Source organism: Tachyglossus aculeatus, chromosome X1 (genome assembly GCF_015852505.1).
Source record: "Tachyglossus aculeatus isolate mTacAcu1 chromosome X1, mTacAcu1.pri, whole genome shotgun sequence".
In the NCBI taxonomy this organism is placed as follows: domain Eukaryota; kingdom Metazoa; phylum Chordata; class Mammalia; order Monotremata; family Tachyglossidae; genus Tachyglossus; species Tachyglossus aculeatus.
Window position 1 is genome coordinate 120,328,044 of NC_052101.1, and position 67,836 is coordinate 120,395,879.

Below are 67,836 nucleotides of genomic sequence, written 5' to 3' on the forward strand. Positions count from 1 at the left end.
TCCCCATTTTACAGATGAGGTAACTGAGGCACAGAGAAGTTAAGTGACTTGACCGAAGCCACACAACTGACAATTGACGGAGCTGGGATTTGAACCCATGACCTCTGACTCCAAAGCCCACGCTCTTTTCACTGAGCCACGCTGCTTCTCTTTAAAAGTCCATCCCCCTGCCTCTGGGCCAGGCAGTGCTCGGACTTGATGAGATTCATGTCTGCCAGATGTGTTTCCCTGGACAAGGTGAGACCACATATATATCCTTTCCCTCTCCTTGCAGGTGGCTGACCCAGAAAGGAGCCCGGCAGAAGAAGATTAATGAGTGGTTGGGCATCAAAAATGAGACTGAGGAGTGAGTATCCCTCATTGAGAGGGGATAGGAGGAAGGGTCCAGATGTGAATTCACTCCACTGTACCTCAACCATCGGTCCCTCCTCCCCCAGCCCTGGTTCCTCCCGCTCACTGCAGTCCTGCTGTGGGGAGATGTGCCAACCCTCCTCTACCCTCCCACCCTCGGGCCCTGACCTACCTCTCACCCATCCTCTCTGCTGGTCCGGTTGTAGCCAATACTCCATGATGGAGGACGAGGAAGACCTCCCCCACCACGAGGAGTGGACGTGGTACGTGGGCAAGATCAACCGCGGGCGGGCAGAGGAGATGCTGTGCGGCAAGCGAGACGGGACTTTTCTCATCCGCGAGAGCAGCCAGAAGGGCTGCTATGCCTGCTCTGTGGTGTGAGTGTGGGGCCGCGTTTGGGAAGAGGGTGGTGGGAGTGAGGCTCTGCCACAGGACTACTGTCCCCTGGGACTAGGAGAGTCAGTGCTTTCTCCCTGCCCTTTGTTTTAGCCTTTAACTGAGACAGTTGGGAGGGCTGGGGACAGTTAACATCTTCAAGAATTAGAGACAGGTTCATTAGGAAAGAGGCTCTGACCAGTTGTTCTCTGTGACCTCAGAGAATGAAGCACAAAGAGCTGCAGCAAGAGGGAGTCGGGTTAGACAAAGGGGGAAAAATAGTTCCTAGCTCTCAGGAGGATTCAACATCTGGCCTGGGTGACTTAATCATTCTTCTGGCCCAAAGCTGGGTTGAATGCTCTTCTATAGTCCCTTCCAATACTGTGATTAACAGGCCATGATGTCGCTGAGTTACTCCCAAATGGGCAGCCCAATATCTCCCCCTCCCTATCCAGGGTGCAGGGGTCATTGGAGCTGCTCTGGGGAATAAAGGCATTGGTCTGCCTCCCCAGAGTGATCCTGCCCCGGGAGGAAGGCCAGACCACCGGGGTCTCATATGACCCTCTCCCTCCCCTCTTCTCTCTCTTTCCCCCATTTCCCCCCACAGAGTGGATGGCGACACCAAACACTGCGTCATCTACAAGACAGTGACCGGCTATGGCTTTGCAGAGCCCTACAACCTGTACGCTTCACTCAAAGATCTGGTGCTGCACTACAAGCACACATCTCTGATTCAGCACAACGACTCGCTGAACGTCACACTGGCTCACCCCGTGCTCTCCCCACCACCCGCCCGGTGAACTCCGGGCCTCCCCTACTGTCCCAGAGCAGAAGGATAGGGGAGAAAGTGGCTTCTCTGGGGATTTCCCTCACCCTTATTCATACCCCTCCCCCATCCCCCCCCACTCAACTCCCTCCTTTTCTCTCCCCCCTCCTTTCATCCCCTTTTTCCTATCACCCTCTGTCTCTGCTTCCTCCCCTTTTTCCGCTTTGCCCCCTTTCCTGCTCTTTCCCCCTTTTCTCTCTTCCCCTTAGGCAGGGCCCTGTTCATCTAGCCAGGGTGCTGTCCACCTAGCCAGACTGTCCTCAGCCTTGCAGACTATGTGACCTACCTTGCTCACACCATCAGAGGCAGGGGCCACCCTGTTGTCTCTTGAGAAAGAAGAACTGAGGAGCTGAGGGCAAGGTCTCTGGGTGGAGCTGCCACCGCTGCTGCTGCTGCTGCTGCTGCTGCTGCTGCCGCCGCCACCGCCGCTGCTGCTGCTGCTGCTGCCGCCAAGCAGGTTTTTGCTCCTTTGGCTGCTACTCCACGTGGTCCATCCCTCCCCCCTGCTTCCCACGTGCACACGGATCTCCCAGTCTCTCAGAAAGCCATATCTCTGGATCTGTGAATCCATTCCACTCTCCTAATCACCCTGGTCTGCTTGCTTGGTCCTCTTCATTGGCTCTCTGCACATGGTCCTGGGTCACCAGGACCTTCCCTGTGAGCTGGGGCTGGGCTCTGGCCGGGGTTGGGCCCGGTTCCAGCTCCAGGAAAAATCCTCTATGTCTTTCACCCTCCACCCCCCACCCCCCGCCCCCGCTTCCTGCCCCCTTTGGCGGCTAAGCTCAAATGCCCATGGAAGACATTCTTCCACATGCTGAGTAAAAAAAAACAAAAACCCAGACACCCCCCCAACCCCAACCCTTGGGCCTGCCTCTCCCTGAGGAGCCTGGGGTTACTCGACTGAGGCGCATGGGGGCGTCTGCCTCCCTGTACCCAGGCTCCTGGAAGAGACCCGGTGACCACGATGCCCATTTGGCAAGGAGTAAACAGTTGGGTTTGTTTTGGAGTCCTTAGCTTAGTCACCTGGACTCTTCCCAGAGCCTTCTCTCCAGTATGTGAGCGAACGTGGGAGGGCTGGTGGCGGGAGGAGCAGCCGCCCCAACCGGCCTTACCTAAGGCCCCTGGTGCCACCAGGAGTTGGAGGGATGTTGGGAGGAGGGAAGCAGGGCAAGGGAGCCTGCCTAGTCCCGAGTACCTACCCACACCCTACCTACCTAGGGGCTGGAGCCATTTAGGAAGCACTTAGAATCATTGTTGCCATCGAGGGTATTTATTGGGCACCCATTGAAGCCCTGTACTATGCGCTTAGAGTATGACAGAAGCAAGACACTACCCTAAAGGCGCTCACAATCTAATGGTCAATACTCTAAGGACCGCCCACCTGTGGGTTGGCTAGACCCCCTATATGAGCAGGGGGAATATCTTCTTTCTTTTTTTTCCTTTTTTCCTTTCTTTTTTTTCTTTCTTTTCCTTTTTTCTTTTTTCTTTCTCTTTTTTTCTCTCTCACTCTTTTTTCCTTTTTTCTTTTTTCTTTCTCTCTTTCGCTCTTTTTTTCTTTCTTTTCGTTTTTTCTCTCTCGCTCTTTTTTCTTTCTTTTCCTTTTTTTCCTTTTTCTTTCTCTTTTCTTTTTTTCTTTCTGTCTGTCTCTTTCTCTCTTTCACTCTCTCTTTCTCTCTTTTTTTTTTCTTTTCTCATAGTTTTAGCTTGTTCCAGGAGATGGAATTCTGAGTTCTCTCCTGCGGCCCAAGAGAGTCCTGTGGGATGCAGCCCTGCAGGATGGGAGCATATGCTCCATTGAGCACTGAAGGCCCAGTGCTCTTCCCTTGTGCCTCTCAGCAAGTTTCTGTGGAGAACCTGCTCCGGGAAACTGTGGGTTCTCCCAGGCCAGGGGAGTGGTCCCCAGCCCTGGGTCTGCAAGGCATCCAGGGCAGGGGCAAGGAAATTGTCAAAGTCAGAAACAGTCTCAGACCCGAACCGTCATCTCTTTCGGCTTGCGTGGGGTGGACGTTGGGGGTATCTCCCACCCCAGGCCCCAGAGAGCTGAGCTGGTCCAGGCAGGGGCGTTCTCCCTAGGCCAACGCTCCCAAGGGGCAGTTGGAGATCCCCTGGTGCCGGGAGGGATGGGGTCGGGCCGTGGATTTCGGCATGGGATGGAGAGTGTGCCCAGAGAATCCAGGCCTGGCTCGGGGGGGGGGGCAAATGGGCAGGCGCGTGGCGCGACCCGGGCTGCTGCCTCCTTTGGCAGCCCCCACTGAGGTGCACCAGCTGGCCCACTGGTTTTGTTACTGCTGCCTTGCTTTGTTGTCTTCCGCCTGCCTGCCTACCTAGCGACCTGTGGGAGGTAGCAGGATCCAGTTGTGGGAAGGTCTGGAGTTGGGGATATGGTGGCACCTCCAAATGCCCCAAATTTACCCTCCTCCTCCCCTTCCTTCCCCCTCCACACCCCCTTTCTGTGGGTGTCCCCATTGGGGCCGCCGCTATTGGCCCTCTGTGCTGCAGCAGTACCAAGCACAAATGATCTGTGGGCTTCGGCCGTGGCTGGTCTGTGCTTGGCGGGGTTAAAGCAGAGGGGAGAGCCGGACTTCGGCTCTGCCCAAACAATTAACACTAATTCTACCCAAACACTCAAGCCGGGAGCAAAGCTAACGGGGCATTTCCAGGGGACATTTAAAACCACAAACCCTGAAGAGATGGTGCAGAGAGGAGACGAAGGCAGGGACTTCCGTCCCCTCTGCTTCCTCCTTGTCTGTTAGTTTTGTCCCCACCGGGGAGTCCCTGGGTCCTGGGGCCCTCTGGAGTTTGGGTCTTGCTTTTTTTGGTTTCTCTTGCTTTGGCCGTTGGCCAAGAGGTCGTGGTCAAGAACTGGGGTGGGTGGGTGGGGCAGAGCATTTGCTGGCTCAAAGAGCCTGGGGGAGGGGGTGTGGGTTGTGTTGGAGGGGTGGAGGATGGTGGGAAGATCCAGTTTCCTGGGAAAGCTGTTACCACCCCACTGCACCCCACCCCCTGGGCCCCATGAGCCTGGGGGCTGCTGAGGGGAGGGAATAGAAGGGGTGGGGGGAGGGTGCCTGGCAGCAGCTGAATAAGCTAGAGAACCAGAATGGGGTAAAAGCACCCTTGCGGGTGGTGATGCCACCTGAGCCAGAACAGTGTCTGGTTTAGTCCCACGAACTCTTGGTGTAGGAGCAGGAGGGAGAGATGGGGGGGGGGGGGGGCAGGGAGGGACCACCTTTTGGTCCAGTTGGCGACCCAGTCCAAAGCTCAGGGTCCGCAGCCTCTGAGGATCTTTCCCCTTCTGAGCTGCTTCATGTTTTCCAAGCTCCCCTTCCCTCCAGCCCTTGAGTTGGGACTGAGGTTATCTTATCAGTCTCCCAGGGAGAAAAGAGGGCGCTTGTCGAGCGGGACAGGGGTTTCCAAGCTCACCTAGCCCCCACCTGTGGCTGAGGGAAGAGGGGGGAGCTGTAGAGCCAGATTGGGGGCTAGATCCATCGGGGGAACATCTGACCACCTGCTTCTTGAACTTGCCCTCGCCTCCGCCCCCCCAGCCCAACTTAGCCTCTGCGGGAGCCACCGGCCTGTGAAGCGTGGAAGGAAATGTGCAGTCACTTAGGCTTCCCCTCACCAGCAACTTTAGGTTAAAAATGCAGAAGTTTACCATAACGTTGCACCTATAACATACATCTTTATAATCCACACTCCTGCACTAGCTTCGGAACCGCCATATTTACACACACAGACTCTGTTCTTCCGTAACGTGTATTTTCACTGTGCGTTTTGAATGGAACACTGGGGAGCATTCTTCTGACAATGTGTGTCTTATCTGGATAGAATATGTGGATGTCAGAAGAAGGTGTGCATTCTATATCTCCCGTTTTCCTTAAGATGGGACTCGTTGAGAACATAGCCCCCCCCCCCCCCCCCCCAGTCTGCCTCCTCTCCCTGTGTTACAGGAAAACTGAATCTGGTGGAGAGAGAGAAATAATGGTTCTAGGAGTTTTATTCATTCAATCGTATTTATTGAGCACGTACTGTGTGCAGAGCACTGTACTAAGTGCTTGGGAAGTACAAGTTGGCAACATATAGAGACGGTACCTACCCAACAGCGGGCTCACAGGTTTAGAATCTCCTGAAGCACCTGTGATTTGAATCAGAGTGAATACTGTAAAAACATCATACAGCTAAGGTTGTAGGGCCTGCTCCCCAGGGGGACAAGCTGAAGCAGGGGGCAGGAGGCTATGGGGAGTCAGACACAGCTGTGGGTGGTACAGCCTTCAGGATGAGGCAGCTCTTAAGGCCCTTGGCCAGGGTGTTCCATTCTGGGAATTTCTTCTCTCTTCCTCTCTGACCAGGACCCCCCTCAGAGACAGGTGCTCCCGTGGGCCCGGCCAGGAGACTTCGCTGCCCCTGCTAGGAACCATTGGGACTCATGGGGGGCAGTGGAGAGAGTCCCCGGAATCAGCCCCGTCCTCAGCTTCCTCTGCTGGGGCTCTGGGCCGGACCTCCCTTGCCCCCCAATCCTCGCTTAGCAGGGTGCAAGGAGCTTTATGCACGGTGGCCTTTGGACACTGGCCAGCTTCCCCCTTAGCTGCCCCATTTCGGAGAAGTAAAACACTCTGCCGAGGCCTGCGCCCTGGAGTTGGGAAAGGGTGGAGTTGAGCCACAGGGTCCCTCTGGGACTGTGTTTCCTCTTCCAGAGAGCAGAGGAGGGGGAAAGCAAAGGGGAGGCTTGGCCTCGTTTTAGGAGTTGCTGCATACATATATTGACCAACCCAGTGGAGTGAGCTGCACAGGCCTGGCCCCTGTGCGTGCGTGTGTGTGTGTGTGTGTGTGTGTGTGTGCGCACACGCATGCTGACCCTTTGGAAGTGGAAACCCATTTCTCTGACCTATGGGAGGAGCACTGGGGCCAGGAGGAGGTTGGGAGAAACTTTGGCCAGGCATGGCACGGCTGGTAAAGCTTCACTGCCTGGGGCCGGCTTCTAAGACCCTCCTCGTACCCTCATACCAACATCGTGCTGACACACTTGTACAGTGAGTGCAGCTGGTGGTTGGATATAGCAAGTTCGGCAGGGGTGGGCAACAGTGTTACCACCAGGGGAGCATAAGGAATAGCATAAAGAAGCTGGTCACCTAAGCTGGTGGCCTTGGGGCCACTCTCCCTTGCAGAGAAGAGTTTCTAGTTTGGTTTGGGGGTTTTGTTCTGGGTTTTTTTGTTGTTGCTTTTTTTTTCCTTTTATCAAAGAGGGAGCAAGGGCTGCAGGACCTGTACCAAGCCTTTGATTGGGGGGGGGGGGGGGGGTTAGAGATATGCAATAAACACTTAACCTGGCATTTCACCTATCTGTTATCAGAAGTAGTTTTCTATGCTGTTTTCTGTTGAAGTTTACTAATGTAAGCCCAGTATTTGTTTCAGAGCTGGTACTGTAAAAATAATTTTTTGTATGGTACTTTCACGCCAGAAATAAAACAATGAATAATGGTGCTGTACGTGCCCCTTCCTCACACCTTTGAGGATGGCGAAGTGGGAGAAAGCTGTGAGAATCTGGTTTAGGAACAGACCACAGCTTTCCCCCTAGTTTTGTCATTAACAGCAGGGGGCTGTGTACCCTGGGCCAGATACCTGGTGGACAATTGGAGTAAGCAGAGGCTAAGAAAGAAGGAAATATTAATGGTGAAAAGAAGTTGATGCTATGAAATTCTAATTCAGAATGGAGGCAGCATGGTCTAGTGGAAAGAGCCCAGGACTGGGAGTCAAGGAAACCCAGGTTCTAGTCCCAGCTCCGCCACTGGCCTGTTGTGTTGACCTTGGGCAAGTCACTTAACCTCTCTGTGCCTCAGTTCCCTCATCTGTAAAATGGGGATAATACCTGCCTCTCCCTACCTCACAGGGATGTTGTGAGGGAAAAATGATATAATTGATGTGAAAGCGCTTTGGAAAAATAAAAGCACTCTATGAATGCAAGGTTGTATGGAGAGTTTGAATTTGGGGGATTAAAGTTGTACACATATATTGTATTTCAAGGGGTAGATTATTGTTGAATTCGGGTAAGAATCGGCAGTTTCAAAAATTGGGGGGGGGTTATTTTAGCTTTTATTTTTATTATTCCCACTCAACCACATCTGTGGGGCCAGTGTTTCTTCGGTAATATTACTCTTTTCCGCTGTTGGCAAAGGACACAAATAGTTAAACGACTTCAGTATCTCAGGCCCCTGTTGACACACATAGCAACTTAGGGTATCAGACTCCAGCCAAGCTTAACGATGTCCAAATACTTGTGCGGGCTCTATACAAGAGTGAGAAGAATGATGACACTCAGACAAGAGATAAGCAAAAAAACGGCCCCAGAGTGCCAGTTACCCAAGGAGATGTCAGTCTCTCCCCAGAATGGGGAGAAGAAAACTCTGCCAGAAAAAAACTTAGTTTTGACACACTGAAAATGAACTAACCTTCCTCATGTCCCATTCCAAAACGCATGTCGATTCTATTGAAGACAGTGGAGAGATTCACAGTTCATCGGGAGTTAGCTAGACCATCTTGGTGACCTGGAAGAATGGGGTTAAAACTTTTTTTTTTTTGAGAGGAGCCTCTGACAGCTGGAGGCGTGGGGGGGGGGACGACGACGACGATATGGTGGGCGTGGCTGAAAAACAATCTCTCTTAAAGAGCAATTCCCCACAGTAACTGAAGTCAGAAGTGTTTAAATAGATCGAATTGTTGGAAGTTCCCCGGGGGCTCGGAGTGACAGTTAGGGTGGGTGTCTCCGGGTTAGTTGTGCATGGAGCTCTTATATCGCCTTTCTTCCAGATTGGAAATGGGATTCCTTTTTGGGAGAGGAAGGAAAGAGGGTGAAGAGGAGTGGGCCCCAACACTTTGCAACTCTAGGCTGCAAGGGTGTTCCTGCTCTCATCCATTTTTTTTCTCTCTCTCTCATTGACTCAGGGCCAAATTTAAAACCAATGCTGCTTCCTCCATCGTCTGCAGCCCCTCCCCACCTCCCCACCACCCACTCTGTCTTCAGAGAAGCCTAACTTGGAGTCGCTCCCCGCTGGGCCGCCCCTGCTGCAGATTTAGCTGCAGTTTTTTTTCTGAGGAGATTAAGAGGATTAGCCCTTCCCCACCACCCGGTACTGGTCAGAATTGTTCTCCAGGGGCAGCCCCTATGCTCAGTCCGGTAGAGAGCAGCCAGGCCTCGAGACCGCTGCTCCCTGCCCTTTAGCCGATAACATTCCACAGGAGGCAGAAAAAATGGATCTTATTTTTCTATTTTTAATCCGCTGGGAAGAGTCCTCCCAATCATCTCTTCTTCGTTGTCCACAAATATTTATTGGGCCCCGGTTGTCAGGGCTGAACCTGACTGAAACTGTCTGTTCCGTATTTGGGGGGAAACCCCTCACTCCCCAAACCCCTGTTACTTTTCTTTGCTGCTTCAATAGGAGTGGAAATTTGAAGAGGAGCAGGGGAGGAGAGAGGGAAGAGCAGTAGAAACCCCACTACCACACTGGAATGCAGCTTGACCTAGTAGAAAGAACCCAGGCCTGGGAGTCAGTTGCCTGCTGTGATCTTGGGCAAGTTACTTAACTTCTCTGTGCCTCAGTTTCCTCAACTGTAAAATGGGAATTCAATGCCTGTTCTCCCTTCTACTTAAACTGCGAGCTCCATGTAGGACAGGGACTGTGTCTGACCTGTTTAGCTTGTATCTACACCAGTGTGCTTAGAACAGTGTTTGACACAGAAACTGCTTAGTAAATACCATAAATAAAATAAAAGTATAATAAATACCACAATTCCCACCTTTGGCCCTCTTCTATGCACCATGCACCTTCCTGAATTATATCCCACTGAATCTGGGAAGTGGTTAAATGTTTCTCTCTCTCTCTCTCCCACAATCACCCCACCCACCCAACAATCCTGCAGCCAGGGGCCCAGTTTAGAATGGCAGAGAAACTTGGGTAAAGTGTCCACAGGCCAGGCAACTTTTCCATAGTAAAATTTACCATGATATTCACTGGAAAGGAGAAGTGATTGTTTCTCGGTAGTTCTGCTTTCTGGGGTTGGCGTGAGAGCTCTAGAGAGGATAATAGTGTCCACACCCAAAGGCAAAGTGGGTGTTTGGGATCTGGTGGACAGTGCCAACCTAGATCTCAAACTCCTTACTTCTGGGCTTTCTGGAACAAGGTGCTCCTAGTTTAGCTGGAAGCGGCCCAGTGGTGTCCCAGTTTTCCCTTTACCTATCTCCTTCCCTCATCTATCTGCTCTTTATTCCTCCCCAGCAATCTCTGACCTTCCCACCCACCCTAGGTTGTCCTGCATCGAAATCACTGCTCCCACCTTTCTCTCTGCCTGGCCTATCCTCCATCCTTAGCTTCACCAAACCATGGCCCAGCCTGTCTTCAAAACCCATTCCCAAAAACACCTCCTCCAGGAAGCCTTCCCTGCCTAACTCCCTCAGATTTCCAATTATGCCACCCCAAGAGCCCACCACAGTAGACCTCTGTCAAATGCTGGTGAAACTGAGATACAGATGCAACAGAGAAACTGCTGCCTCCACCACCCAACACAGATAAACACTCCTTGAAGTCTAAATGTCTGGCCATTCTGGGTCGAGGTCCCAGGGGTCTTTGTGTAGATTATTTAGGACTGAGAGGGAGCTGAAGGAGGGGGAGGGCTGAGGCTGCAATTGGAACACCACAGTGTTACAGCCCAGGCAGTGACATCATAAAAGCAATAAGCTGAGAATGGTGTGGGGGGAGAGGGGTTGTGTGTGGGGACGGCAGGGAGGGGGACAGGCTGGTGCAGTCCTGTCAGAGAAGCCTGAAGCCCAGCGGTGACGCTTCCCTCGGGACAGGACAAGCAGAACGGCCCAGGATCCTAGTGGGCAAAGGTGACCTCTCTGGCTTCCCACCCACCTTGGGGGCTGACCCGGGGGTTTGGACAGAGTCAAGCCGGCTTCCCAGCTCCCCACAAGAAGGGCAGGGCAGGAGGCCTGTGGAAATGGGCCCCGGGGAGCCACCCTAGGCTTATCTATGGCAACTCGAGGGAGCAGAAGCGTGAGACCATAATAATAATAACAATAATGGCATTTATTAAGTGCTTACTATGTGCAAAGCCCTGTTCTAAGCGCTGGGGAGGTTACAAGGTGATCAGGTTGTCCCAAGGGGGCTCACAGTCTTAATCCCCATTTTACAGATGAGGTAACTGAGGCCCAGAGAAGTTAAGTGACTTACCCAAAGTCACACAGCGGACAAGTGGCGGGGCCGGTATTTGAACCCATGACCTATGACTCCAAAGCCCGTGCTCTTTCCATTGAGCCACGCTACTTCTCTTCTTCTTCATCTGTAAGTCTTGGACAGGGTAGCCTCCAGTCTACTGGGATTTGCTTCAATTTCCCCATCCCAGCCTGCCATTCCCTATCCAGCGCCATATCCTCCATCTGGAAATATGGCCACTTCCAGTGTGGTTAGAGGATTTGTTCACCCCACCCAGTCACCTCCAAAGAAGTCTGCTTCCATCATGTCTCCTAAATATCCACTATGACCACCACAACTGCACTGTACCTGACTAAAGTCCTGGAAGGAGCCCCAACCAATAATGATCCCCAGCTCTTGAATTGAGACAGCAGTTGTCAAAGATGAGGTTCAGAAACATTTATTTTTTGCCTGGTGGGCACATGGGTATCAGGGTGCTGCAGGCATTGGGAAGCTTCTGAATGGAGGCCATGTGGCCTAATGGAAAGAACCTGGGCCTGGGAGTCAAGAGATCTGGGTTCTAATCCAGGCTCCACCACTTGCCTGCTGTATGACCTTGGGCAAGACATTTAACTTCCCTATGCTTCAGTTTCCTCATCTGTAAAATTGAGTGAAATACCTATTCTCCCTCCCCCCTACATTTAGATTGTGAGCCCCCCAAGGGACAGAAACGCTCTCTAATTCCCAAATGTGTATTCTCTCCCAGTGCTTAGTACAGTGCTCTGCACACCCTAAGTACTTAAATACCATTACTACTACAACTACAGGGACAGGGACTGGGTCTAATCTGATTGAATCTACCCCAGTGCTTGAGACATAGTAAGCACTGAACAAATCCCATAATAATAATTATGTGTGGCCTAGTGGAAAGACCACAGGCTTGGGAGTCAGAGGATTTGGGTTCTCAACCCAGTCTCCCACTTGCCTGTATTGTGACCTCGAACAAGGCACTTCTCTGTGCTTCAGTTCCCTCATCCATAAAATGGGGATAAAATACCTGTTCTCCCTCCCTATTATAGCCCCATGTGAGGCAGTGACTGTGTCTGATCTGTCAATATTGTATCTATCCCAGCAGCACTTAGTGTAGTGCTTGCCAAATACCCCAGTTATATCTTTCCAAGTGCTTAGTGTGGTGCAGTGCAATCACTAGGGGCTCAATAATAATACTACCAATTGTGGTATATGTTAAGCACTTACTATGTGTCAGCCACTGGGGTAGATATAAGCAGATCAAACGCAGTGCCTGTCCCACATGGGACTCAGGGTTTTAGGAGAGGGAGAAAAGATATTGAATCCCCAGTTTACAGATAAGGAAACTGAGGGCTAGAGAAGTTGAGACTGACTTGCCCAAGGTCACACAGCAGACAAGTGGCGGGGCCTAGATTAGATTTCAGGTTTCCAGACGGGGGCTCCTGCTTGAACCTGCTTCCCACAGTTCCAGGCACTCTTCCCCCAGGTTCCTGGGCCGGCTGCCTGGGGCTTTATCGGGTGCATTGTTCTGAGTTTCCCGGCCTTAACCGGCTGCGGTGAGGCCTATCGACATTCACATCTTCATTGTCCGCCGTCACAAAGGGCGGCCGGCTTCCTCGGGACTTGCGCTCGTAACCGCGCGCGTGCATTCCCCACCCCCATCCTCAGTCCTGCTCCTCTGCCTGTAATAGCGGTGGGAGCGAGTCCAGGAGATGAGTCACCATCCCATCAGGCTGGAGATTGCACATGATCTCAGATCCCAGACCTTTGTCTTGGCTTCAGGATTATTTACTGTGGTGGGTGTTCGGTTTTCTTCTGGTGGGAAAAGGGAACTGGTATTGCTCTTTCTCCGTCCCCCCCTCCCACCCCCGCAACAAAACCCGGCGAATTGGTAAGGATCTGACTTGCCCCGGGCCCACCAGGATCATCCAAATGGCTCGGCCTCAGGGTCCCCCAGGGGGAAAGGGGTTTTGTCCTAACAGGCTGTCTTGGCCTGTACCTACTTCCAGCCCTCCTGCCTGCAGCACAACTATGAACTTTGTTTCCTTGTCCCGGCAGACAAGAGGCTGGGGTCAAGGGCCACACTGTGGAGGGTGGGCAGGACACTGCGCTACTCGCAGAGCAGGTCACATGCGCCCCAGAGGAAAAGCCGGTTCAGTAGGATGGAGGTGGGAGGGGGTGGAAGGGAGGAGGGCAGGCGGCAGGGAGGAGCTGGGGAAGGAGGAGGCGGGTCGAAGAACTGTTTAAAGTCAACCCGTCCCGACGGGCGCTCATTCTGGCCCTTCTCCACTAGAGGCTCGAGATGGGCCCAGCTTCCCGTCTGCTGCTCCTGCTGCTGCTCCTCCCAGTCCTCTGTTTTGCCGCTGACAATGAGTCGCTTCACACCTGTACCTACCCCCCGTACCGCTGGTGTAGCTCCTGGAAAATCGCCATAGCCTGCAAGGTACCACCCGCCCCTCAGTCCCGAGAAAGGAAGGGGGTGGAGGTGGAAGATCCAGCCAGGGCAGCACCCCTCGGAGTGTTCTCCCAGTGGGAACTCCAGCGGAAAGACCAAGGCCACAAAATTGGCCAGAGAGCAAGTGGGACACCAACCGGGCCCAGAACCAGCTGAGCTCCCTCCGCGGCTGCTGAGCTAAGGCTCGGTGCCCCACTTGATGGCTGTGGTGCCGGAGAAAGGTGCCGGGATCCCTGCTGAACGAGTGGATGGGTTGGGAGGTCGAAGGACTTTCTGTTTCACATAAGCTCGTGTTTCGTAGAAGTCTTCGAAGGCGATGGGAATGGGCAGCTCTGAACCCAAGTTCCTGTCCCCAAGCCGAGGACGGCTCCCAAGTAGTGGCCGGGCCAGGGGGCTCCAGAGGGATTCAGGACCACCAGGGCATGAATAGTAGCTCCCCACCCACTGTACTGTTTGTGTTCAGCACTCTCTGGCCCTTTGTATCTTCACAGAGGACATCCCAGCCCTCTCCTAGGGTTACAGCTCAGGCCTCATGCTCCACTCGTGGTTCCCACAGGGGACAACTTGCCACCCTGCCACCCACTCGAAGCCAAAGAGGATATATTACGCCTCTCTCCTGGGGACTTTGGTGGGCAAACGGGGGTATGGGAAGCAGTATGGCTTAGTGGATGGAACCCAGACCTGGGAGTCAGATAACTTGGGTTCTATTCCCTCCTCTGCCCCTTGCCTGGTGGGTGACCTTGGGCAAGTCATTTAGCTTCTCCAGGCCTCAGTTTTCTCACCTGTAAAATGGAGATTCTCTACCTGTTTTTCCTCCTTAGACTGTGAGCCCCTTGTGGAACAGAGACTGTGTCCGACTTCATTACCCCAGTGCTCGGTATAGTGCTTGGCACAGAGTAAGCACTTATTAACAAATACAAATATTTTTTTTTCTGGCTCTGCCACCTGCCCACTCTGTGACCACAGGCAAGTCCCTTAACTTCTCAGTGCCTCAGTTTCCTCATCTGTAAAATGGGGATTCAATACCTGTTCTCCCTCCTACTTAGACTGTGAACTCCATGTGGGACCGGGACTATGTCCAACCTGGTTATCTTATCTACCCCCACCGCACTTAGTACAGTGCTTGGCACATAGTAAGCACTTAACAAATACCACTATTATCACCATTATTATCCTCTCCCATCTCTACCCGGGTCCTGAAGGGGTTGAGGGGACTTAAGGCTACCAGGTCAGGGGCATAGAGCCAGTGTGGAGGAAACGTGGGCTGGAAGACTTATTACGGAAACTTCGGTCTTCACAGTTCAGTGACCCATAGTGCCTGAGCCTCCGTGCCTGATCTGGGGGGGTCATCTTTTCTCTGCACCGAGGCTTCCTGTCAGGAAGGCAGCCAGCCCCGGCCACGTTAGAAGCAGATTAAGGGGAAGCCCTGTTCCCCACCACCCCTTCTCTGGAAGACCTGGGAAGTCCCTGGCAGTGGCTGTAGCGAGCCTCTAAAAGTGGCTGCTGCTGATAGCAACCTCAGCAAAACAACCCTTGCCAAGTCCTCAGTTTCACTTCTCTTCTGCCAGGGTTGGAGGGAGGGTAGAAAGCAGTTTGAACACAGTAGTTGGGTCTCAGGCCTGAGTCACCTAAAGTGAAGACACCCCATCCCGGGCTTGACTTCTGAAAATCACCCACAGGTGGAGGAGCAATGTCCTGTGCTGTTCCAGCCACCAAAATCCAAGGATGCCCCGCCCGTGTCTGTCAGCCTGTTCTATGAGAGCCTGTGCCCCGCCTGCCGAAACTTCCTCACTCTGCAACTCTTTCCCACCTGGCTGATGCTGTTTGAAATCATGAATGTTACTCTGGTGCCCTATGGAAATGCTCAGGTAAGTGGTCCAGAGTCAATAGGAATGAGGTTGTGTCTTCCTAGGGCCCCAGTTCCTTTGTTTTTCCCCTTCTCATGTGGTATCTGTATTACAGGAGACCAATGTCAGTGGGAAGTGGGAGTTCACTTGTCAGCATGGTGAGGATGAGTGTTTGCTCAACATGGTGGAGGTAGGTTTGGTGAGTTGGTCAAGGCTCTCAGGAGTCTGGGGCTGGCTGGTTCTGGGACCCCGGCTCAGCCTTCTCTTCTCTTCCCCCCTCTCTTCCCCGCCCCCAACCCTGCTGTTTCAGACCTGTGTGATGGACGCTGTGAAAGATGCCTCTGATGCCTTTGCCATCATCTTCTGCATAGAGTCATCCTCAAGTATTAAGGACTCACTAGATTCCGTAAGTTACTGGTTGGAACCAGAGTGGGAAAGTGAGGGACGCTGCCTTTCCTCCACCAATTCCTTTTATGCTCTTGGGGGCTTATCCCTCTTGGGGAATAACCAGAGAAATCCATGGACGAGACCTCTTCCTAGCCCTGGTACAGAGTTGCTGTTCTTGTTGAGGGAAGTGCTGGACACCTCGTACATCCTCTGGCACACCCCTCCATCGCTAACCTTTTGGAGCTGATCTCCCAAGACCCTTGCTGGGCATCACATATCCACACCGATCTCTTCTCTAGATTACTTTTGGCTTTTCTATTTTTGATTGCTGTTTGGTTCTTCTTTTCCACTGAACTCATCTGGGAGTGTGGATTCCCACGGGAAGAAGGCAATTGCTATAGTCACAGGAGTTTAGGAGATGTGAGAATTCTCAACTAATTATTCCACCTGGTCTGTGGGATGATCTGGGAGCCCTCTTCCCGAGGTAGGACTGGGACTCCTCCCCTCACCCTGGCTTACCTGGCTGAATTCCTTTCTTATTTGGACTTGGGAAGCCAGACTTGAGTCCACCGAGCAACTAGACAACCCCCCGACCCCTGCCAGACCTCCAGGTCTACCTCCACTCCGTTGGCCGTTGCAGTGTTTGAGACAAGATAAGAGCAGGTTCCGCTGTTGCAGAGGGAGATGTTGGGTAATCTGCATGGGTTCCAGTTCCCCCTCATTGACTCTCCCCATCTGTGCGCTCCCCCGCCCTGCCCACAGTGCTTGAAGATCTATTCTCCGACCACCTCACCTGATGACATTATGAAGTGTACGAAGAGCGACCAGGGCAACAAGCTGATGCACCAGAATGCCCAGCTAACAGATGGACTTGAGCCTCCACACAAATACGTACCTTGGATTGTCATTAATGGGGTAAGGAGCCCCTTCCTCCTCTCCTGTGCCAGATCCCAAAGCTCTGTGTTCCTCTTGGGCCCTTAGAGGCCCTTGCTGTAGAGCAAGGAGAATCTCCTTGCTAAATCCAAGTCATCATCAGTTTTTGAGCACTTACTGTGTGCATAGCATTGAACAAGTGCTTGGGAGAGTCCAGTATGATGGAGTTGGTAGACGCGATCCCTGCTCTCAAAAAGCGTACAGTCTAGTGGGAGAGGCAGCCATTAAAATAAGTTACAGAAAGGGGAAGCAGCAGAATATCAGGATATGAGAGTATTGTGTTCCCTTCTGCATCTGGCACTGTATCAAACACCATAAATGAAAGACATGTTTTTTTCAGGAGGTTATGTTTTTCTAAAAAGTAAACAAGCATTCAAGGGAAAAAGCAGCTTTCACCATTCATCAGGTTCATTCAGATGGTCAAATCCCAGGAGCTGAGCCCTTCAAGTGCATGGAGGCTTGGGGGAAACCCAGGGCTTTTTTTGTTTTTGTTTTAGCGCTTACTATGTGCCAGGTACTGTATTAAGCTAATCAGGTTGGACACAGTCCGTGTTCCACTTGGGGCTCATAGTCTTAATCCCCATTTTACAAATGAGGCAACTGAGGCCCAGAGAAGTGAAGTGACTTGCCCAAGATCACATGCAGACAAGTAGCAGAGCCAGGATTCATTCATTCATTCAATTGTATTTATTGAGCACTTAATGTGTGCAAAGCACCATACTAAGCACTTGAATTAGAACCCAAGTCCTTCTGACAAGCAATTTAGTGATTAGGGTTGACTAGCAATCCCTCTTCCCTGTCCAAGGAAGGGAAAGGCTCAAGATTTGAGAGTGCCGGGAAGCTCACAACATGGCTGGGTCTTTGTGGTTGATTTCCCTTTGATCCAATCTCTCTGACTACTCTCCCTCACCTGGCAGCAACATACAGATGAGCTGCAGGCCCAGGCCCAAGAAGGACTCTTCAACTTGGTGTGCAAGCTGTATAAGGTGAGTTTTGCTGAGGTACAACTCAGCTGATGTGAGGGGAAGCCAGAGTGTGAGAACAACTTCCCAGATCCCTAGTTCAAATGTTGCGACCCTACGAATGATCCAGATGATCCAGAGTCCCATTCTGGGAATCAGGAAGCCTGAGCTCCTGATTTCCTGGTTCTGCAAATAAGGAAATGGCTAATAGGGCCCCGGGATTCTGAACAAAGAATCCCCTCGAGTATTCCATGAGGTGGACGAGCCCAGCAGGCCTCCTGAAAAATCACTGGCTAACGTGGGCAATGAAGACCACAAGCAGCCTGCGAAGCAAGGCACCCACCTACTAGGTTCTGGTGCCACAGCCCAGCATTGGCACCGTGCCGTGGTCACTTTGGCCATGAACAGTTCCTGCCTGTATAAAAAAAACCTTTGTGTGCTTCTTGCGATGTGTGGCACCCCTGCCCACCTCTTTGCTTGTTGCACTCGGTACCCCAGCAGGAATCCGATTGGCAGGGATGAGAGAGTGTGAGTGGCACTGAGCAAACTGTCCTCAGTCTTGAAGTCTCAGAACGTTGGCCTTGTCTGTCCTTCTTGATGGGAGACATCATCCTCCTGTCCCCGACAGCCACAGGCCTTGAGTTTAGACATGCACCCTTTGCCTTACAAGGTGGGGTGGAAGAGGGGTGGAGAGGGAAGAAAAGAGCAGGCTGTGGCACTTCCCTGTCATCGGCCATCTTCTAATAGAGTTTCCCTCTACAGGGGCAGAAACCCAGCGCCTGCCTGACCAATTCTTCCAGTCTCCATCTGAATAATTTGTGCCTGAAATGAGCCCCCCAGCCCCTCCCCACCACACAGGCCAGGCATAGTGGATCCTGGCCAAGGATCCACAGAGAGGGACCCTGAGCCTTGAACAACCTGGTGCCATCTCCACCCAAAACCCTTGTCAGCCTTCACTCCCTCCCTCCTGTGCACCTGCTGTTCAGCCAATGAGTTCCAGGTCTGACCAGGTGGTCTTTAGGTGGGGAGTGGGCTAGGCCTGGGAACCTCAGGGAAATACCTTGATAAAAAGAGTACTTAATAAATACTATTTTGATACCATTTGGCTCTGCCCTTCTTCCCCCTGGGGGGACCTGGGAGAAAGGGAAGGTGGGGAGCGGTCGGGGGGAATTGGGAGGGGAAAGAGACTGTTGGGATTGCACCCTGACCTGTCGGCATAGACTGCTTTAGCTGGGGAAGCTGGAGACTGAGCTCCAATCCCCAGAGCACAGGGAGAGTGTCGATTGTCCCTTGGATGATGATGATGGATGAGTCTTGGTCCAATTAGGGTGCCCAATTTTCAGATGGTTTATCCCATCTAGTATGGATATGGCACTGGATGTCTTTATATCCAGTATTTTTATTTTCAGCGACCAGCCTCCCTCTACCATGGCTCATGCCACCAAGCTCTGTGGCTCAGAAGCAGCACTTATGTTCATAGTGACCTGTAAGGGGATAGCCAAGGGTTTGTAGCAAGGTCAGAGAAAGTCAAGGGCCCCTCAGGAGGAAAACTAGGCACACTTCTGCAAAATGACGCAGGTTTTCAGGCTCCCCTTGGAGTCTAAACCACAAGGAGCCTGAAATTCTGTTCCTCTAGTCACAGCACTCTACTAATTTTTGTTTCATTTGGTATATTAGTAAATGCCTTTTTGTTGTGTTAGTGTTATGTTGTTTCATCGCTCTTTATGTGTCTGTCACCAACCCCCTCTCCTCTGCTCATGTCCTTAGACTTTGAGCCCCCTGAGGGCCAGGGACTGTCTATTTTTTTATGGTATTTGTTAAGCACTTACTTGCCCAAGGTCACGCAGTAGACAAGTAGCAAAGCCAGGATTAGAACCCAGGTCCTTCTGACTCCCAGGCCCATTCTCTATCCACTAGGCCATGCTGCTTCTCTGTAATTCCCTCCTCTGTATTTTTTTCCCAGCTCTTAGTTCAGTGCACAGCATCATCATCATCATCATCAATCGTATTTATTGAGCGCTTACTGTGTGCAGAGCACTGTACTAAGCGCTTGGGAAGTACAAGTTGGCAACATATAGAGACAGTCCCTACCCAACAGTGGGCTCACAGTCTAAAAGGGGGAGACAGAGAACAAAACCAAACATACTAACAAAATAAAATAAATAGAATAGATATGTACAAGTAAAATAAATAGAGTAATAAATATGTACAAACATATATACATATATACAGGTGCTGTGGGGAAGGGAAGGAGGTAAGATGGGGGGGATGGAGAGGGGGAGGAGGGGGAGAGGAAGGAAGGGGCTCAGTCTGGGAAGGCCTCCTGGAGGAGGTGAGCTCTCAGTAGGGCCTTGAAGGGAGAAAGAGAGCTAGCTTGGCAGATGGGCAGAGGGAGGGCATTCCAGGCCCGGGGGGTGACGTGGGCCGGGGGTCGATGGCGGGATAGGCGAGAACGAGGCACGTTGAGGAGATTAGCAGCAGAGGAGCGGAGGGTGCGGGGTGGGCTGTAGAAGGAGAGAAGGGAGGTGAGGTAGGAGGGGGCGAGGTGATGGAGAGCCTTGAAGCCCAGGGTGAAGAGTTTCTCCCTGATGCGCAGATTGATTGGTAGCCACTGGAGATTTTTGAGGAGGGGAGTAACATGCCCAGAGCGTTTCTGGACAAAGACAATCTGGGCAGCGGCGTGAAGTATGGATTGAAGTGGGGAGAGACAGGAGGATGGGAGATCAGAGAGGAGGCTGATACAGTAATCCAGACGGGATAGGATGAGAGCTTGAACGAGCAGGGTAGTGGTTTGGATGGAGAGGAAAGGGCGGATCTAAGCACTGGGGTAATAATAATAATAATAATTTTGGTATTTGTTAAGCACTCACTATGTGCCAAGCACTGTTCTAAGCACTGGGATAGATACAGCACCCAATAAGAACTTAATAAATACTATCAATACTACTATATGATGTCCCACTGTGTGCCCAACCTAACGAATGTGATGCCAGGTGCATTGCAATATCCAATATTCCCAAGTACCATCAGTGACCACCCTAGATCCAGTCTTGAAGGCTCCAGGAGGAAAACTTGAAGGCTCCAGGAGGAAGGATTAAAACACTTATTCATTCAATCATATTTATTGAGCACTTACTGTGTGCAAAGCACTATACTTAGCACTTTGGAGAGTACAATATAACAATAAACAGACACATTCCCTGCCCACAGTGAGTTTACAGTCTAGAGGAGGAGACAGGCATTGAAATAAATAAATAAATTACAGATATGTACATAAGTGCTGTGGGGCTGGGAGGAGTGGGGATGAATAAAGGGAGCAAGGCACAGAAGGGAGTGGGAGAAGAGGAAAGGAGGGTTTAATCAGGGAAGGCCTCTTGGAAAAGATGTGCCTTCAATAAGGCTTTGAAGGCAGGGAAGTAGTTGTCTGTCGGATATGAAGAGGGAGGGTGTTCCAGGCTAGAGGCAGGACAAGGGTGAAAGGTCAGTGGTGAGATAGACGAGATAGATGTACAATGAGAAGGTTAGCATTAGAGAAGCGAAGTGTGCAGGCTGGGTTATAGTAGGAGAGTAGCAAGGTGAGGTAAAGCCAATGGTGAGGAGCTTCTGTTTGATGCGGAGGTGGATGGACAAACTCTGGAGGTTCTTGAGGAGTGGGGAAACATGGACTGAACGTTTTTCTAGGAAAATGATCCAGGCAGCAGAGTGAAGTGTGGACTGGAGTGGGGAGAGACAGGAGGCAGAGAGGTCAGGAAGGAGACTGATACAGTAATCAAGGTGGGATAGGATAAGTGATTGGATTAATGTGGTAGCAGTTTAGATGGAGAGGAAGGGGCGGATTTAGCGATGTTGTGAAGGTGGAACCGACAGGATTTAGTGATGGATTGAATATGTGAGTTGAATGATAATAAAAGTAATGGCATTTATTAAGAGCTTACTATGTGCAAAGCACTGTTCTAAGCACTGAATGAGAGAGAAGAGCCAAGGATAACACCAAGGTTACAGGCTTGTGCAGGAAGGATGGTGGTGCCTTCTACAGTGATGTGAAAGTAAGAGGGAAGACAGAATTTGGGTGGGAAGATAAATTCTGTTTTAGACATGTTAAGTTTGAGATGACAGAAGGACATCCAAGTAGAGGTGAAGGAGGAAAGGTGAAGGTGACATCCAAGTGAAGGCAGGAGGAAATGAAAGACTGCAGAGAGGGAGAGAGATCAGGGCTGGAGATAAAGATTTGAGTGTCATCTGCATAAAGGTGGTAGTTGAAGCCATGGAAGCATATGAGCTCTCCAAGGGAGTGTGTGTAGGTGGAGATTAATAGGGGACACTCACAGTTACGGGGTGGGAGGCAGAAGAGAAGCCCATGAAAGTGACTGAGAATGAGCGGTCAGAGAAATAGGAGGAAAACCAGGAGAGGATAGTGTCAGTGAAGCCGAGGTTGGATAATGTTTCCAGGAAAGGGGGTGGTCGACAGTGTTGAAGGCAGCTGAGAGGTCAGGGAGGATTAGGATGGAGTAGAGGCCTTTTAATTTGGCAAGAAGGAGATCATCGGTGACCTGTGAGAGGGTAGTTTCTGTGGAGTGAAGGAGATGGAAGCCAGAATGGAGGGGGTCAAGGAGAAAATTGGAAGAGAGGAACTTGAGACAGTACATGTAGACAGCTTGCTCAAGGAGTTTGGAGAGAAATAATAACAATAATAACAACTGTGGTGTTTGTTAAATACTTACTATGTGCCCTGCAGGCACTGTAACAAGTGCTGGGGCGGATGCAAGCAAATCAGGTTGGACACAGTCCCAGTTCTGCCTGGGACTCACAGTCTCAATTCCCATTTTACAGATGAGGTAACAGAGGCACAGAGAAGTGAAGTAACTTGCCCAAGGTCATGCAGCAGAAAAGTAGCAGAGCTGGTATTCGAACCCATGATATTCTAACTCCCAGGCCCATGCTGTATCCACTACACCATGCTGAGATGGGGTGGTAACTGGAGGGAGTCGTGGGGTCAAGGGAGGGTTTTTTAAGGATTGAGGAGATATGGGCTATGAGATATAAGAAGCAGTGTGGCTTAATGGATAGAGCACAGGCCTGGGAGTCAGAAGGACCTGAATTCTAATTCCGGCTCCACCACATTCATTCATTCAATCATTTATTGAACACTTACTGTGTGCACAGCACTGTACTAAGCGCTTGGGAAGTACAAGTCGGCAACATATACAGATGGTCCCTACTCAACAATGGGCTCACATATCTGCTGTGTGACCTTGGGCAAGTCACTTAACTTCTGTATGCCTCAGTTACCTCATCAGTAAAAAATGAAGATTAAGAGTGTGGGCCCCATGTGGGACAGAACTGTATCCAATCTGATTAATTTGTATCTGCTCCAGCACTTAGAACACTGCTTGGCACATGAGTAAGCACTTAACAAGTACCATAATTATTACTATTATCATTTACGAGCATGTTTGAAAGCAGTGAGGAAGAAGCCATTGGAGACCAAACAGTTGAAGATGTCAGGGAGGGAAAAAAGGAGGGGGCAAGTGTTTTGATAAGGTGCAAAGGAATGGAGTCAGATTGTTAAGTGGAGAGGGTGGATTTTGAGAGAAGGCAGGTGATCTCCTCTAGAGATTCTGCTGGGAAAGATGGGAGCGTTGACGAAGGGGCAGGAGTGGGGAGGGGACTGAAGAGGGGCAGGCGAGATTTTAAGGAAATCACACCTGATAATGTTACTTTTCTCAATAAAGTAGGTGGCTAGGTACTGGGGGCAAGGAATGGGGGAAGCAGGGAGACAGAGGGTCCAAGGAGGGAATTAGACATCTGGAACAACTTGCAAGGGCGATGGGCATGGGTGTCAATCCTGATGGAGAAATAATTTTGCTGGGCAGAGTTAAAGCACACAAGGATAAACTTGAAGTGGATGAATTCAACCTGGTATTTAGATTTCTGCCAGCAATGCTCTGCGGCTCGTGCACAAGAGTGAAGGAGGTGGACTGTGGAGGGTGATCCAGGGCTATGGTTAGTGGTTCGAGATTGACGAAGGGATGGCGAGTGAGTTGAGTTCAGTAGAGAGGGTGGGGTTGAAAGCATCAATTTAGTTAGCAAGGGAAGGTAGTTTGAGCATGGAGGGAGTAATATGGATTTACAGGGGAAAGGAGTGTGAGTGAGGAGGCAGGTGAGAAGATTATGATCAGAGAGAGGGATTTCAGAGTTGGTGAGGGTGGACACAGTGCAGCGATAGGAAATGATAAGGCCGAGAGTATGACCAAGTTGGTGAGTGGGTGAGGTGGGGTGGAGCAAGAGGTTGGCAGCGTCGAGGAGAGATAGAAGGCGGGCGGCAGAGGAGTCATCAGGGATATCCATGTGGATGTTGAAGTCTCCGAGGATCAGAGTGGGCATGGAAAATGAGAGAAGGAAGGTGAGGAAGGCCCAGAGAAGTTAAGTGACTTGCCCAAAGTCACACAGCCGACACAAGCGGTCGAGCCGGGACTTGAACCCATGACCTCTGACTTCAAAGCCTCTTTCCACTGAGCCACGCTGCTTCTCTAATATGCTTCTCTAATATGTGAGTTGAATGAGAGAGAGAAGTCAAGGATAATGCCAAGGTTACAGACTTGTGACACAGAAAGTGTCAAAGGTCACCAATGACCTCCTGCTTGCCAAAACCAACGGCTCATACTCTATCCTAATCCTCCTCGACCTCTCAGCTGCCTTCGACACTGTGGACCACCCCCTTCTCCTCAACACGCTGTCCAACCTTGGCTTCACAGACTCCGTCCTCTCCTGGTTCTCCTCTTATCTCTCCGGTCGTTCATTCTCAGTCTCTTTTGCAGGCTCCTCCTCCCCCTCCCATCCCCTTACTATGGGGGTTCCCCAAGGTTCAGTGCTTGGTTCCCTTCTGTTCTCGATCTACACTCACTCCCTTGGTGACCTCATTCGCTCCCACGGCTTCAACTATCATCTCTATGCTGATGACACCCAGATCTACATCTCTGCCCCTGCTCTCTCCCCCTCTCTCCAGGCTCGCATCGCCTCCTGCCTTCAGGACATCTCCATCTGGATGTCTGCCCGCCACCTAAAACTCAACATGTCCAAGACTGAACTCCTTGTCTTCCCTCCCAAACCCTGCCCTCTCCCTGACTTTCCCATCTCTGTTGATGGCACTACCATCCTTCCCGTCTCACAGGCCCGCAACCTTGGTGTCATCCTTGACTCCACTCTCTCATTCACCCCTCACATCCAAGCCGTCACCAAAACCTGCCGGTCTCAGCTCTGCAACATTGCCAAGATCCGCCCTTTCCTCTCCATCCAAACCGCTACCCTATCCCGTCTGGACTACTGTATCAGCCTTCTCTCTGATCTCCCATCCTCGTGTCTCTCCCCACTTCAATCCATACTTCACGCTGCTGCCCGGATTGTCTTTGTCCAGAAACGCTTGGGCATGTTACTCCCCTCCTCAAAAATCTCCAGTGGCTACCAATCAATCTGCGCATCAGGCAGAAACTCCTCACCCTGGGCTTCAAGGCTCTCCATCACCTCGCCCCCTCCTACCTCACCTCCCTTCTCTCCTTCTACTGCCCAGCCCGCACCCTCCGCTCCTCCGCCACTAATCTCCTCACTGTACCTCGTTCTCGCCTGTCCTGCCATCGACCCCCGGCCCACGTCACCCCCTGGGCCTGGAATGCCCTCCCTCTGCCCATCTGCCAAGCTAGCTCTCTTTCTCCCTTCAAGGCCCTACTGAGAGCTCACCTCCTCCAGGAGGCCTTCCCAGACTGAGCCCCTTCCTTCCTCTCCCCCTCGTCCCCCTCTCCATCCCCCTCATCTTACCTCCTTCCCTTCCCCACAGCACCTGTATATATGTATATATGTTTGTACATATTTATTACTCTATTTATTTATTTACTTATTTTACTTGCACGTATCTATTCTATTTATTTTATTTTGTTAGTATGTTTGGTTTTGTTCTCTGTCTCCCCCTTTTAGACTGTGAGCCCACTGTTGGGTAGGGACTGTCTCTATATGTTGCCAACTTGTACTTCCCAAGCGCTTAGTACAGTGCTCTGCACACAGTAAGCGCTCAATAAATATGATTGATTGATTGATTGATTGATTGATTACCTCAACTGCAAAATGGGGATTAAGACTGTGAGCCCCCAGTGGGACAACCTGATCACCCTGTAACTTCCCCAGCGCTTAGAACAGTGCTTTGCACATAATAATAATAATAATAATGATAGCATTTATTAAGCATTTACTATGTGGAAAGCACTGTTCTAAGCACTGGGGAGGTTACAAGGTGATCAGGTTGTCCCACGGGGGGCTCACAGTCTTAACCCCCATTTTACAGATGAGGGAACTGAGGCCCAGAGAAGTTAAGTGACTTGCCCAAAGTCACACAGCTGACAATTGGCGGAGCCGGGATTTGAACCCATGACCTCTGAATTCAACATCCGGGCTCTTTCCACTGAGCCATGCTGCTTCTCTCATAGTAAGCGCTTAATAAATGCCATCATTATTACTATTATTATTATATTCAATCCGTCATTAAATCCTGTCAGTTCCACCTCCACAACATTGCTAAAATCCATCCTTTCGTCTTCGTCCAAACTGCTACCACGTTAATCCAATCACTTATCCTATCCCGCCTTGATTACTGTATCAGCCTCCTTCCTGACCTCCCTGCCTCCTGTCTCTCCCCACTCCAGTACATACTTCATTCCGCTGCCCAGATCATTTTTCTTCAAAAACGTTCAGGCCATGTTTTCCTGCTCCTCAAGAACCTCCAGTGGTTGCCCATCCACCTCTGCATCAAAAACAGAAACTCCTCACCACTGCCTTTAAAGCACTCGATCACCTTGCCCCCTTCTACCTCACCTCACTACTCTCCTACTACAACCCAGCCCGCACACTTTGCCCCTCTAATGCTAATCTTCTCACTGTACCTTGATCTCGTCTATCTCACCAATGACCTCTCGCCCACATCCTGTCTCTAGCCTGGAACACCCTCACCTCTTCATACTCGACAATGCCTTATTGAAGGCACATTTCCTTCAAGAGGGCTTCCCTGACTAAGCTCTCTTTTCCTTTTCTTCCTCTCCCTTCTGCGTCACCCTGACTTGCTCCCTTTATTCATTCCCCTTTCAGCCCCACAGCACTTACGTACATACCTGTAATTTATTAATTCATATTAATGTCTACCTCCCCTTTTAGACTGTAAGCTCATTATGGGCAGGAAATCTGTCTGTTATAATGTTGTACTGTACTCTCTCAAGTGCTTAGTGCAGTGCTCTCCACACAGTAAACACTCAAAAAATATAATTGATTGATTGATTGAGCACAGACCTGGGAGTTAGATGACTTGAGTTCTAATTCTGGCTCTGCCACTTGTCTGCTGTGTGACCTTGGGCAAGTCACTTCACTGTTCCTCCTGCTTCATCTGCAAAATGGGGATTCAATACCTGTGCTCCCTCCTACTTAGAATGTGAGCCCGATGAGGGACCTGATTATTTGTATGTACCCTAGCACCTGCCACTTGTCTGCTGTGTGGCCCTGGGCAAGTCACTTCATTCATTCATTCATTCATATTGAGCACTTACTGTGTGCAGAGCACTGTACTAAACGCTTGGGAAAGTATGATACAGCAATAAAGAGAGACAAGCCCTGCCCATAACGAGCTCACAGTCTGGGGTGGGGGGGAAGAGACATCAATATAAATAAATAAAATTACTGATGTATACGTAAGTGCTGTGGGGCTGGGAGAAGGGCGAAGAGCAAAGGGAACGAGTCAGGGTAACGCAGAAGGGAGTGGGAGGTGAGGAAAAGTGGGGCTTAGTCTGGGAAGGCCTCTTCTAGGAGATGCACCTTCAGCAGGGCTTTGAAGGGGGGAAGTAAGCTAGTTTGGCAGATGTGTGGAGGGAGGGCGTTCCAGGCCAGAGGTAGGATGTGGGCCAGGGTTCGGCAGCGAGACAGGCGATATCGAGGCACAGTGAGATTAGCACTTCACTTCTCCGGTGCCTCTGTTACCTCATCTGTAAAATGGGGATGAAGACTGTGAGTCCCATGTAGGACAGGGACTGTGTCCAACTCGATTTGCTTGTACCCCTCCCCAGCACTTAGTACAGTGCCTGGCACATAGTGAGTGCTTTAGAGAAGCAGCGTCGCTCAGTGGCAAAGAGGACGGGCTTTGGAGTCAGAGGTCATGGGTTCAAATCCCGCCTCTGCCAATTATCCACTGTGTGACTTTGGGCAAGTCACTTGACTTCTCTGTGCCTCAGTGACCTCATCTGTAAAATGGGGATGAAGACTGTGAGCTCCCTGTGGGACAACCTGATCACCTTGTAACCTCCCCAGCGCTTAAAACAGTGCTTTGCACATAGTAAGCGCTTAATAAATGCCATTATTATTATTATTATTACTATTACAGTGCTTGACAAATACCACAACTATTCATTATTAAGAGGCGGTGCTCAGTTCCAGGCGGGCCCATTCCCCTCCTTCCCCCACTTTAGGAACAAAGGCTTCTGCCTAGGGGACTGTCATGGTGGTTGCGGATCACCCGGGGGAAGGAGGGCATTTGTGAGGCTCACGTGACCGCGGGGGGGACGACGACACGACACGATACGATACGACACGACACACACTTTTACCTCACTTCCTGGAGGCGGGAGCAGCGTCGGAAGTGGCGGCCATGTGGCTTTGTCGGATGGTATTGCTGTGGGGAGGGGAGTGCGCGCTTTCTGGTAAGCCGGTCGGGACTGGGGTGAAGGGGCAGGCTGAAGAGCGGCTAGCGGGGAGTCGTGCCATAAGCCGGGACGGGTACCCGGGCCCGAGTCCAGAAGCACGATGCTGCACCAGGGCCGGCGGATCCTGGTCGGCTTCTCGGGCTACTGGAAGCCCCTCTTCAAAGGCCGGCTCCTGCTGGTCACCAACACGATGGGCAGCGGGACGCTCATGGCGACGGGGGACACTTTGCGGCAGACGTGGGAGATCCGGAACAAGCCTAAGCAAGAGCGGGACTTGGGTCGCACAGGTGACGCCCCGGTCCTGATGTAGCTCAGGCCCCGGGGGGTGAAATCGCTCCCCACATGGCGCTCCCCACATGGTGGCAAAGGTGGCGGTGGCTCGGTCCCCACAGGCCCAAAGACAGACCCCAGGGGGGGAGAGAGGGCACGGGCCAGAGTCCCAAGGAATAATCATAATTGTGGTATTTAAGCGCTTACTATGTGCCAGGCACTGTACCTAGTGCAGGGGTAGATGTAAGCAAATCAGGTTGGACACAGGCCCTGTCCCCCTTGGGGCTCACTGTCTTAAAAACTATTTTACAGATGAGAGGACAGAGGCCCAGAGAAGTGAAGTGATTTGCCTGAGGTCACACAGCATTCATTCATTCATTCAATCGTATTTATTGAGCGCTTACTGTGTGCAGAGCACTGTACTAAGCGCTTGGGAAGTACAAGTCGGCAACATACGGAGACGGTCCCTACCCAACAACGGGCCCAGTCTAGAAGGGGGAGAAAGACAACAAAACAAAACATGTAGACAGGTGTCAAAATCGTGGGAACAAATAGAGTTAAAGCTATATGCACATCATTAACAAAATAAATAGAATAGTAAATATGTACAAGTAAAATAGAGTAATAAATCTGTACAAATATATTGTATATAATACAAGTGCTGTGGGGAGGGGATGGAGGTAGGGTGGGGGGGTGGGGAGAAGGAGAGGAAAAGGAGGGCTCAGTCTGGGAAGGCCTCCTGGAGAAGATGAGCTCTCAGTTGGGCTTTGAAGGGAGGAAGAGGGCCAGCTTGGCAAATGTGTGAAGGGAGGGCATTCCAGGCCAGGGGAAGGATGTGGTCCGGGGGTCGACGGCCGGACAGGCAAGAACGAGGTACAGTGAGGAGGCAGAGGAGCGGAGGGTGCTAGCTGGGCTGTCGAAGGAGAGAAGGGAGGTGAGGTAGGAGGGGACGAGGTGATGGAGAGCCTCGAAGCCGAGAGTGAGGAGTTTTTGCTTGATTTGTAGGTTGACAGGCAGCCGCTGGAGATATTTGAGGAGGGGAGTAACATGTCCAGAGCATTTCTGCACAAAGATGATCTGGGCAGCAGTGTGAAGTATAGGCTGAAGTGGGGAGAGACAGGAGGATGGGAGATCAGAGAGGAGGCTGATGCAGTAATCCAGTCGGGACAGGAGGAGAGACTGAACCAGCAAGGCAGCGGTTTGGTTGGTGGGGAAAGGGCGGATCTTGGTGATGTTGCGGAGGGGAGACCGGCAGGTTTTGGTGACGGATTGGATGTGAGGGGTGAACAAGAGAGCAGAGTTGAGGATGACACCAAGGTTGTGGGCTTGTGAGACGGGAAGGATGGTAGTGCCGTCTACAGTGATGGGAAAGTCAGGGAGAGGGCAGGGTTTGGGAGGGAAGATAATGAGTTCAGTCTTGGACATATTGAGCTTTAGATGGCGGGCAGACATCCAGATGGAGATGTCCTGAAGGCAGGAGGAGACACGAGCTTGGAGGGAGGGAGAGAGAGCAGGGGCAGAGATGTAGATTTGGGTGTCATCGCTGTAGAGATGATAGTTGAAGCCGTGGGAGCAAATGAGTTCACTAAGGGAGTGAGTGTAGAGAACAGAAGGGGACCAAGAAGTGACCCTTAAGGAACTCCTAGAGTAAGGGGATGGGAGGGGGAGGAGGAGCCCGCAAAGGAGACTGAGAATGAACAGCCGGAGAGATAAGAGGACAGGTGGCAGAGCCGGGATTAGAGCCCAGGTCCTTCTGACTCCCAGGCCTGTGCTCTGTCCACTAGGCTATGCTGAATACCCGCCCTGAGCTGGGCAGGAAAGGTCATTCCAGCTGAATTGCACTCAAAAACCACCGCAGAAGGATAACTGTTTATCCTACCCTTTTCTGGGGGGGTAAAAAAGGAATTTGTTAAGCACTTACTGTGTGCCAGGCACTGTACTACGCGCTGGAGTAGATACAAGCTAATCAGGTTGGACACAGCCCGTGTCCCACGTGGGACTCACAGTATTAATCTCTGTTTTACAGATGAAGTAACTGAGGCACAGAGAAGCAAAGTGACTTGCCCGAGATCACATAGCAGTCAAGTGGTGGCACTGGAATTAGAGCCCAGGTCCTTTTGACTCCCAGGTCCACGCTCTCTCCACTAGACCACGCTGCTTCTTCTCTTAAAAGCCTCCAGGGCAGGTCACTCCATATCCTCCTTTGGTTGGTTAAACAAGTACCTGTGCCAGTCAAGAAGTTCATCTGTTTAAGATTTCAGTGTTTCATCCTAGGTACCCTTCTCACCCTTTGGCAGTAGACCCCCGCCCCTCCCCCAGCAAACACCAGAAGTACTTTATTGGAGCCCTGGAAGAGTAGCAGCCGGAACAGGTGTCCAGAGAAAACGGTCTCACCTGCTTCTTTCTGGTGTTTCCTTTGTCTCCCTCCATTGTCTGCCGTAATGACTGTACCCGTTTGAAAACCTGGGTCTTAATCCATCTCCCATCTGCTGAAGTTTAAACTCATTATCTATTGTTCTGTCCTCAGAGGCCACCTGCCGAAAATCCCTCTACAGTGACCCCGTTATGTGCCTGGAAACTGGCATTGTTTTGGCCTACACCTCCCCTCCCCCCACTTTGACCTCCCTGACCCTTACCAGAGGACTTTTCGTCCCCAGCTAGGATGTTTGCTGTGGGATGCAGTATGGGTCCCTTCCTCCACTACTGGTACCTCTGGCTGGACAAACTGTTACCAGAAATGGGATTTAAAGGCATCAAAAGCATCCTGAAGAAAGTGCTCATAGACCAGCTGGTGGCATCCCCAGTCTTGGGCCTGTGGTACTTCCTGGGTAAGGTTCCCATCCCAACACTGTGGAGCTGGAGCCGCATTTCCTTGTTCGGCTCTGGCCTTGTCCTGTCTCGTGGGTGGCACATTGCTTGGAGCAACGGGAGGCGGCCATCTTGTAGCTTTCCCAGGGACTGGTGAAGGTTCTCTGGGTTTTCTGCCTGGCTCAGTTCAGCAAAGCCAGGTTGAAATATTAAAACCCAAAAGAATATCTCCAGCTGGGTCTTGACCCATCAGGAGCATCGGTTACTGCTAGCAGTAGTCCTGCTCCATCTGAGGTTCTTGAAGGGTTTTCTGTCTTCTTTGGGCATACTACCTTAGCCTTAATTATTACAGAGTAACGTGTCCATTTCATTTTACTTCCCTTCCCCCAGTTAGCAGGGGAAAGAGAACCTTCAAGAATCATCCCAAGAAGTTCTTTGTAGTTGTGAAGGCAGTCCTTCCCATCCAGGTGCTAAGTCTGGGTTTTGCTAATGGTGCACCCCTGCTGAGCAGGAAGCCAGAGCCCTCTGCCTGATGAAGATGCCAGAAACTGCCCCAAGGAAGGGAAGAGGGTGTGGGTGGCTGCTATCTTGATGACTGGGGTGGAAAAACTATATCCTGTCCTGGGTGCCTGTCCTTGCCCCTCCCCGTAAAACCATGGCCCTGTTTCCATTCCCCTGAGCCCTCCCCTGGGATCATGGCTGTTGGAACCCATTTCTTCCTCATTAAATCCCTTCGTGGGAGCAAGGAGGCCTTTGGGACTCCTGGAAACAAGTTCCCCTAGGGGCAGAGGGGTAACTACAGTTCAGGATCATGCCTGGCTAAGTTCCTATTCTTTGGATGCTGGAGCTTGTACAAGCCTCACCCCTACAGACAGACTTGAAGGCTGCTCCCTAGAGCCCTTCCCCTGCCGCCTTCGGTGTCCTGGGCTCAGGGAGTCCATCCTGAACCTTTGAACCACAGCTTCTCAAGGTGGAGCTGGGTGGGTTCAGTTCTGTTGCTTTCCAACTGTTCGCCATCACTCTCTTCACTTTGGCTGTAGGGTTAGGCTGCTTGGAGGGGCAGAGCATGGATGAGAGCTGTCAGGAACTGCAGGAGAAGTTCTGGGAGTTTTACAAGGTAAAGTGGCACCCGCTGGACCTTCCATTTCCCCCTGACTTTCAGGTGCCTTTCAAGGGGCATTACCTTCTGCTCTCTCCCTAAAGGCTGACTGGTGTGTGTGGCCAGCGGCACAGCTGGTGAACTTTCTGTTCGTGCCTTCCCATTACCGAGTGATGTATGTGAATGGGATGACGTTGGGCTGGGACACCTACCTCTCCTACCTGAAGTACCGGGTGAGTCTCTGCACCTGGAGTGGCACCTTGCAGGCCTTCTCCACCTGTTTTCCCCTCTCTCCTCCCTCCCTCCGTCAGCCTGCAGGGTAACTTCCCTGCAGGCCAAGTTTCCTGCATTTGCTTCCTAGGAAATCTGAGTTCCCGCCTCTTAAGAAGTCATGGTATTCATTGAGCGCCCACCGGGTGCAGTGCTCTGTACTGAGCACTTGAAAGTACAAAACAAGCAAGTATTACATCCCCTGCCCACACGGAGCTTCCACTCTCTGTTAACAGAGTCAGAATGGGCCCCGGCAGCCCAATCTTGAGTGGGTTCTGTCTGGGGGTGGGGGTTGTGGGGGAGAAGAGGGAAGTTTTCTCTGAGGCTCAGGTTGGAGACCACGTCTGCAGCGCCAAGTTCAGGGATTTCCCCCCCCCCCCCCCCCCCCCCCCCCCCCCCCCGCCCCCAGCCAACATTAGAATCAGGGGAAAGCCAGCATCTGGGTGGAAGGGATGTGGTAGGGCTAGAGAAACCCAGGGTCCAACTGGCTCCCTTCCAGACAGGGAGCTGCAGAGACAGAGGAGACGTTGAGCACTTGCCCTTCCAGCTCAGGGAAAGTGTGGGTGTGCTGTTCTTGGGCCCTGCCCTTGTGAGGGAGGGGAGAGGTGAGGTGGGGTGGAGGGAGACGGAGACAGAGGAGTGGTTCCTAGGAAGGGGTTGGCCCTGGGAGCGCCTGTGGAGAAAATGGGTTGTCTGCCCAGCAAGGCAGTGCCCCTTTAAGACTATAAGCTTGTTGTGGGCAGGGAATGTGTTATGTTGTTACATTGGATTCTCCCAAGTGCTTAGTACAGTGCTCTACACCCAGTAAGCACTCAATAAATACAATTGACTGACTGACTAGGCCTGACCCATTGTCCCATTCGTGTTAACAGGACCAGCTCCCCTCAATTCCTGAGGCTGAACCCTCACCCGGCTGTGTAGCCTTGACTGCCCGCACAGACTGAAGAGCCGTCTTCAGGAGGGGCCGGGCCACGGGTGCAGCGGGGAATCTTCCCAGGCAGGACTGAGGTTTAATCGGCTTTTCCTGACTTCTTTGGGGAGGAGAGAAGCACTAACAGAGAAAATTCAAAGATTCACTCTCAACTTGTCCAGCCTCACCATGAAGCTGGGCTGCCTGGGGGGACCTGCAATCCCAACTTATTTCCCTGGGGTTTTTTTAACTAGGGATTCCCAAACACCTTACAGATCTAGGACCAAGTGTGGCAGCTATTGGGATTGAGGGGGGGCCAGACCAGGGTAAAGAGCCCAAGTGCCTGGAAGGAGCCAGAAAGTCAGAGGCAGAGTCCAGCACAAGCTGGAGTCCTCATGCCTCCCCAGCCCCTGCTGCAAGCAAGAGGCAGAAGAGCAATGGCTTTATCCTCCCTGGAGACTTAAGCAAGGAAGGAGGGATGTTACAGGATTACTGCTGGTCAAATCATGTCTCTGACTGCCATTTCCTTGTTTTACGGCTTCTTGTTTCTGGGGGTGGGGAGGGAGAGGGTGAGAGAATCTGGTTCTCCAGTATTTTCTTCAGTGCTAATAAAGAATCTAATCCAGATAGCTGTGTGTGCATGGTAATTTGCCAAAAGGAGGAAAAAAAATGGGCCGCAGGGCTGCAGGGTGGGGACAGAGCCGGAGAGTGCCCGACCCCTTCCCTGTCCCCCACTTACATTCAGCAAAGCCCAGGCCACACGCCTCTATATGATCAGCAATAATTTATTTTCTCACAACATCTCTAATACAGTGATTTAGGAAACGGACTCTTTGTTTGACACTTGTGACATTTGTACAGTACAGCATAATTCTCCCATAAGATCATCAGGAAAACTTCACGAGAGGAGATTAACGGGCTTTTTTTGTTCCAGTATCTGCAAATAAATACACAGGGCAAATCCCTCTCCCGATCCTGTGTCATCATCCCCGCCCCCATGCCCCAAAGAGTAAACAAATGAGAGAAAAGCGATACTTCAAGTGTGGTCACTGATATAGTTATTCACTAACTCACATTCTCCACATTAAACACATTACTATATAAACACACAAGGAACATTGGAGCTCATAGCAAATTTGCCCCTCCTGCCAAGGAGCCCAATCCCTCAAAGCCCAAGGACCAAAAAGGGTGTGGATGTGGGTGTGTACACACCCAAAGAAGTTCTACCATTGCACATGGAATTTACCTCCAGTCATCCAATGCTTCCAGCTATTCAAAATCCAAGTCATCACCCAGGGTGCTGGCCCCAGCATGAAGGTAGGAGGGGCTGTTTGCTATGGAGCTGCTGTTATAACCCTTGTCTGTCTTCTTGGTTGTTGTTGTTGGTTTTAAATTGTCAATTTAAAAAGTGATATTCAGAAGCAGGTCAACACCACGTTGATCAAATAAAACCATTAGCACAAGTCACAGCACAGCATGTTACACCAGGGTCACTCGCTAATCCTATGTACACGGGAAATCTCGGTTATGTACAAGGAGGAAGACGGCGGGGATTTGGGAGGGGGGAGGGAATCAGGATCTATTTATACAATAAACAAAACCTGGGAAAGATTCAGCCTGTGCAGGGAGATCAGAATGAAACTCAAGGGGCTCTCCATGGCGAGACAACTCTGCATGGCAGCTGGGGATGGCGGGGGTGGGGGCGCTCTGGGCTCAGCACAACCTGGCTCCCACCGGGAGCGACACTGGGCTTGGTGTCCTGGGATGAAGGAGAGAAGCCAGAGATCGGGCTTCACAGAGCCAGGGAGGGAAGACAAGGGCAGGGCATGGTGCCTTTAGCATATCCCTAAATAAATAAATAAATAGATAAATAATTGCAGGAATGGAGCCTCTCCCTCAAACCCGAGGGACACGCAGGGCTGCAGGGGAAGGAGGAGGTGGGTCATGACCCAAGGTGTGGGAGAGCCTAGACCACTCCAGCCTGCTCACCTAACCCATTTTCACCTCACTCCAGGCCCCGGTTCCTGATCCCCAAGCGAGGGAGGAGGGAAAGGAGCTGGAAGAGGGAAAGGGTTGGGCAGGGCAGGAGGGCAGGGGGTAGGGGAGGAGGTGCTAGGGATGCCGGGGGGGGGGGGGGAGGGGGGGGGCGGGGAGTGGGGGAGAGTGAGGGCAGAGCCTGAGCCCTTAGCAAGCACAGTCCTGGTGCGGGGGGGCCTGCTGATCCGTGAGCTGTGGCCCCTGCTTGGCTCCAGTCACTGCCGGGTCGGCCGTGTCCAGGGACTCTGACATCTTCTCACAGATGATGTCCACGAGCCGCTCAAAGGTCTGCTTCACGTTGATGTTATCCTTGGCGCTGGCCTCGAAAAACTCAAAGCCTGCCCGGAGGGCGGGAGGGGGAGGCATGGGGCTCGAGGCCAGGGGCTTGAACAGGCAGGAACCCCTGCTCTAGCCTCAGTTCCCTCACTGGAGGGTCCCACCCGTTCCGGAGGAGGCGGCGGATGGAGCTGGGAGACGCTCCCTGGCCCCTGCGTAGGGGTGGGCCATATGCTGTGTCAAGTCCTGCTTTGGCTGCTCCCCCAACCTCCCCTCAGGGCCAGTCTCGTACAGGAGCCCCAGACCCAGGCTGGGATCTGGCCCTGAGGCCTCAACGCAGGCAACGAGGAGGCACAGTCCCAGGTGGCCCAGCCGGCTGCCATGATCAGAGAGGAGCCTCTTCGAGGAGCCTTCAAGGGCCCAGGCCTGATTTCCCCAGGCCAAACCGGGAGAGAATCTCTCGGGGCAAGAACCCCATCTATCCCCAACTGCACCCACTCATTCCCTTTGGGCACCCCCACTCACCAAGGTGCTCAGCCAGCTGCCGGCCCCGTTCTGAGGAGACCACTCGCTCGTCCTCCATGTCACACTTGTTGCCCACCAGCAGCACCTGAGCATTGTCCCATGAGTATGTCTTGATCTGGGTTGACCTGGTGGGCAGAGCAGGTTAGGCGGAGGGGCAGGTGAGACGAGATGGGGAGGGGCAGAGGGGAGGCTGTCAGAGCCCAGATCCGGGCTGATGGCCTTAAGTACTCCAGCCGCCTGCAGCCATCTCTTCCCACCCCGCCCACTCCCCAAGCCCCCCTGAGCCACCAGCAAGGATGGGCAGCCCCGGTTCCCTAGCAGTCCTGGAATCTAAGTTATTTCCCCTCCCCGCTGCTACTGCCCCCCTCCCACCCACCCCCACCACCTCCCATCCGGCCCCTCTCTGCTCTCTCTCCCAGCCTGGGCCCTTGGCCAGAATCATCACCTCTCCAGGTCCCCAAGAGCCCAAACAATGGGCAGCTGCCCTGGGTGAGTGGGGAGAAAGAGGTTGCTCACCAGTCCTGCACAGCGTTAAAGGACTCCTCATTGGTGATGTCATACATAAGGATAAAGCCCATGGCGCCCCGGTAGTAGGCAGTGGTGATGGTGCGGTACCGCTCCTGCCCTGCTGTGTCCTGGACGGGGAACCAGCCAGTCAGTGGGTCCACACCCCAGGGGAGTCCATCCTCCCCAAAGACATATCCCGTGGCAGGGACCCCTATCTGGACAGCTGAGACCAGCCCCGGCCCATCACTTGTTCCCAAAGGCCTCCTCAAACCCTTTCCCTAGAGATCCCTGTGGACCCCAGCCCCTTTCTCAGAGCCTCCTGCTGTCCCCAGCCCCTTACCCAGAGTCCTCTCCTGCACCAGCCATATCGTGTGCCCCCAGCTCCCTGCCTAGCCCATTCTCACCCAGATCTGCAGCTTGATCCTCTTGTCGTTGCGGTAGATGGTCTTCACCTTGAAGTCGATGCCAACGGTGCTGACAAAAGCGGGCGTGAAGGAGTCGTCTGCGTACCGGAACAGGAAGGACGTTTTCCCCACGCTGCTGTTGCCGATGATCAGGATCTTGAACATATAATCAAAGTTCTGGTCGGAGGATTCCTTCTGCCCATAGCGGGAGTCTGTTGCTGAAGCCATCTGCAGGGGGAGAGGCGGGGTTGGGGGGATGCGATCGGCTGGGGCGGGGGGGCGGGGGGGGCCGCCCACGAAGGGTGAGGGAGGCGGTTCCTGCACTCAGAGCCCACGAAGGTCTTTGGACTCCTGAGCACAGCAGCTTCTCCAGCTATCCGCAGGGGCCAGGACTGGCCTAAGCCTGGGGGTTATCTGTCTCTTGGCACCCCCACCCCCAGCTCCGGGTCAGCCAGCCTGGTGTCAGAGCGAGCCCCAGAGCATGGCTCTGAAGGACAGGGGCCTGACTGCAGTTATGCCTGCCTCCCCTCCCCTCCCCAGTAGCCCATCTCTAGCTCTTCAGCTTGGAGGCTGTAGCAGAGGCAGGCACCCAGGCCAAGCCAGGGCAAGTTCTCCCTAGTAGCAGAATAGGGGCTGAGCAGAGCCAACACAACTTTCACCTCCCCAGGCTGTGCCGGGGGGTGGTCGGCCCCCACGGCCTTGCTCCAACTCCCGACCACTAGATTCCCTCTGCAAGCATTTCCCTGTGATTCCCAGCTCCAGGGACAGGCCTGTCATTAGCCTCAAACCTCTTGTCATTTCCACACCAGTGTTGCTGCAGCTGGAGGCTGAGATCACGGGACCAAGGCGAGAAAACTCAGGTCGTCCCACACCCTATCGGGGGAGGACTGCATCCCGTGGCGCCCCTCCCCTCTACCTCCTCATCCCTTCTCTTAGCGATACCCTACCCACAGCTGTCTCTTACTCCCGACCCTCCCCAGTCCCGCCCCCACTCCCCATAGCTACCCCCACCCCAACCTCCCACCCCAGGGGAACGGCCTCCGGCTGAGGTCCTTGATACAGCTCAGACCCCATCTTGAGAGCTTAGACTAGGGCCTGCCCCTGGGGGAGGAGGCGCACCCGCCCAGCCCGGGATCTCTGAGACTTTCAACCTCCAATGAGACTAGAGCTGTAGGCCTCTCCACTCTTACCTCCATTCCTGGACATCTGGGGATCAGCCTTTCCCAAAACCAGTGGGGCCCTTTTCCCCTGTACCGCCCACTGGGCCCGGAGTAACACCCCAGGCCAGCCCAAACCCTCCCTCCGTATCCCCCCTCCACCTCCAGGCCCTGATCTCTGGACCCCCAGGCCTGGAGCTCTCAGGACAGATCAGGCTCCCAAGGAGCTGTCCAGTTGGTCCAGTACCTGGCCATGAGAGGTCTGAACCTGTCCCGCCTTTCCCATCCTCTAGGAAAGGTGACAGGGCAGCCCTTCCTGTCCCATGCTCCTTTTGCAGGGGTGTGTGTGGTGGGGGGTGGGTGTGGAGATGTGCTAGCCAGAGACTAGGAGGGAGGTGGAGGGGCCAGAGAAAAATGGATGGAGCCACTGACTAGAGCCTCCAGTCCACAGAGGCTCCTCCTCTCCATCAATCATTCATGGCCCCTGCCACTGCCTGTTTTATTTAAGAGATGGTGTCAGTGCTGGGCCTCCCCTGTCCATCCCTTCCCTCCGGGAACAGTTTCTATGCCCAGGCTTGTCTTTGCTGAATTTCAGCCAAATTGTCTGACCAGAAAGTTATCAAGGGGAACAGCTGAGAAGGAATCATAAGTGAATGTGTGTGTACACAGCGTCACAGATTCATCACATATTCATATGCATGCACACATGTACATTCATAATTATTGCTAAGTGCACAGACTTATATATGCGTGTGAGAAGAGCTATTCATGGATAAGATGTACGCATGTTTATTCCCCGTCTTCAAGCATCAGTCACCTCCCTTCTCTTCTTTCCACACAGCAGAGGAAAAACGATTATTTGCGGAGTGGAGAAAAAGCTCGGCCATCCAGGTTCCATCATGTGACATTCACTGCACACAAGCACACTCGCGCGCGCGCGCGCGCGCACACACACACACACACACTCACACATTTTTTCTTCCAATCCACTAAGATTCCCTCCCCTTCTCCCCTCTTTTCTGTACCCTCAACCCAACCCTGCGGACTGTAGTGGCTCCCTGGACTCCAACCCAATAACCCTTGGCCCCCACTCTGCTGCACTGTAATGAAATTGGAAAGACGACGGGCAGGGACTGGTTCGCTCTCCAATGTATCCACGGCCGGATGGAGAAGATGCAGTGCAGCAGCGTAGGATGGGGATGAGGAAGAGGCCTGCCTCCTCTGCTCCCCAACCCCAGGTCTGTAGTGAGAGAGAAGGCCCCCTGCACCCCTCGAATGGATGCACCGTAATGGAGGCGGATTGCTGAGCAATGCACCTCCCCCTCTGCCGAAGGCGCAACCCCGATGGGGGTTGGGGTGGGGAACAGAGGGAAAGAGAGAGGGAAGGAGGGATGGGGCCGCGCTAAATCGCCCCGCAGGGGCCTTGCACGGGCCCGACTCCCCGGATCCATATGTTTTTCCTACTGCTGCAGCAGCATCTTCATACTTCTCCCTCTTTCCACACCCACCCTTCTGACTAGCTATGTCAAATGAAGGTTATTGGGCTCCAGCAGCCCGGAGAGGGAAAGGGGCAAGGGCCCCCGAGAAGGATGCACAGGGCATCGGGGGAGGGGGGAGCCGCTCCGGCTGAAGACACCGCAGCGGTTACCTCGCTATTGCACGCAGCAGCAGCAGCACTCAGTTCCTTTTGCACCAATGTGGCGGCGGCGGCGGCGTCAGCGTCGGTTCTGGCCCCTGCAGAACCACAGTGACGTCCTGCAAAGAGAGGGGAGGGGCCTCCGATGCAGATGACCCGCTGACGCAAGGAAAGGGGCGGGGTCCCGGTATGCAGATCAACGAAGAGCGGGCGGAGTTTGGCATGGTGGACACCGGGAGGTGTTCAAAACGACCACGCCTCCCGCCTCCCGCCCCCCGCCCCAGGTGCGCGCAGGGGAGAGGGGAGGAGCTTGTGTTCCGGTTCCGAGGCGGGGCGAGCCTTAAACCGTTCCCATTCCTCCAATGGGAGAGCGCAACGGATTCAGGGCGCCTGCAACCCTCCTTAAAAATGCGTGGACTCCCCGACCTCTTCTATTGGCTGGAAGAATGAGTGGTGGGCAAAGTGCACCAATCGATTTCTTACCTCCAATTCTTCGGGCCAATCCTAGCAGCTCAATGTGTGAAGGGCGGGCAACAGTCGGACAATAAAGCTTAGCAAAAAGGCGGGGAGGATGGGCGGTCTCATGAAGGGCCGGTGCCGTGGCTAGTGGAAAGAGTCCGGGCTTGGGAGTCAGGGGTAGTGGGTTCTAATCCTTCCCCGCCACTTGTCTGCTGTGTGACCTTGGGCAAACCGCTTAACTTCTCTGTGCCTCAGTTACTTCGTCTGTAAAATGGGGATTAAGACTGTGAGCCTCACGTGGGACAACCTGATTACCTTCTTTCTACCCCAGCTCTTAGAACAATGCTTAGCAAGTAGTAAGCGCTTAACAAATACTATAATTATTATTATTATTTTGTCGGGTAGGGGCCCTCTTCGGGCCCCACACACTGGCCTTTCCATGGTGAAGAGGTTCTCATCCCCGGGGCTCCTCTAGCAGAGCCTTAAACCCTAAAGAGAAGCATTCATTCAATCGTATTTATTGAGCACTTACTGTATGCAGAGCACTGTACTAAGCGCTTGGGAAGTGCAAGTTGGCAACATTTAGAGACGGTCCCTACCCAACAGCGGGCTCACAGTCTAGAAGGGGGAGACAGATAACAAAACAAAACACGTAGACAGGTGTCAAAACCGTTAGAATAAATAGAATTATAGCTATATGCATAACATTAATAAAATAGAGTAGTAAATATGTACAAGTAAAATAAATAGAGTAATAAATATGTACAAATAAATACAAGTGCTGTGGGGAGGGGAAGCAGCATGATGTAATGGATAGAGCACGGGCCTGGGAGTCAGCAGGTCATGGGTTCTAATTCCGCCTCTGGCACTTATCTGTTGTGTGACCTTGGGCAAGTCACTTCACTTCTCTGTGCCTCAGTTACCTCATCTCTAAAATGGGGATTGAGACTCTGAGCCCCACGTAGGACAGGGGCTGTGTCCAACCCGATTTGCTTGTACCCACCCCAGCGCTTAGTACAGTGCCTGGCACATCGCAAGCACTTAACAAATACTAATTATTATTATCATTATTATTATTATTATTATTATTATTATTCCCACCCCAGCAGCCCCTACAAACTACCCCATAGCTGTCCACAGCCACATCCACACTATGCCCCCTCCCACCCCTCTCTAAAACACCAAAAGGAAACCCATCCAGAAACTATGGGTACACAGGCAATTGCCTGCTCAAACCAGGCAATTTCTTCCCCCGGGGTGTGAAAAAAAAATGCAGGCTTCGAGGTGAAGAGAAAATTGGCTATGAGTCAGACCGTGGCACAACAGTTTCCCAAATGGCCTGTTTTCCCTAAGCTATCGCTTCTGGGACCTGGCTTATAGGCAGCTGCTGGTGTTCACTTTATTCATTATGAAGAAGAGGCGGTTGCCGGCGTGGGAGAGAACAGGGGTATCGTCTTTCTTTAAACAGCAGGATAATCTCGTGGACGGTTAAAGAGAGAAAAAGAGTGACTTTCTGGCTTCTGGAAAGACCCTGGTGTGATGTGAATTTTCTCTAGTGCTTTTTCCAAAGCCTGTTTACCTGTTCACAACTCCCGTGTAGGACAGAGACTGTGTCTGATCTGATCTGATTGTATTGTATTGTATTGTATGGTGTTGTACTATATCTACCCCAGCACTTATCAGTCAATCAATCAATTCCCATATCTGCCACTTACCTACTGTGTGACTTTGGGCAAATCACTACCCTCTCTGTGCCTCAGTTACCTCATCTGTAAAGTGAGGATTAAGGCTGTGAGCCCCATGTGGGACATGCACAGTGTCCAAATTGATTAGCTCGTATCTACTCCAGCGCTTAGAAATGCACAAATACCATTAAAAAAAAAATCCGTGGTTTTTTTTTTGGAGTGCTTACTGTGTGCAGAGCACTGTATGAGCAATTGAGAGAGTACAATACAACAGAGTTGGTAGACATGTTCCCTGCCCACAAGGAAATGATGATGATTATTGTTGTTATTACTATTAATAATAATAATAATAATAATAACCCCAGGGCTCCGGTTATTAAATTGTTTCAGATCTAAAGAGGCTTACGGGCAGGAAACCATTTTGGGCTGCAGGGCATAAAGAGGCCTCAGTAATCCCGAGACAAATTTTTTAATTGCAGACTGCCGAGTCCTGGAGTCTCAAAAATAATTCATCCATTTCTTTTTTTCTTTAAATGTATCCTCGTCGCCTTCTCTCCACTGCCCTAAAGAGCCAAATAACCAGACCTAACTGTGCTCTATTACTGTTCTGAAAGCTATGGAACTATTCCTGCTTTGGCACAAAATTAATTTAATTGCAAAATGCTGTCATTTCATTTTTCTTTATGTGGGTGGAGACAGGGAGAGTAATTTAGCCTCTTTTCCTGAACCCCATGACTCTTGCAGAATATGAAAGGCTGGAACCCTTTTTTCCAAGGCTCGCCTTCGTCAGCTCTCTTCAAAATCTGTTGTCTGTGCAGATAGATTCATAAAATCGACCAGACTGCCCGAGTTTTCACTAGCCCACTAAAATTTTCTGTTTTTCTCATTCTAGATCCTAACAATAATGGCTACAAACCACTGAGCTCTCCTCTCTTTTCCTCTCTCAACCCTTCCTCCCCTCCCCCTCTTCTTTTCCCTCTCCCTCTTCTTCCCTCCTCCCCCTCCCCCTTCCTCCTCTCTCTCTCCATTCCTCTCTCCCTCACCTTCCGTCCCTCTCCATCTTTTTCTCCCTCTCCCCCACCCCTCTTTATCCTGTGTAGGAAAATTGACAAGTCACAAAGTCACAAGGATGCTTTTAAACACCTCCAGTCACAAGGGGAAGAGGGAGGAGGTAGTGTTACAGAATCCTTAATGGAAAAAGCCAAGACAAGAGGCTTTATTTGCAAGGAAATGTACTTTTAACATTAGCAACGGCCCTGAAGGGAGCGTTGCTCAGGCCCATCCATATAAGGTTGACAAAGGAAACTATATCATTGTTCGCATCAAGTCTTCAGAAGGTATACATTCCTCTTAAGAGTGCACCCCTTAGGTTCATCTTGTGGCCAGGAATGCATCCCAGTTGGATGGAGAAGCCGGCTTTTCCTGGGACAAGCATCATTTTCCCCACTTAGGACTAGTCGTATATATCTGCAGTCTTCCCTCCTACTTCCCCTCAACACCCAGGGGCCCCCTTTATTCTTGTCTTTCCCCACACTATCCCTCTGAGCATGGCATAGTGAATAGAGCACGGTCCTGGAAATCAGAAAGTCATGGGTTCTAAACCCGGATCTGCCACTTGTCTGCTGTGTGACCTTGGGCAAGTCATTTTACTTCTTTGGGCCTCAGTTACCTCATCTATAAAATGGGGTTGAGACTGTGAGCCCCATGTGGGACAGGGACTGTGTCCAACTTGATTAGCTTGTGTCCACCCCAGCACTTAGTATGGGGTCTGGCACATAGTCAGTGCTTAACAAATACCAAACCTGCCAAAACCTGAGCAGGCCTTAGAGTGGAGATGCCTGATGCTTCTTCTTCAGTGGGTTATAGAGGAAGGTCCAGAAATGGATTTGGTTTCCATTCAACCTCAGAGGGAAAGGGGCTGTGCAAAGCCCAGGCAAAGATTGGAGGGGCTGCTCACTGCAGAGCACTTTCCCCCAAGGCTGAGAAACAGTGTGACCTAGTGGAAAGAGCCTGGGCCTGGGAGTCAGAGGATCTGGATTCTAATTCCAGCTCTGCCACTTGTCTGCTGGTGTAACCTTGGACATGTCCTTTAGCCCTCTGTGTCTCAGTTCCCTCATCTGCAAAATGAAGATTCAATCCCTGTTTTCCCTCCTACTTGGACTGTGAGCCCCATCTGGGGCCTGATTATCTTGCATCTACCCCAGGGCTTAGTACTGTGCTTGACACAGTAAGCGCTTAACAAATACCATTATTATTATTATTAGCATTATGATTATTAAGGCCCGGCCTGCGGCTTTCTCGCTAGGCACCTGCCCTGACTTTAATTCCTCAGGAAGGAACTGCCAGGAAATTGACTGGATTACTCAGCCTCTGAAACAGATTGGGATGAATAAATGATGAACAGGAATTAGGAGAGAATACAATTGAGAGGCCAAATGTGAGGGTGTGGGAAGTTGTAAAGAAGGGGTACATGGTGCTGCAGCATGACCTAGTGGAATGAGCTGGGGCCAGGGAGTCATCGGATCCTGGGTGGGTTTTTTGTTTGTTTTTTAATGGTATTCATTAAGCGCTTATTATGTGCCAGGCACTGTACTAAAAGCGCTAGGGTAGAAGCAAGCTAATCAGGTTGGATATAGTCTATGTCCCACATGGGGTTTACAGTCTTAATCCCCATTTTACAGATGAAGTAACTGAGACCCAGAGAAGTTAAATGATTTGCCCAAGGTTACCCAGCAGACAAATGGCAGAGCCGGGATTAAAACCCAGGTCCTCTGACTCCAGGTCCAGGATCTTTCCATTAGGCCATGCTGCTTCCCATTAATTCATTCAATCGTATTTATTGAGCGCTTAATGTGTGCAGAGCTGAACTCTAATCCCGGCTCTGCCACATGTCTGCTGTGTGACCTTGGGGAAGTCACTCAACTTCTCTGTGCTTCAGTTGCCTCATCTGTAAATTGGGGATTAAATCCTACTCCCTCCTAGACTGTGAGCCTCATGTGGAACAGGGACCGTGTTCAACCTGATAACTTTTAGCTACTCCAGCACTTAGAACAGTGCTTGGCACATAGTAAGTGCTTAACAAGTACTATTATTATCATTATTATTATATGTTCCTGACAAAGTGCTCCTAGATCCTGCCTCCAAACCAACATCGCCCAAGCCTCAGAAACCACTAAGAGATGGGTGAGAAGGAAAGGCAGAAGATTCTTGGATTCTTTACTACATCCATTTGGGTGGGGGTGAAGAATTTCTCCCGCTTGAGCAGGGCAAGGGCACTGCATGGAGATGACAGCTAGATTATAAACTGCTTGAATATCAAGTGCTGAAAGGATAAAGATCCAAATACATGGGCAACATAGAAGGGAAGGTGGATAGGAGAAATGAGGTCTTAGTCTGGGAAGGCCCTCGGAGGAGATGTGATTTCAATAAGGCTGTGAAGGTGGGGAGAGTGATCTCCTGACAGATATGAAGAAGGAGGGCAGTCCAGGCCAGAGGCAGGATGTGGGCGAGAGGTCGGCGGTGAGATAGACGAGACTGAGGTTCAGTGAGAGGGCTGGCACTAGAAGAGAGAAGTGTGCAGGCTGTATTGTAGCATGAGATCAGAGAGGCAAGGCATTGGGTGCCTTAAAGCTGATGGTAAGGAGTTTCTTTTCAGTGCAGAGGTGGATGGGCAACCACTGGAGGTTCTTGAGGACTGGGGAGATGTGGACTGAACTTTTTTTTTTTTTTAGAAAAATGTTCCGGGCAAGAGAGTGAAATATGAATGAGAGTGGGGAGAGACAGGAGACAGGGAGGTCAGTGAGAAGGCTGATGCCGTAGTCAAGCACTTTGTACAATGTTATGCATACAGTAAACACTCAATAAATACCACTGATTAAATATTTATAATTGAAGAAGACATCATTGACAATGAAGTTCACCTATGAGTATCTCTGTGGCCAAGAAGGCCAAATACCATTGATTGCTATGGTATCCTTGTGATCAGGGAACGTGTCTTCCAACTCTGTTACATCGTACTCTTCCAAGTGCTTAGTACAGTGCTCTGCACAGAGTGAGTGTCCAATAAACACGATTGACTGAGTAAATACCATTGATTGACTGACAAAGTTATGCAGGTTAAGCGAAATTGTTCATTTGCCCTGGTACGATAGACCTAAAGCAGCAGATTGGATGAATCAATCGCACGTGGGAGAGTACAGCGTTAACAGACTTGGTAGACACGTTCCCTACTCTCAAGGAGCTTACAGTCTAGAGGGGGAGAAGAGTAAGTCTGAGTGAACCCAGGAGAACCTCCAGAAAGAATAGCAAAGGAAGGTCAGGCAGGGCTTCTCCCTCCCTTGCCCTTTCTGACTCAAAGAAGCAGAGTGAGTAGTGTGGGCTGCTGCCTGCCTTTCAGAAAAATATATTTTTAATGTTGGTTTTCTCTGACAAGTAAATTCCTGTCTCATGGGCAAGCAGAGGGGTCAGGGACAGACCAGAACAGGAATTAATGAGATTCAGTGTAGGGTTAAGGGCAATACATAAGGCACATGCCTGGGCCTCCCTGGTCACGGGTCCCCCATCAGGGCCACCGGCTCCAGCTTTGGTAGGAGGGAAGAGAGGGAAGACAGAGTGTTGTCGATTTTCATCTTATGACCTCTGCCGACAGGCCACAATTCCCTGGCTCAACCCCATAACTTTCAGGGTTCTTTTTGCACCCTTCTGTGTGCCAGAGCTCAGTGGGGGAGAGCTGGCTACACATCTCATGTGGCCCACTCAGACAGCCTGGGGGATGTCCAGGGCCAAAGATGGGGGGCTGAAGCTGAAGTGGCTGCTGGGTAAAGCCCACAGGGATGGCTGAGGTCCTTTTCCATCACCGGCCGAGCAGCAGCTGGCCCTCCCCCTTGGCTGGGGGCAACACCTTAGCAGCAGATGAGAACCCTTTTTCCCATTCTTTCCCCCTGCTCCCCGTTTCCTTTCTCCCCTCTGCCCCTTTCCCCACAAGGGAGCTCTCTACTGTAGTTGTCCCAGGCCCCCTCCCCCACCCCAAGCCTTAATCCGGCTTTAGTTGATTCCTGACCAAACAGAATGAGTTTCTTTTGCAAGTAAACCTTGGTTGCTGACCGTCTCAAGTCTGCTACCAGAGAGATAAAGAGAGAGAGAGAGATGAGGGTGGGGGAGAAATGGGAGAGGTTTAAGTACTTACATATTTTCTGTTTATTATTTGCTCTTGATCTCTGCATAATCTTTTAATTATTATATAGTCACTCATTTCTATAGGTTTGTCTTCACCAGAAGAGTGCAAGCTCCTCAAGAGCAGGAAATGGGTCTTCTACTCTGATGTTCTGGTGTTCCCCAAGCACCTAGAACAGAGCTCTGGACCCAGCAGCCCCTGATACTCTTAGCTGGAGCCTAAAATCTACCTTGGAGATCAAGTGGCGAAGAAACACTGGGCTGGGCTACCTGTGGAAGGATGACTCCGTCACGCACGAGCAGCACATTCAAATCTTATCCCTTCAGAGTAAGCTGGCGTGAGTTCTGGGCCTCTGCCACGACATAGAAAGAGCTTGGATTGGGGCTGGGTAGGAACAGGTGCCCTCGCTCCAGTTGTTCAGGATTATCTTCGATGTGCTACTAGGCAGAGCCAAAAATCATTGTGGAGAAACACAGGCTATGTTTCGAGAATGACTGTGGTTTACCATCCAGTGGCCTGAGCCCCTAGGCCTTTTGTGGCCCAAGTCCTGAAAGAGTGATTTCTCTCCAGCTTTTACCGTCCACATGGACAACTCCATTCGGTGTGGAAACTGTGTAGGGTGGCCCAGATGGATGGAGTAGGAAACCAAATGTAATCTGATGGTGAATGTCACCCCCACCCAAGTTTCAAATGTCTGTCTCCCCGTTTTTTATACTGTTTGTTACGTGCTTACTATGTGGCAAGCACTGTTCTAAGCACTGGGGTAGTTACATGTTAATCAGGCTGAAAATAGTCCCTGTCCCACATGGGGCTCACAGTCTAAGTAGGAGAGAGAACAGGTATTGAATCCCCATCTTACAGATGAAGAAACTGAGACACAGAGAAGTTAAATGTCTTGACCAAGGTCACACAGCAGGCAAGTGGTGGACTCGGGGTTAGAACCCAGGGCCTCTGGCTTCCAGGCCCATGCTCTATCCACTAGGCCGTGCTGCTACCCCTCTAGACCGTAAGTTCCTTGTGGGCAGGGATTGTATTGTACCATGTACTCTGCATACTGTAAAAGCTCAATAAATCCCAGTGATTGATTGATTGACTGATTGGTCTGGAAGGCCAGGGAAAAGAGACCCCCCCCCCCCCAACCCCTTCCCAGAGAAACCCGCTCGGCTGGCCAGATGGCCATTAAACAGGATTCTTACAATTTTCTCAATGCTTCTGATACAGGCTTAAGGTTAGGTTTTTTTGTGTGGTTTTCCTCTTTGTTTGCCATAGGACAGTTCCTAGTTCCCTAGGAGACTTTTCTGGTGACCTCACTGGAGCCACACTAGTTGCTTCATTGTAAATCACAAAGAATTTACTTGCTCACAGTACTTAAATGGCCAGAGACAAGGCTGCTGCAAAATGAGCTCAAACCCAATGCATCCTCTTGGGTGTCATCCATAACCCAAAGGCCATGGCTGTCTTCTTCTGGAGACAGAGCAGGCGTGTGCCCTTGGGGCTTTGTGACTATTTGCATAGGCAGTGCAGCAACACTCACCTTGCTTCTGCAGAGGCCTGTGGCTTAGGTGCTTTTGGTACTGCTCTCTGGGATAAGATCCTCAGCTAGAGCATCTTATTTCCCTAAGGGTCTGAAGAGGGAGCAGAGCAAGGCACACCCTGCTTCCTGCTTCCAACTAGCATTTCAGTTATTTTCTGGCCAAAGTGACTTTCTGGGCCTTCATCCAATAACAGAGTCACAGCATAGCTGGAGCAAATGCCATAGTTAGTTTTTTAAAAGTACAGTAAGGTCAGTGTCGTGAGTGATCCAAGGCTATAGGAGACAGCGGGCTTTGCTGGACGCTCCTGCAGAAGCTAAGAATCATGGGAGGTTGGCTGGTGTAGGGCTGCCAGTAGATGTTTGCAGAATGCAGTATAACTTGGGCCTGGCTTTAAACATGACTCTGCTATTACATATTTGCACTTTGTGTCAGCTGGTCTCCATTAGATTATAAGTTCCTCAAGGGCAGAGACCGCGTTTTTTGCCATCCATGGTAAGTTCCCAAGCCTCTAGTTAAGTGTTCTGTGCCCGCCCCCCGGAGTGCTCAGGAAATGCCGAGGAGAGGACTGACAGCTCATGTGGCCCATTTGGACAGCCTGGGGGATGCCCCGAGGCCTTAGAAGGGGGCTGAAGCCACAGTGGCAGCTGAGTAAAGCCCACAGGGCTGGCTGAGGTCCTCTTCCATCATCAGCCAAGCAGCAGAAGCAGCCTCCGCTCAGCTGGCCCTCCTCCTTGGCTGGGGGCAGCACCTCAGCAACAGATGAGAACCCCTTTTCCCCATCCTTTCCCCCAGCTCTCCTTTTCCTTTCTCCCCCAGTAGTGCTCGGAAAATGCCGAGGAGAGGACCGACCGTAGATTTTATGAATTGCTGCTCTCTGGGGCGACCCAGAGACCTACCAAATTGATATGATCGAACGGGTCCCAGTGTACGGTGTTGCAGGTGACCCAGCCCAAACCACCCTAAATGTGTCCTGGCTGGGCCCCTCCTTTACGATCTGTAGGAGATGGACTTTATCCATAAATGCTGCACATATTCATCTCTGAAATTACTGGAAAGTATTCCAGACAAACCAAGGAGTGAGAATTCTCAACGTGCCGCTAAACTCGTGAACTGGAGGCCAGAATGACTATCAAATGGTACAGCCAGGCCGATGAAGAACTAATTCCTATATGGGACGAACCTCCCCCTCTCGAGAGTAACAAGAGCACCTGGCTGTGGCCCCGGGCTGGCATGTGCTTTAATCCGGGAGTCAGGGGCTCAGTTTCCCGGGTTCAAATGAAAGGCCTCCCCCATCCGCCAGCCGGGCCCTTCCACTCCAACGGGAGGGAAGTCCGCGAGCCTCCCTGCTTCTGTGTCCCGCGGGGGACTCGGCCTTCTTGACCCGTCCGTCCCATCAGCCTTCAATTAGCATTGCTTTCTGGTAAGACGACTCTTTAGCCAGCAGGTGGCACCATTGACCTGACATTCGTCCCCGCGGCTCTTTTTGGCAATGGGGCAAACGATTGCAGGACAGAGGCATGAAGAATCAGACTCTTCTGACCGTCCCATAAAGCGGTGGGCCAACGTAATCTAGGAAATGGAAATGGGCCTTGGTCTTGTTTGTCCTGGGAAGCTTCTGCCCAGGTGTCACCAGTGACACAGGAGGGATTTGACAAGGAACAGCGGGTAAAGGGACCCGGCCTCCGCTGAACTCCGTCTGGGAAGCTGGGGCCAGAAGCCCCTTTCTCACAGCCTCACAGACACCCATTCACTAGGCCAGTTTGGACCTCACCGAGCCCCTGGGGCGAATGGCCAGCGAAATTCCAACGAATTGGGGGTCTGGTGGGTAGGAGTGCTCTCACCCATTAGGCAGGCGGGAGGGAGAGAAGGACCTTGAAGGATAGTTTACAGCAATTGGACCTGGGTGACCATCACTGGGAAAGTGACAGCAACAAACAGACCCTGCTGTCAGGGAGCAATCAGAGATGGGCCAAAGGGAGGGAGAGTTATTTGAATAAAATTCGGAGACAGCTGGCAGCTGCCTATGAGCCCCATTGGGAAAGAGTAAAGACTTCTTTGGTATCATTTGGGTGACCTTGTCTCTCCTTCTCCCCACATCGGGAAAGAGTAAAGACTTCTTCAGTATCACTTGGGTGACCTTGACTCTCCTGATTCTCCACAGTGCTCCCCTACAGCCTAAGAGGGCCCTCACCCCTCCTGGACACTAGAAGCCAGGGGCTCAGGCTGGGTTTCTAGAGAAGATCAGCAATGGTCATCATCTACCAACTGGAAAGTCTGGAAAGAAGCTGTCTTCTAGGTCTTGAATTAGAGGGTCCCACAGTTCAGGGCTAATCAAAGCCAATGGTCTTTCGTGTGTAGGTGGTGGCTGAAGGGAGAAAAGTTTGAGGCTGGTATGATTCTGTGTAGAGGTTGGAATGCTGAGTGTGTTTATGTTTGTGTACTGACTGTCTACAAATTTTCCCTCATGGTTTCCTTTTGGTGAATTACAACCAGGGTCTTGGGGGAGCAAAGGACTGAACCAGAGTTGATATTTCCAAAGCCACTGGAAGGCAAGTGAAAGGGTGGGGGGGGCGGGGGGGCAGGCTCCCTGAGGACAGATTCCATAGCCTTTGACTGCCATCCGGGGCCGGGCTGCATTAGCAACTGCTGGAAGGAGGGAGGTTTGCAATGAGCTCAGACCCAGAGAAGATTAAGGCCCTTCAGATGAAATCCTGTTTGCTCTTTTAAACCACCAGCCCATGTGATCAGTGCAGGGGGAGGAAGGGGGCGACCAATTCGTCAACATTGTCTGGGCTCTCCTCTCTCCCTTCTTTCTTTTTCTCTCTCTCTTTCTCGCCCCACCCCGGGTGCTGGGAAGAGCATTTCTCTCTGAGATAGGGGCCATGGCTGAGGCCCCATGGAGCCTGAGAGGGTGGAGAGGCCCAGACTTTAGCTCGTGCCTCGTAGGACAGACCGATTGGCCAGCATGACCTCCTAGTAGCCCTTTGAGTAGCCAGGAAATCTAAGCAGTGTGGAAGGGGCTTCCTCTTCAGAGACCTGAGGCCAGCCATGTCTAAATGGGAGGGAGAGGTGTTAGGAGGGTATGGGCTCCTCAGAGAACTTGGGGCAAGCGGAGGTGGTACCCAGAGCCGAGCTACCACCTGGACAGGGTGGGCAGACTCAGGCGAGGGGACAACTGAGAGGTTAAGCAGCACCCTCTGGTGCACTCCCACCTCCCCACCAGCTCCTGCAGGGAGCTTAGTCCAGAGAGGACAAGGGCCTCAGACCTCAGGGATGGAGCAACGTGGCGATTAAGGGCCCGCATCCACACAAACGTGCGCGTGCACGCACGCACACACACACAGAGAAATGCAATCAGGCTTCTTGGATTCAATTTTGTTGTTTTTTATCCTAAATCTACAATACACGCAACTGGCAACAACAGGCAGCTAAGGAGCCCAGTCTGATGGGAGGAATCATGCCTGGGACAGCTGGAGACCTCCAGGGAGCATCCCCCAACAAACTCTTCCTTCCCTCTCAGCCGGAGGGATGCAGCAGGGCTGCCGGCCGGCAGCACCCTTCTGGGCTCCCCTCTAAGCTCAGCCAGGTGGGGGACGGGGGTGGAAAGAAAGCAAGTTACTGAGAGGTGGGGGCCTCCCCTGTTCCTCAGATTTGGGGTTCCACCCAGAAATGGGCAGGCTGCAAGAGAGCCAGGGCTGGAGTTTGTCATCCCAATCCAGAGAAGGGGTATGGGGCAGTGGCCTCATGAACCTGCAGGGACACGTCTCTTGTCTCCAACCATATAGATCCCTGAGGCCTGACAGGTGTCTCCCCCCCCCCCCCCCCCGCCGCCAAACCCACTGGCCACCGAGAACCCCAACAACTCTGGGGGTCTCTAGAACCTCCAAACCAGACCCTGCTGTCCTGTCACCCAGGCCAAGGCTGAATGATGTATCACGGCAATGGCTGTTGGAGAATCGGCCATGCCCAGAGCGGGTGACCCTTTTAGTGTTGTGCTTTCACAGTTGCTAAGGGGGCAGCGGCTGGCCCAGCTAAAATGGGGGGGGGGGGGGGCGGCTTTCTTTAGACTTAGTTTCTAGGTCAGTTTCACCCTCGCCACCTGCCCCACCTGGCTCAAGTTCATGGCAATTGAAAATCCTTCTGTTCTCCCACCTCCCTGCGCTGAGCCCTCCCCACCCCCACCCCCCACACACTCACACGGCACCAGCAAGTCATGCACTGGGGCCCTTCCAGCTCTGCCTGTCGGCTTCCAGCTGCCTCCTCCCATCACACCTGGGCTCCAACCCCCAGAAAACAGGCTCTAAGCATGTCCTGCCACATTCAGTATTTGAAACCCTGTAGCTTCATGGAACGAGACAAGACTTTGGGTTCGTATAGAAAGATCACACAGCAGGAGGAAGGGGCCTGAGATACACGGCAGAAAAATAAAATCAAAAACCCAACGAGGACACAGCAATGACCAGGGACAGACCCGAGCATGGGAGTGGCCCCGGCAAAAGGGCACAATGCAGCATCTCCAGTGCAGGTCACAGAAAACCAGTGCGAACAGGACAGGAAGCCACGTGGGCCACGGGATGCGTGCCGGGTGTGTGTACGGAGTTCGGGGGGTGGGGGGGCGGGGCGGGGGGGAAGAGGCGAAAGTTGTTATTAAAAAGTGAGCTACAAAAATTTTTATAAAACGTGAAACTGGGTCCGAATAAATTAAACCCCGGCAACCGGCACACACCCTCCACCCCGTGCGTGGCACCGCACAGGCCAGGAGGCTCCTGGGGCCAGAAGCTCAGGGTGACATAGCCTCTGTTCATTTCCCTGGGCCACCCTCAAGGGATGGGGAGCTTTTGGGGCCAGCTTCACATTCCCCAGAAGCTTGGCCTTCCCTTCAGCAGCAGCAGGGGTGGGGGCAGTGGCCCCCACTCCAGCTCCAGCCCCGGGGCCTCCCTCACACCTTTTCCATTAACTTCTGGGCTGGGCTGCAGCCCTGGGGGTAGGCACGGTCCCCTTCCTGGAGATCACATGCCATTGCCCTACCCAAAGGGAGCCGGGTCCTGGTGGGTACCGCCTGGCCCGGTGGGATGTAACCTCCTGCTCACCCACCAGTGTCCAGCAGCACTTCCCTCCTGGAGGACACACTGGGCTGCTCTGGCTAGGCACTGCTTGCCCCTTAAACTTCCTCCCCAGCCAGACCCGCTGGAAATCACAGCCCTCCAATCAGAGGTGCTGTCACCGGGTGGCCTTTGCCTCCGAGACAAGCTCCCAAGGCTGGTGTGAGAGAAGCCGAGCCAGGCGGTTCCGTACAAGACCCGACAGTCGTGGAAAAGTTGCACGGGGGCTTCCTTTGGTGAGCTAGCGGTGGCACGGTGGCAGGGCAGGAACCTGGCTGATAACGGCTCTCCTGGCCCTGCCGGTTTCCAGGTGAGCCAAACCACCGGGCGGGATTTAAAAGAGACTTTCTACAACTTTAGGGAAGGAATAGTTCCAGGCATGCCCTCGGGGCCTGCTGGGTAACTGTCTATCTGGGTGGCTTATTTACACCTCCTCATGGAGTCATTCCAAAGGATTTGTTCCAATCTCTTACCCAACCTACGCACGATACGAAAAGTCAGAGACAATCCGGGGTGGCGGTGGGGCGGGTGTGGGGAGAACGGGACTTTGGGCTGTGAGCTGCTGCTGCTGCTCACTTCTTGGGCCCAGGATCTTGGGTCTTGGAGGGACTGATTTTCAGGATCTCAGTTTGGCTTTCGAGAGCCAAGAGAACATTTAGCCACTCCCCAAGGAATACTTTGGGGGAGCCTCATTTCCAAGGCGGGGAGCCAAGATCCCAACCAGGGCTGAATGTGAGTGTGGGCGCCCATGGGACCTCAGCCCGGGGCCTTGGGGCAGAGTGGGGACAGGCACCCCGGTGGGCATAATGATGGGGATGGGCAGTGGGACCCACTTTTTTGCCTGTGTCACTAGAGGGTGTCCCAAAGCTCCCAGGCCCCACCCCCACAGCTTCTCTAACTGGGCCCTGGAGTGGCCCGGCACAATCATCGGGGTCAAACACGGATGAGACTTTCGCGTGCTCCCCCTCCCTTTCGGTCTGCAGGCAGGTGTGCAGTAAAGGTAGAAATCGCCAGGGCCAGAGTCCTGGGCGGAGAGTGGAGGCCTCTGGATGGGACTGGGGGAAGGGGAGCGGGTGGACAGAGCTCGCATCTCAGGTTCGGTTTTCACAATGAAAAGCCTCAGAGATTCTGCCAGACGCCAAGGTGGGAATACGCATCGCTGGAGCCAAAACACGGGTCTGCCCCTGCAGACTCTGCTGCAGGGACCCGAAAGATGGCGGGGGGCCCCCGCTCCTCCCTCCGAGTCCCCCCCCCCCGGGAGGGGGAGGGGAGTGGGAGGGAAGGGAGGGGGACAATGGCCACTTACATCACAGGCTCCCAAAGTCAGGGTTCGACTCACATTTGGCGCCGGGGATCCAGACAGGGAGGCCAGGGACCCAGGAGATCTAGGCAGCCTCACTGTTGTGGCAGGGGGAGATGAGGGAAGTTGGCCCGAAGTCACTGTGGCTTGGGCGGGCGCAGAAGCCTTCTCCTCTGGCAGGGCTGATGCGCATGGTGTTGGAACCTCTAAAGATTCCTTCAAAAAACAAATCCCAAAACCAAACCAAAAAACCCAAACAGAGCGAGTGCCTTGGCCTGTGGTTTTGGAGGGGATGAGCAGGCCAGAGGCGGGAGGCTGCAAAGGAGGCAGCACCCACCGCTCGCCCCTCCTCTCCTGCCCATCATGCCAGCTGCAGTGGGAATGGCTCCTCTCTGGAGGGCCGGACAGATGGGTCCCACACCGGGCAGTGGCCGGAGGGTGGGCGAGAGGGTCACAAGGGGCACTCAAAATCAGCAGGTTGCAAACCCAATGTGTGAGGTATGCACAAACCTTCACCGGGCAGCAGTGCTGAATAAAATCATAACAACCACCATCATCATAAAAAATAAACACTGAAGAAAAAAAAAAAATACTCCACAATACTCCATTTGGCCGCTCCAGCCTCTGGTTGGAAAGATCCAGTCAAGTTTGCTTTCTTGCTTTCCTTCCTTCCTGCCTTCCGTCCATCCCGTCTTCTTTCCATCCTTCTTTCTCTCCTTCTTCTTTCTTTCTTCTGCTCCTGCAAGGTCCCCAGCCCCACGGCGCGTCCACGGCCCGGAGCTGGAGAGAGCCGTTCCCAGGAAGATGCCTCCTCCCTCCAACAGCCTCCTGGGCTCCCCAATCCGGGGGCCCGGACCCCCTCCCGCCCCTCCCCCCCTTTCCTCCCCCTCCCCCCCTTATTGGGGATGGGCCCTGGGGCCTGGGCCGACAGCTGGCTCCCTCCTGTTCCACCCAGAGGCCCGGGGCTGAGTTCTGGATTTAAATAAAAGGATCCCTCGTGTCCTTTAGTCCTCTGGGGATTTTTTCTTTGGGTTTTTTTTCTTTTTTTAAAAAAAAGACTCTTATAGAAAAGAAGGATCCTAAAGCCGCAAGTCCGGGGTGCAGCTTGAGGCCCCGGAGAGAGGCAGCTCTGTGCGCCCCACTTCCTGTTATGTTCCCAGGGGGAGAAATGTGAAGTTGCCTTCCTGATCCAAGCCCAGTTCCTCCTCCTGCAGGCTCCCCGGCTGGGGTAGGGGTCCGCTGGCCTCCAACCCAGAGAGCGTCCTCTTGTTATCAAAGTGCAAAGCTTCCTTCTGCTTCCCCAGCAGGATGGGGGGCCTGGAGCTATGCACCCCCACCAGGCCCCCCGGGGCGCCCTTCCCCACGGCACCCCCGCCCCCAGCCTCGGGGGACAGCGGTTCCACCTCGGCAGACTCCGAGTCGTCGGTGGCCAGGGTCCGGGAGTCGCTGCCACTGTTGTCCTCCTCGGCCGGGCTCTCAGGCTCCTCGGGCTCCGTATCTGACTCCCCCTCCTCCTCCTCCAGCGTAAGCTCAAACTGAAACTTGTCGCTGCTGCCCCCGTCCTGCTCCGAGGCCGCCTCGTCTGGGCTGCGGGGGATCATGCTCTGGTACCACTCCCGATTGTCCTCCAGCGTATCCAGGATTTCCTGGGCATCTGGGTGCACCAGGTCGGCCCAGGTCTCCCACAGCGGGTGTGCGATGTAGTCTATAAAGCCCACCTGGGAGGGGGGGGGGAGGGCAGGGAGCGGGATCAAGGAGGGTCAGCTGGGAGACAAGACAGAGGAGGCAACTCGGGGTCTGTCTCCCTGGCTCTGTCTCCTTGAGGTTCCCTTTGGCACCTCTCTTCCAGGCCCCTGCCTTCGGCCTGCTCACCCCAAGCATGACTAGGCCTCGCTACCCCCTGCCATGCCCCCCCACCCCTCCCTAGCCAGAAACTCCTCTTGGGTTGGAAGGGTCCTCAGTGGGCTTCTCATCCACTGCTCTGCCTTCAAGAAGGGCCACTCCTAGACACCCCAGGCCGATGGATGTTCCCTGCACCCCTTAGAAGTGTTTGTAGGGTGCTCCAGAGTTTGAATGTTGGCTGCCATAGTGGCCTCTTGGGAACCACTCTTCCCCGCCCCCAGCTTCCTCCAGTCCCACGCCCCAAGCATCACCCTACCGGTCTTTTCCACTGACCTGCGACTTCTCCACGGAGGCTGTGTGCTTGTCACACATGGGGCTGATCTCCATGCCCTTCTCTCGCTCCCGATCCCCCTGGTGGAAAAACTCCACCATGATGCGATCAGTCCACTGCCGATAGAGCTCCAGAGGCTTGGTGGGGTTACTCAGGTCGGCGCAGTGTACCATGTTCTGCAGGACCTGGAGGGAGGCAAGGGTTTGGAGGTGGAGTGTAGGTAGCAGCTACGAGGGAAGAGTCAGCTCCAGGCTCAGAGCGAGGCAGGGGCAAAAGGAGGCCAAGGGGATTGTGGGATGTTGCCGAGGCCTCACCATTCCATGTGGGAAACTGAGGTGGGGCTTGGTGGGGTGGGGGGGCCACTCTGCCCCACTCCGGCCCAGCCCTGGCCGGGAAACCCCAATGAGGCCAGGCGGCTGCCCCGCTCAATGTCACACTAGCCAGAAGTTGGCCCCCAAGAGTTGGTTCAGGGCCCTGTCGCTGGGGTCTAAGCCCCGCTCTCCTAGCCTCAGCCCCACCCACCTGGATCCGGTCCGAGTAATTGTCCAGCAGCAGAACACCCAGGCTCGTCACCTTCTTGGTCTCCACCATGGTCTTCAGGTCCGCCAGCAAGTTCATGTGCTTTGACATGTCCGTGGCGAGCACCTGCCGGGGCCGAGAAAAAAGAGGAGGATGAGAGAGGAGGAAAGGGCCCACGGGCAACTCAACTTTGCTGACTGCCCTGCATCTAGTCGCCTTTCTCTAACTGGAAACAGTTCTAGGGACGGAGTGATCATTTCCCTTCCACAGCGCTCCACGCACACTAATGCTGAAATCTTCACGCCCTTCCAGGCTGGGGAGCAGGAGTTAAACTCCAGACTCAAGGCCTCAAGGGTAACCCCAAAATGGCAGATTCACGAGCTCCTGGTTCCCAGTCTCAGAGTGTGAGAACTGCAGCTGATCTGCAGTCTCCTCCCTCCCCGCAACCGCCCCTGGGAGGAAAGTCAAAGAACTAGAGATGGATAGGTGGGTCGCCCAGGAATCGGACTGCTAGATTGCCACCAGGGCACCTCTGGGCTCTGACCCCGTCTGAGCAGGGCTCCCAGCTATCAGGCTGAGCTGGAGAGGGAGCAAGGTGTAGGAGAAGGGGCTGCTCCAAGGTCTCCCCTGTGAGGTAGATTCCAGGAACGAATGTGGAGACTCCCAGGGCGGGGTCTAATCTAGACAGAAGACCGCCCGTTTCCTGGGGCCTCACCATGTCAATGACCATCTTCCGGAGGGACTGCCGCTGCTTAGGGCTCAGGTTCTGGAATATGTCACAGTTCTCCTCCTGGAGCAGTTTGAAGCCCACGGCCAGGTGGTGGTTTTCCAGGACAGAGGCGTCATTGTACATGAGAGCCAGCTCTGAGTCTGGGAGAGGGGGTGGGCAGAAGTGGGAGAGCCCAGTTTGTGTCAGAAAGCACAACCAGCTCCTGAAGCTTTTGAAAATAAAACAGGGTACAGGGGTCCCCCTGTTTCTCGCCTCCTAGTGACACTATTTGCTCAGCTCTTGCTATGCAATGTGCCTAAACAGGCTGACCTTTTCCCTCTGGGGAAGTCGGGAGTTTCCTGATTCACCCAGAGGCCCCAGTGGGGGCCAAGGGGGCCTTGGAGCTGCTCCCAGAAACAGTCCAGTGGCCCCCAGATTCCTGCCTCTGACCCACTGCTGTCCAGGCCCCTGAGAGAAAAAGTGCAGGGCCAGTTCCCTGAGGACCAGGGGGCAAGGGGAACCACCCACCCGCCCCACCACCCAACTCACTGGTGTTGATCAGAAATTGGTTGGACACTCCGGGGTGGTCGACGTCGTGGATAGCGCTGGCGAAGATAGCAGCCAGGATCTCCAGGTCGGTAAACACTGCCTGCGGGCAGGGGTGACAGGCTTGTGGGGAGGAGCAGATGGAGGCAACACCCTCCAAGAGGTCGGAGGGCCAGACAGTCCTGGAGCTGCTGCTCTGGGCCCAGGCTGAGTGGGGGGCCAGGCCTGCCCTGAGCTGGGGTCAGGAGGGGTCAGGGGGCCTCAGGACTCCCTGACAGAGAGAGGAGCTCAGTGGCCCCTGCCCTGCCCTGGGCCTCCCTCCCACCTCCTGCCCTCACCTCGAGCGCTGGCGTGGACAGCAGCACGTGGGTGGACTGTGCCACGTCAGCTGCATGGATATTGTTGTGATAGGCCACGTCTGAGTGGTAATGATCCTCCAGGGTCAGCAGGTAGGTGATCAGCGTGTCGGCAGGGATCCGGAAGGTCTTCAGCAGCTCCCGTTCCTGAGGAATGGAGTGAGGGGGGCCGGTGGTCAAGCTAAACCCTGGGCTAGACCCCTGCCCACTACCCTTGCCCTGAGGCTCAGATCAGGGAGTACTTCTAGAGCCGGGCAGCACCCCTGGCCCCCACCAGCCCCCCACCACACCCCCTCCTGCCTCCGCACCTGGAAGATGCTATACATGATGGCTGTGAGGGGCCGGTTCCCAGACAACTCTGCCACCCTGAACACATCCAGGCCCCATTTGTTGGTGTCTGCCAACTCCTAGGAGAGATGTGAAAGTTAGCCCCACATCCTGTCAGCCAGCGTAATGAGCCTGTCCTGGGTACAAGGGGTCCGGGGTGGAGAGTTTGCCTCCGATCTAATCGAAGAAGCCAGACAAGCAGACAATCCACACCCGAGGGTGCACAGAGACCTAGCAATGACACAAACAAGCTGGGGGAGAGAAGTGGGCCCCGGATAGCGGGGCAGGAGGGGTGGATCGGGGAAAGCTTCCTGGAGCCCAGAGGAGCGGCACTGGGAAGGAGGGCTGGGAGGTGGTCTGGCAGACCGCTTGGGCAAAGGTTCGAGGCCAAGACCACCTGCGGGGGGAAGCAAGCGGTCTGCCGAGGATGCTGGGAAGTCCGGCGCCCCAGCCCAGAGGGGGCCCCAGCAGGCTGGGCGGCGGCACGCTTACCTTGGCCAGAGGCCCCTCCTGGTCGGTCTTGACGCCGAAGCGGGGGATGCTGGTGCCCGAGAAGCTCGAGCTGTGGGTCAGCTTCCGCACCCCACTGATCTGGGACATGGGTCTCTTCTTCTCCTCTTTCTCTTTCTTAGGCACGGCGGGAATCTCCACTTCATGCTGCTTGTCTGCAAGGAAGCAGCCACAGAGAGAAAGGTGGGGTGAGAAAGTGGGCAGTCTCCTGTGAGCCCCCGACCATCCGATCCTCTCGCCCCATGCCCCTCACCCTCAGCTCTGGGGTGGGCACATGATTTCCAGTGAATTGGAGGCCTAGGGCTCACAGCTCCCCACACCCCCAGCCTGGGACAAGTGACTGTGAACTAGAGAACCTGGGGTGGGGCTAAACCTCACAACCCACAGGCACAGACTGAGGGGGGGCCCCCTCCAGTCATCCCTCCACCCCCCAAGCTGTTGGCTCTCCACTCCCCAGCCCCTCCCCTCCACTGCGGACCTGGAGGACCTAAGGGAAAGAGGGAGGAGGGAAGGGGAGGAGGTGTCTGGATAAAACAACACACAAACCCTAAAAACCAACCCAGGAGTCTTTTCCCAGGACTGTGAGTCACTTGGGGTTCACTCTGGGCCTGCTGCTGCCCCTTCTGGCTCCACACCACCCACTTAGGAATGGGTTGCTGAGCTGCCCAGCCTGGAGAAGTATCTTCAGATGTCAGTTTCCGATGGAGTTAAATTGCTGGAAAAACTCCGGTCTACTTTCCCTCCTCGGGACTGCCGCCCTGCTCCGCACTGACCTCCCCTCTAATATTATTTAGACACCAAGAACTGACGTAAGTTGGGTCTAATAATATTACCGCTGCCATGGTAACGAGAGACAATGTGTGGAGGAATGCTGGTGCTTCCCTTAAACTGAGGTTTCAAAGACCAAACTCCCTCCCCCGCCCCCCCACTCACTGCCCCTTTCCTCCAGTCCCTCCTCAGTTCCAGTAGCTGGTGGAAAACACAGCAGTGGGAAACCAAAGACCAGAGGACCCCCTTCCCTCCTCCCTCCCTCCCCCGCCATCCCAACCCTTACCCCCCTTCCTCCCCCATCCCAGTCAGACTGTCTGGGCCTAGCCTCGAGCACGGGGTCGGGAAAGCACCCAGTCGCCTCCTCAGAGAAGGCCATTTGCTCTACTCAATCTACAGCTGAGGGCACCCAGGGACAGGGGTTGGGACCTACAGAGAACGAACCCATCAATTCCCGGGGAGAGGAGCAGCTCCTAGCCATTTGGGGGAGTTTTGAGGGCACCAGCTCCCCCTATTGGCCGGCTACTCTAAGAGAGTAGGAATCGGGTTGGAGCAGCTGTCGCTCAGATTTTAGAGCCCTTACTCCGCTGGACAAGTTCCAGAGAAGCACAGTCCCAGAGAAAAGGTTGCGGGGCTGGGGGGGCGGGGGGCAGACTGGGAGTGTCACCTCTCTGCAGCCCTATCCCCTCTCTGACTCTCACTGCTCCAAGCTTTCTAGGGGCAAAGGGAACCCACGGAACATTTCTCTAGCAGCTGTCCCCTCTGCCCCTCTCTTCTACTCTCCCCCGTCTACAGCCCCTGGGCCCCCTCCTCTCACCTAGAAAGGTACGGGAGATGTACTCAGACACCTGGTTTCCAGAGCGGCTGGTTTCCGACAGGTGGGTCAGCTCTCGGTTCAGCATCCTTTTGAACTGTACAGAAAAAGCGAAAGGCTCAGAAAGCCGCACTGGGGACTCAGGTCTCTGGGCCATACAGGGAGACCCCAGGGGCCTTGATGGAGCCAAATTGGGGAGGGGAAGTCGCTCGCTCGGGACAGCCCTGAATTGAGGGTTGGGGGGGGGGGGAGAAGAGGTCGTCCACTCCCTGGGGCTCTTCAGGCTGTCTGTGTCCAATGGACGCACTTCTAGCCTGGGGAGCCAGAACTCCTGGGTTCTGTTCCCAGCTCTGCCGGCACTGTGCTGCCCACACGCCTCTTTCTGAGCCTGTTTCCACTCCCAAAGTAGTGGTGAGTCCCGGGTGCCCGTAGAGTGAGGCCAAATTGAACTTTAGCAGAGTTTTAGTTTAGCAGCTACTGTTGCCAACCCGGAGACCTGAAGAATTTCTGTCAAAGCCCCTAATGGTCCCGACTCTCCTCTAAGCCCCTACCTCAAGGACGTTTTTCTAGGTCTGGGATCTGTGAAACTGGCGTCCTGTTCTCCCGGGTACTGGAGAAGCAAGTAGCCCTGGCGAGCAGGTGGGTGTGTGCACATGGACGGGAGTGTGCCCCTTGGGTGGACGATCGGGTCTCACCAAGCCTCACCAGTGCTCGGAGTCACCAGGAACCTGCAGCCGCAGGATCGCCAGGAGTCTCCCTTGCCCCTTCCAGACCTCACCAAAGAAGGGCGCTCCCCCGTCCTGTCCCCCTCGCTGCATGGGGTAGAGGAGCTGAGTTTTGCTTAACCCTTCCTCTGCCTGGAGAGTGGGGAGTAGCTGGAGCGGCAGAATGGAAAAGCGGGGAGTACGGGTCTAGGCTGGGACTCCCTGCGCAGTTCGGGGTTCCTCTCCTCCTGACCCACCGCAGACTTCTCTCTCATCCCTCCTCGTCCCATCTCTCCCCCACCTCCCCAGGCCGGTCGGAGGAGAGCGAGGGTGAAAGAGGACAGGACCCGCCGCCAGCCGGTCGGGCTCCAGCTCCGTAGGAAACCCCCCTCCGAGGGCTCCCCCCCCCCACCCCCGACCCCGGGGATAAGGCAGACGCCCCTGCTGCGGCGCAGCACCCTCCTCGCGTCACTTGTCCGCTCCCCTGCGTCACCGGGAACCCTGCCCTGCCCCAGGCTGCCGCCCGCCGGCCGGACAAGCCGCTTACCTCGCTGCCGCCCCGGGCCCCGGAGAGCAGCGCCCGAGCCTCGGGCATCGCGGCAGGAGAGGGAGCCCAGCTCGGCCCCCCGGGCCGCAGCCTCACGGGCTCCCAGGGATCCTGGGATGAGCCTGCGGTAGCAGCTGCCCGTACCCCCGGGAGGCTGGGATTGGCCGGAGGGCGCCTCGGGGACGGAGCTTGCGGAGCCGGCTCCGGGCCGGGGGGCTCCGTCCCTGCTGCATGTCTGCGCCAACCCAGCTGGGGCTCCCCGCGTGCGACACGGGGACGTCCTTCACCCCTCCCCCCTTTTCTCGCCCCTCCCTTCTCCTCCCGACTCGCGTGGGAGCGGCCCCCCGGCCAATGAAAGCGCTCGGCAACAGGGGCAGGAGAGCAGCCAGGGCGGTCATTGGTTGGCACCGGCCTCGCCGCAAGACCCCGGGGAAGAGCGGCGATCGGATTAACCCTTCCTCGGCCGTGACGGGCCGCCCTCCGCGCTCCCCTTCCCTTTGTCTCCTTCCCGAGGAGAGAGGGCGGGAGGGTTCCCTCCTCTCTGCAGTGGAGCTTGGCCAGACAGGGAGCCCCGGCGGCTGGCATGCGGAGCTGGATGCTAATAGGGACGGGCCGACACCCGCTGCTGCCGGAGGACAGCCCACTGCAGACGGGGCCCTTCGAAGGGATGTGGCCGTTCGGCCGGGAGGAGGGACAGGACCGATGGGGACCCTGGTCTCTTTCCACCAGTCCGCTCGGCCTCACGGCCCCCCAGGCCGGCACGGAGACAGGGAAAGGGAAATTCTTTTCCATCTCACGGAGAGGGAAACGGAGGCAGAGACTAAGGAAGTGCCCCAAGTGAGGGGCTCACGGAGGCAGTGGGAAAGACCCTGCTCTGGAGTCACTCTTCCGAGCCTCAAAGAGTGCAGCGTTGAGCACCGATCTCCAAGTCCCTAGCCTCCTAATCTAGATGTCAAGTCCCTTGACCATATAGACCACCCCACTCTACTCAGTTGCTCCACGTAGGCAACTCTCCAACCTCAAGACCACCCCAGAGCTCAAGGAAGGAACCGGCTTCAGATCGTAAGTGCCCTGGGAAGGGGCAGACTCTAGGTCGGGTGTGGCTCCCCATTCAGGGATCTCTCCCTTCCCCTGCTCTGTAGGGACTGGTCTTCCTCAGGTGGGGTTGGAATTTTGGCCCCCAGCTCCATGGGGGTCCCTCAACAGGATGCCGGCCCCCCTTCCCTTCTTCCCCCCAATATACACAAGACACCCATAGCCTTGAGTGGGCCCCTCCTAAGGTCGTCCTGCCTGAGTCCCTAGTGAAGTCCTAGGGAACTGAAACTGACACGGTTTGGACCGGGGGTGGGGGGGTGGGGGGCTCTGGTAATAGAACATTGCAGCTCCAAAGGGCTGCCTGTCACAGCAAAGGCATGACATTGCCATACCCCTCCCTTGGTCCTCCTGGAAAATCAGCTCCTTTTCTCCCAAGCTGACCACCCTCTGCAACCAAATCCTCCAGGGCAGCTCTGGGAGAGGGCTGGAAAGCCCCTTCCTCTGAGCCCAGCTGTTCTTACTGTTTTATTTTTGGCTTCTGCCAAGCACTGCAGAGGGTGCCGTACCCCAGAGGGTGACCAACAGGTGCCCTGGAGGCTGGAACTATGGCCACCAGCTCCACAGGAGTCCTTTAGAAAGTCATCCGACCCAGGCTGTGCCCCCCTCCCACCCCCACAAAACCCCCTCAGCCCAGAGTGGTTTTCCCCCAAGGCCACCCTGAGCCTTTCCAAACTCAGTTATTTTCACAGTTGAGAGAGGTCCTGGTCAGGCATATCCACACATACAAAGACACAGAGACACGGGACTACACACATTTCGGGGAGACCTGCTGTACAGAATCAGATATGCACATGCACGCACACAAACATACATACACATATACACAAATATACATATTCACAAACAAACATTCCCTGGGCCCCTCCTCTCCTGCAGGTCTGTGGGATGCAGGGTGCTGTCACCACCAGGAACCAGAGCAGTTACCCGTGAGGTCAGGCTTGGGGCGTCTTTGAGCTTTTTTTTTCTTTTGGTTTTAAGTCTACTTTAGAGACACAGAGAGAAAAGGAGATGACGCACAGATCCAGCTGTGCCGGGCTGACCGCGACCACATCTGCAGAGCAAACAGGAAAGGGGGGAGGGAGGAAAAGGTGGCCGGGGCCCTGGTGGCAAGGCCTGCACAAGTGTGTAAAGTCCCCCAACCCCAGCCTGCAGAAAGTGGCATTGTAGTGGGGAGGGAGGGGGAGGAGCCGGGGGCATGGGGGTGTGCAGACAACAAGCCACAGAGAAGCACAGATGCCTTCGGATAGGATTGGAGAACTCCGACCCAAGTCGGGGAACCAGTAGCTGCACCCTTGTGCACTAGATGAGGTGCTGCTTTGCCATACTCCTGAGGAGCCCTCACCAGTCTATTAGTCTTTCTGCGCTCCTGCCCTCTCTGCAGAGCTCCTCAGGTAAAGCAGCCTCAGGAGGTGGTGCAGATCAGGGAACTGGAGGGTTAAATCCCTCTCCTGCCACAAAGCTCCTGTAGGCAGGGGATATGTCTGTTTATTATTGTATTGTACTCTCCCAAGCGCTCAGTACAGTGCTCTGCACACAGAAAGTGCTCAGTACGATTGAATGAATGAATGAATGAATTCCCAGCAGAGCAGAGCTGGGCTCCACGGATCAAGCGATCCAGTATGGCCCTGACCAACACCGCACCATTTCTCCTTCCTCTCTGCCGGGCCCCCTGGGGCCAGGAAGAGCTGGGGCTGGCAGGCTCACCTTGTTGGACGCCATCTCGCTGACCGAGTGCCGGGTCTGCAAGGTCTCCAGCTGGTCCAGGCACCAGTCCAGTTCCTCCAGCGTTTCCATCGCCAGCTTCTGGCAGGCTTCCTCTGTGAGGAGAGTGTGGTAGTGGGGTGGGGGGCAAAGGGGGGCGGATGAGATCCGAATCCCACAGGCAAATCCCCTATAGGTCACTCGTAGTTGAGTCTCCACCTACAGACCTTAATTCCACACCGGCCTCTTCTACAGGGGGCTCGGGGGCTTCCTGACACATCGTTTCCTTACCTTCAAGCCCCACAGACAGGCCACAGAGAGGGCAAGAGGGGGCTTTATGGGCATCTGGATTGCAAATTATACACAGCATAATATTCAATTTAGCATTCATCACTTGAATCAACAGTGTAGGAATTTCTTTAACAAGGACTGCTGCAATGGCTGCAAGGGCTCAGCAAGAGTGAGCTGAGGGATGGAGGGGTGGGGAGGTTGGCTCTGAGGTCCAAACATTATGAGGAGACCCCCCGGTGCCCCAGCCCCGGAGCACAGCGGGGAACAACTTCTAGGCTCTAAGGGGCCGTGCCTCCCGTCGGGGTAGCTCGCAGAAAAAGTGGGATTCCCACCAACCAGGCTTATTTCCCAGAGGTCAGCCTCTCCCTTTCCCGAGCTCCATCGCAAGGAGCCAGCTCCGAAGACGAACTTAGCCGGCTGGAGTTCACCGCCCTCCGGGTTTCCCCGTGCCCACATGGGTGCACTCGCGATTGGGAGGGGGGTGGGGTTTAGGACTAGGAGGGAGAGGCACACGAGGCGCAGAGCAGCTGGCGTGCAGGCGGTCCCAGGGGCCCCGAGCGGGGGGCGGGGCCGCGCGCCGGGAGCTTTATTAATGGAAGGGATGACGTCAGCGGGAGACTTTCCGTCCCCGCAGTGGTGGGGAGAGCCGGGAGGCCAAGGGGAGCGTGCGGAATCCCGGGCTGGAGTTCGGCCCGAGGATCGGGAAGACGAGTCCTCGACCTGCTCTTACCTGGGAGAGGTGTTTTGCAGCCGGAGGGGGGGTTACTGCTGGACGGTCTCCTAAGGGATACAACGAGGCGGCTCAGGGCCACGGGGGCGGTGATGGCAGGATTCAGGACCCAAGTCAGGCACTGGGCTGCCATAGGGTCATTTTGCCCAGATTCCAGGACTCCATTATCCTTCTTCTTCTCCTCCCCCACCCCACCCACCCCCGGCCACTCCCGTCTCCCGTCCCCCTTCTCACTCACTTGGCCACTCGATCTTGCAGGTGGGTGAGCATCGCGAAGTTACTCCTCACTGTACGCAGACTGGCCAGGACCTGGGTGAAGAGAGGCAGTTCCCTAAGCCTTGGTGACAGGGTCGAACCTTCCCCCTCTCCGGCTCCAGAATTCCCCCTCCTCAATGCTTTGACTCCACTCCGCTCCCTTCCTAGCATCCGACCACCCTCACCTCCCTGCTGGAGAGTCCAATGGCTCTGGCCGTGGGTCAGGACATGGGAGCCAGAGATGACGGTGGGGGCTTAGGGCCAGCAGGAGTGCAGGGCCAAGCGGCTCCTTCCCAGAGAACCGGCCCCAGCAGTCAGGAAGCAATGGGATTTGGGGGACCCTGCTCCAAGACTGGAGGAGAAGAGAATGGGGGGAAAAGCACCCACCTGTGCAAATGGGGTCACGATCATGTCTTCTCCATGTCTGCGAGAGAAACAGACTGTCAGGGATTTACCGAAGAGGGAGGGTAGCCGAGAGGACTCGGGCAGCAGAGCAAAGATAGGAGGTAGGAGAGGTGGAAGGAAAAAAGAAGAGAGCAGCGGGGAAAAGAGGGAAGAGATGT

The 67,836-nt window shown here is 53.6% G+C and overlaps 5 protein-coding genes across 11 annotated transcripts in view; 3 read left to right on the forward strand and 2 right to left on the reverse strand.

Moving 5' to 3' along the window:
• Nucleotides 1-1,680, forward strand: part of PIK3R2 (phosphoinositide-3-kinase regulatory subunit 2) — a 26,771-nt gene extending 25,091 nt beyond the window's left edge. For both annotated transcript variants that reach the window (XM_038772178.1, XM_038772180.1), the window contains exons 13-15: nt 275-346; nt 558-728; nt 1,334-1,680. In XM_038772178.1, the coding sequence (XP_038628106.1) occupies nt 275-346; nt 558-728; nt 1,334-1,526 (436 nt within the window). In that variant the 3' untranslated portion in view covers nt 1,527-1,680. The remainder of the gene's footprint in view (nt 1-274; nt 347-557; nt 729-1,333) is intronic.
• An 11,377-nt stretch (nt 1,681-13,057) lies between these two features.
• IFI30 (IFI30 lysosomal thiol reductase) lies at nt 13,058-18,446 on the forward strand. Its single transcript, XM_038772181.1, has 7 exons — nt 13,058-13,207; nt 14,899-15,087; nt 15,182-15,256; nt 15,377-15,472; nt 16,216-16,368; nt 17,304-17,372; nt 18,111-18,446. The coding sequence occupies exons 1-7, from the start codon at nt 13,067-13,069 to the stop codon at nt 18,177-18,179; spliced, it is 792 nt and encodes a 263-aa protein (XP_038628109.1). The 5' UTR covers nt 13,058-13,066; the 3' UTR covers nt 18,180-18,446.
• Nucleotides 18,447-28,079: 9,633 nt separating this feature from the next.
• Nucleotides 28,080-34,061, forward strand: MPV17L2 (MPV17 mitochondrial inner membrane protein like 2). Its single transcript, XM_038772183.1, has 5 exons — nt 28,080-28,362; nt 31,003-31,173; nt 32,194-32,270; nt 32,357-32,485; nt 33,395-34,061. Exons 1-5 carry the CDS (start codon nt 28,176-28,178, stop codon nt 33,464-33,466), a joined length of 636 nt encoding a protein of 211 aa, XP_038628111.1. The 5' UTR covers nt 28,080-28,175; the 3' UTR covers nt 33,467-34,061.
• Nucleotides 34,062-35,569: 1,508 nt separating this feature from the next.
• Nucleotides 35,570-40,090, reverse strand: RAB3A (RAB3A, member RAS oncogene family). Its single transcript, XM_038772182.1, has 5 exons — nt 39,987-40,090; nt 37,182-37,409; nt 36,787-36,905; nt 36,271-36,395; nt 35,570-35,807 (listed from the first exon to the last, which is right to left on the reverse strand). The coding sequence occupies exons 2-5, from the start codon at nt 37,407-37,409 to the stop codon at nt 35,617-35,619; spliced, it is 663 nt and encodes a 220-aa protein (XP_038628110.1). The 5' UTR covers nt 39,987-40,090; the 3' UTR covers nt 35,570-35,616.
• Nucleotides 40,091-52,194: 12,104 nt separating this feature from the next.
• The window catches only part of PDE4C (phosphodiesterase 4C), a 28,560-nt gene continuing 12,918 nt past the window's right edge, over nt 52,195-67,836 (reverse strand). For 3 of the 6 annotated variants that reach the window (XM_038772173.1, XM_038772176.1, XM_038772174.1), the window contains exons 3-15: nt 67,661-67,697; nt 67,257-67,327; nt 67,019-67,068; nt 66,001-66,113; nt 61,954-62,047; nt 60,351-60,523; nt 59,840-59,938; nt 59,514-59,678; nt 59,179-59,278; nt 58,636-58,790; nt 57,924-58,046; nt 57,404-57,586; nt 56,133-56,946 (exon numbers count right to left, since the gene is read on the reverse strand). In XM_038772173.1, the coding sequence (XP_038628101.1) occupies nt 56,377-56,946; nt 57,404-57,586; nt 57,924-58,046; nt 58,636-58,790; nt 59,179-59,278; nt 59,514-59,678; nt 59,840-59,938; nt 60,351-60,523; nt 61,954-62,047; nt 66,001-66,113; nt 67,019-67,068; nt 67,257-67,327; nt 67,661-67,697 (1,933 nt within the window). In that variant the 3' untranslated portion in view covers nt 56,133-56,376. Of the gene's footprint in view, nt 56,009-56,132; nt 56,993-57,403; nt 57,587-57,923; nt 58,047-58,635; nt 58,791-59,178; nt 59,279-59,513; nt 59,679-59,839; nt 59,939-60,350; nt 60,524-61,953; nt 62,048-63,201; nt 63,385-66,000; nt 66,114-67,018; nt 67,069-67,256; nt 67,328-67,660; nt 67,698-67,836 lie in introns of those variants that run through there. The other 3 variants (XM_038772175.1, XR_005457338.1, XM_038772177.1) reach the window with 3 other exon arrangements.

Coding starts and splice junctions, on each gene's coding strand:
- IFI30 (XM_038772181.1), top strand. CDS start 13,067: ATGGGCCCAGCTTCCCGTCTGCTGCTCCTGCTGCTGCTCCTCCCAGTC. Junction 15,473..16,215: donor TTAAGGACTCACTAGATTCC/GTAAGTTACTGG, acceptor CCCTGCCCACAG/TGCTTGAAGATCTATTCTCC. Junction 16,369..17,303: donor CTTGGATTGTCATTAATGGG/GTAAGGAGCCCC, acceptor CTCACCTGGCAG/CAACATACAGATGAGCTGCA.
- MPV17L2 (XM_038772183.1), top strand. CDS start 28,176: ATGCTGCACCAGGGCCGGCGGATCCTGGTCGGCTTCTCGGGCTACTGG. Junction 31,174..32,193: donor GGGCCTGTGGTACTTCCTGG/GTAAGGTTCCCA, acceptor CTTTGGCTGTAG/GGTTAGGCTGCTTGGAGGGG. Junction 32,486..33,394: donor TCTCCTACCTGAAGTACCGG/GTGAGTCTCTGC, acceptor TCGTGTTAACAG/GACCAGCTCCCCTCAATTCC.
- RAB3A (XM_038772182.1), bottom strand. CDS start 37,409: ATGGCTTCAGCAACAGACTCCCGCTATGGGCAGAAGGAATCCTCCGAC. Junction 36,906..37,181: donor GGATCAAGCTGCAGATCTGG/GTGAGAATGGGC, acceptor TTCCCCGTCCAG/GACACAGCAGGGCAGGAGCG. Junction 36,396..36,786: donor TTTAACGCTGTGCAGGACTG/GTGAGCAACCTC, acceptor TCTGCCCACCAG/GTCAACCCAGATCAAGACAT.